The following is a 70953-nucleotide window of genomic DNA, read 5'->3' as shown; positions in this document are numbered from 1 at the left end:
TGAGCCATGAGAAATGGACAAAAAAGCACTGATAAATTGCTGTGCTCATTGTGAATTCCATACTCAATTGTGGCATTTTCCAGGGTAAATGGAATTGTGCATTAAAGTCTGAATATGCCTGACTTTGGGGGAGTGATGCATTTTATTTTCCCTCTGTCTCCCACAGATGTGGCCTGTAGAAGCCACAGTATTGCGGTGCTTTCAGGGAAAAGGCCATCTTTAGGACCTCTTGATCAATCTGTGACCTTTAAGTACATAGCCATCTCGTAAATAGGAGGGTACGCTTACAGAGACTTCAAAAGCAAGGGGACCCGATAATTTCAAAATGGAGCGGTGTGGAGTGGCGCTGGTGGGGAGTCCATAAAAGCCTGCCTTGTTCTCTACACACCTCCTCTTTGCTCCACAACAGCCAGTTAGGGTAATAGCTCAAGGGAGAAAGGGGAAGAGAGAGAGAGAGAGAGAGGGGGGGGGAGGAGGAGGAATGGATGGATGGAGAGAAAAACAGGTAATTACTGGTAATCATTGGTCGAGGAAGAGCTGATGATCACTACAGTATAACAGATTGTACTGTTCCCGTTTGAAAAACACTGAGGAGACCGGATGTGCTGCTGTCGGCAGGTAACGACTGGGAAATTAGTCAGTAACCTCAAACCCCCCTCGCAATCATAGAGAAACTCTCTTTCTCTCCTTTTCTCTTTTTCTCTCCCATTGAGAGGAGTTATATAAATCTCAATGTTCCTCTCAATAAGTACAGTATAAGTAGGGACTATGGGTCCTTTATTATATTACAATCTTTTTTATTTAGATTGGACATCAAGTAGAGGCAAGTAGCTGTGGTTCAGCAATGAGGCAGGGTGATACAAACAGACATTTTTAGAGTGAGAGATGGAAACACTTGGACTTTTACCTTTGTCTTGTTTCAACGCTGAAATATATTCATGAAATACTTCTGTCTATTACTTGTCAAAAAATTCTGTTTAGTTAAGACAATTCAGTTTGGCTTTATTTAAACTAAGCCAAATTCAAACTGTGACAACTAGTCAATAAAAGATAAAAGATTTTTTAATTTTTTTTAATCCACACACTGCCCTGTGATTCCCCTGTAATTCACCTGCAAATAGCTTCGGTTTACTGAGCATGGCTGTCCGGCAACATTATCAATTTTCTGCTGAAACCAGCTACGTTAAACACAGACATACAACATTAATTTAATGAAAGTGCCTCTAACCATTTGGTAGAATATGCCTCAACCTTTTCCAGAAATTACAGAGCATTGATTGCAACCACTATTGGCTTTTTTTAAAGCACATTTTGGTCCCTTACTAGAAGGGAGAATTGCATTGCAGCATGGATCAGCCAAGCAGCAGACATATGTCTGAAATAGTGTAAAAGAAACACTAATTGTTTCATGCCACAGAGGGAAAATCAACATATCTGATCATTTCCAATAGGTCAGGATGAAGCCAGTTTTCAAATGTACTCAAATTATACTCGCAGCAGTTACAGTAGGTTTCAAATCTCTTGAAAAAAACTTGTGCGATTAAATTCATCAATGCAGATGTATTGTATTGTATTATCTTTCAATGATTTCTTACACTGCTTCTCCCATTCACAGTGTTGAGCTACTAGAAGTGTAGACCTTAGTAGAGCCAGTGTCACGAGAAGACTTATTGATTTGGAGCAGTGTCTTCCTTGGGCTCTGTGTGACTAGACAGTGGCCTCATCACGGTGGGAGTCTTTAGTGGATCAATTGGAAGCACTTGCGCTGCTTGTACCTGTTTGTAACTGATAAGACAACACTTCAGAGAACTGATAATGATTAGCTCGAGTATAAACACAGCAAATTAACAGGAAAATATGAAATGAAATTGGCCTGGAACATTGATTGTCCACTGTTTTTACAACTCAAAATAAAGCTGCAGTACTATTTTGTTTAACTCATCTATTCGTAATTAGTATTCCAATTATTCATTTGTATATGTAACTCCAAACAAAGAATCGCAAACAAAAACTCTAAATCCTGGAGCTGAAAATCACATTGCAATGTTTTCTTGGAACTGCGTGACAAGGTCTGCTAAGTGGCCACGTTGTTGTGTCACTAAAGACTCATGAGATCATTGTAGTTTCATCCACATCCCATAATGGTGACACGGTGAGCCCATATCCTGATCCGACCCCAGCTGAAAAGGGAGGCATGAGATCATTCAGTGTTGACCTAGATGTTTAGGAACATACGGGAGATAACCCTGCCAGACACAAAAGTTTGATTTAAAACGGAGTCGACCTTTTATTGGTTGAATAAAAAATAAAAAAAAGCTGTTACTCCATGAAATATGAATGAAGTCAATAAGAGAGTGATGCTTGAGGGCAGATGCCTCTTGTGTTGACATGTGACAGCGCTAACTGTTGTCTTGGGAAGCCCGTCACTTAAAACAGGTCAGATCAAAATGTGCCGCTGGGAGTTATGCCTTCCCTCAGTGCTGCCAAACAATGCCACACCGATGGAGGCGTAATTCTCAACTTAGTTTGTTTTCATTACAGTATCACTAGCACATTGCCCACACCCATGCGGTATCCTGTTTTTTTGAAGTCCCCCTCCGCCAATGCATAGTTTTTGTCGTGGCCATTCAAAGGGAATTACCAATAACACTGCTAATAATAAAAGGCTTGTAACGGATACATAGGCGGTTTGTCATCTCGCTACAGTTTAATCTGGCCTGCAGGTACTCTGGCAGTGGAGGACAGGTAACGTGAGACTCAAAGATTCGCTGCATTAGTTCTGCTTAGCTAACCGTGAATGCTAATTGCAGGAAGAACAAACTACTAGTCTCCCCTCCTTTTCCTCTCTCCTCCCCCTTAAGCTGACAGTAGAGCCCGCTGAGAAGCACAGAGAGTGTCATACAGCTTAGCTCGGAGCGGGAACAAAGAAGGTTGTTCTGCAAGCGAGATTCAATATGTAGAGGGAAAACACGGTTGAGGAAACAGCCGTTGATTTCCCTGTAGCTATCATGTCGTCCCTTCATGCGCATTACCAAAGTGTGCAGAGTGAGAGTTCATTTAACAGTCGAACTGTATACTGTTAAATGAACTCTCTTATCCAAATCAGCGGAAATGTTCCATTTTTAAGCTAAGGCATCAGTGTCAGGTTGAATACTGAATGTTTATTGGTGTCCTTTTAAGCTGCAGCCATTCAAAGCGGTTTAGGTACAAAGTGCTAGCGGTGTGCACTCTCAAAGGTACAATATATGTAAATGTTTAGGATTTCAGGTGTAATTAAACAATTTGACATTCAGCAATTATTATTGTACAGATGAGATTGTCAGGAACACAACTTTAAACGTTTGGTTAGCTGAAATTTCAAAAACATCACCCACCACTAATATTGTGTGACCACATTGCACATATCTCTTTGAAATATTACCAGATGAACTATAACAAAAAAAAAAAAGAGATCCGAGTGCAATTTAAATCAATCATAAAAGTTCATAGTAGCAGGCTAACATCTCAATTGAAAGAGCATGCTCCATTCAGAGGAATCCAACCGTGACACGTCTTATGTGAGGAAACAAGACAATAAAAGAAAGAGGGCTAAGAATAGAAGAAGTTAATCCAGTACTAATACTGATACTGATACTAATCTGTGGGCAAGGTCAAAGACCCGGTTACACACCAGAGGCAATAAAGGCTCAGAGGTGCTGGTCAGCCTGAGCCGCCAATGCTGTGATCCCTCTCTGAGGTTCTGACCTGGGCGAATGAGAGGCCACTACCCTAGTGGCAACCACTATCTCCTATCAGTCTTCTATCCAGACATCTATAGGCTACCTGCAGGCCCTCGGGCAGGAGCTATCATATGGCCACTGTACCAAGCACTCCTGTCTTTACCTTGCAGTGGAGATTTATTGTAATTAGAAGATTCCTTTACAAAAGCTTGGGATCAGCGTTTCTTCAAGGATCTCTGTGCGGTCCCATAGGGGACACCCTTTGATCCCGACCTTTGAACCCTAAGGGTTAAGCCTTCCCTTTTGCAAATGAGTTTGACATGATGGACCACTTCCTAATTGGCCAATTGCTCAGTGCCTTTTCTGGGTCCTGCTGGTTTAACAAGTGTATGTTTTTCCCTTCCTACTCTCCAATGTCTTACCACATCAGTATGACGGCTTTAAAGGGAGTCTTTTTCCCACACAAGATAGATTCATACGCCGTGCTGAAGATGTCACATGGTTCATATGGCAGAGCCCTTACGAGTTGTAAGTGCTATCTCAGATGAAAACAGACAGAAAATGTCTACAATATCACCACTCAGGACGTCCCAGGTTTTTCTCTTTGTCTCTTTCACATAACCTCCCAATGTGTGTTAGCCTGATAATGCTGAAGGCCATAGTAGCTCTTTAACCATCAGAGACATTGAAGGAGAGGACTGGCGGTGTCGTGTCCCACCCTGCAGCATGTGGTTTGTAAGTTTCTGCCCCTCCCCACCTCCATCCTTTTCCCAATCAGATTAGTTTGTCTAATAGTGAGAGGAGAGGTTGTGGCCAGTGGCCCCTGCAGGCTTGGAAGAACAGGTGGCCAAGTGCTGAAATTATTTTTCTGCATTGATCTGCAAAAGCGCTGTGACGCTCTGCATCTTTGTTAGACTCCTAGATCACAAACATCTGGAAGTTGGTTTATTTTTATACCATCAGAGTATCTACAACTGTTGGAGACAATCAGTATTTTCAACGATGCTAGACATTTTCAATGTGATTCATCATCGCACAGTAGTGTGATGTATTTGGTAACTGTCAATCTGCAACAGGATTTATAATTTGTCCCGTTCCGTTACTTCACAGCTCAACTATAGCTTAGTTCAACAGTTACCTGTACCTGTATTGTATGACACCTTCGAATCTACCTGCAGACCGTTACTCAGATGGATTACCCAGTAACCTTTCCCGATGACCTCTGTAGGGTTTGTTCACCTGCAGGACCATGGGAATCTCCTCTGCCAGGAAACCTCCTCCCCAGGACACCGAGAACGTGCCTCACCAGCCGCCCAGCACCTAGACGGATTGTTTATGGGTGCAGAATTAGTCAGGTCAGGGAATCCTTGGCCTCAGGCCCGGCTAATTACTTTCTAATGTGACGACAATTCTTTTGAAGAGCTGTTTTCTCGCTGGCCAAATCCCTTTAAAAGCATCTTGGGGGTGCAAAGGGGGCCGAGAGGGAGTGCGCTGTGGCAGGCCACACCAGGGCCAGAGGGGATGCTCAGGTTACACTCTGCCTGCCTGATGCATTGTTGGTGGGACGCAGAGGCTCCAGTGCACTCCTCCTCCTCCTCCTCCTCAACCACCACCACCTCCTCCATCCTCCTCCTCCTCCTCCTCCTCCTCCTCCTCCTCCTCCTCTCAGCACTGTCCCTCCAAGAGAGTCTGCCACAGAGCCTCGAAGAAACTCTGACACCAGTCCAGAGGATGCACTCTGCACATGAAATTCTACACTCAACTAATGGTTACAAATGTGTTCTCAAAGAAATCCCTGGTCTCCAGTATAAACCATAGACTCACACTGCTGGATGGGCATTTATATGCACACGCACACACACATTGCGCACACATATGGGCACATTGGCATACACAGTTGGGGACAATCTGTGTTGCTGGACTGGTGAAATTAAATGGACTGCATGTATATTGAGATATGAGGTTCTTATTCTACTCCTGTGGGGGGAGACTTTATATTTGAGCCAATGTCAGGTTGTTTGATTTTTACCACTAATTACAATTTACTACAACGATGACCGAACTTATCAAAAAAATCACTTTTAGAAAGCACAGGTGGCTTGTGGCTTTGACAGACACATCACACGGATTTCAGCGACCTCTTGCTTTCTTTCTCTCATTCCCTCAAAGAGAATGTATTCCCTTCCAGGGGAGTGATCCCTAATTAGCTGTCAGGTGATAGTGTGCTGCTTTCATTGTGCTCCCTGCCGCTGCGCTGCAGGCTATGTGGTCAGCAGTCAGTCTCAGACTGAAGTGACAGATCATCTCTCTATACACCGGACCCCTGCAGCTGAAAGAGACCACTTGGTCGTTACAAAGAGATCCCAACTCTTCATATTAAGGAGAACTCAATATCGAATCTCATAACAAACAGATCACCGGCCCAGCAAAGACAAGGGGATCACTTGTGATCATCTGTCTGTGCTCTCACTAATAAAAACAAAAGCAAGTGATATGTTTCTCTCCCACCAATAGATGACGGATGATTTGGAATTCTTGAATTATTTAGTGGCCCTTTGTTTTTGTCAGTTTGTTCAATGTTGGTGGTTTTAATGGAGAGAATATACTTCTTATATCATGTTCCAACATTCAGTGAAACTGACAAAGCTTTTGGAAAATCATAATCACATTTTGTCATATAAGTGTGAAAAATAACTATCCCTTCCTGTACTTCCCAATAAAGGCCATATCTTCTAACTACCCAGGATATGGCAGACAGGTAATTCCTGATATAAAAGATATGATTTCTTCCTGTCTGTCTGTTAGTTTCCCTGCAGGTCTCCTCCAGACAGTTCCAGTATCCACCCAGGCAGCAGAGGGACCTTGTTTGAAGGTCATGTCAGCACCGGGGCGTAAACGTTAGACCTTTTTGTGGTCAGGGTAAATGTACAAGGCGGCCCTGCGGGAGCACTCTTTCCCTCTCTTTAATCGGCGTATAACAGGCCCTTGTAGAGCCAAACTGTCTGCGACACATCAGCACTTAGAAATAAAAAACCCTCAGCCAACCCTGCGACGGCTGCGGTTTGACTACGGCAGCTGGATCATTTCAGGAACAACCCAGACAGCTCTGCTGCTAGAAGGGAAACAGGAAAGGGGAAATCCATCCTGAGATTGAGTACATATTATGTCTGTATTTTGAAATCTTCCAATTTTAACTTCTAAAAATTAAGTAGTTATTTGTTGATTATCCCTAAGATTACAAAAACGACATGCTAGTCTCCCTCCTGAAAGAAAATGATGGAACTGCTACACTGACTTTGTTGACACAGTGGAATTGCAGGTGTATTTTATTGCACTATTGTTGTCTGCTAGCGCTACAATAAATGGACCTAATTTACTGTAGGATTAAAGCGTTCAGTTCTTTCGAAAACAGGATTTGAGTTTGCATTCTCTCATTTAAAAATGTTATTCTTGAAATGAACCATATTATAAATAAGAAATTGTATTTTAGGATCGAGGAGTCATTTATGAATATGTTTTTGTTGCTCTGTGATCTGGAATACATATAAATATTTGAAACAGCTCTTTTGACCTTTTTTTTTCTTATTGCTCCAACATTCAGCTCCAATAACATTTGCTGTATACTCTGTAAATAAACAATCTACAAAGTTAATCGGACAAAACACAGAATATACAGCCATCTCTCTCTCAGTGAAGCCAATAATTTGAAGGAGCCGAGAAAGCAAACTTAACAGTTCTAATGCTCCAGCCGAGAAACTTAATTTACCAATTTGCAGGAAGACAAGATGGCAGGAAACAAGCCAATTTGCCACGTGTGCAGCGCACAACAAACCCCAGCCTTGCTGCCCGGCCTCATGAGAGGTAATTATCCCTAAAAAAGAATGCCAGGCTGTATTAAGATGTTGCCGCATCAAAACGAGGGAGACAGCCTCATTACAAGTAATTATGAGGGAATTAGAAACATCATTTAACTAAACGAGCAAATAATGTCCAGGATATTGAAGAAGCTGCCTGCACTTCTGCCGACCGCTGCAAGTCCCATTACAAAAATTGTAGGTCTTTAATAGAATAATGACATGCTTTATCTTCCCTGGCTCTCTCTCTGAGAGGGTCTTGAAGCAGAGGGGGGGCTGAGGGAGGGAGGGAGGGGAGGATGTGAAAACAACTGTTGCAGAGCTCTCTGTCCTCAGTGTGGTCTCACTCTTGAGTGTGTAGCATAAGGACTTCAAGATAATTCCCCTATTATCCTTACAAATACAAAATGGAGAGCAGAGAATTGTATCTCACATCCATTATTGCGTGAAAGGTAATGCTAATGGACTTATCTCTGGCGTAATAGCCGAGTTCTCCCCACGTACTGTAGCCTGTAATAGTTTGATGCATATTGGAATGGCCCTTCAAAACAAGCAGTTCAAGAAATGGTCGGTAATTTAACAATGAGGCCAAATTTTGCCATTAAAGCCCTAATGCAGATTTTCGGTTAAACATTGTTCTTGGAGAGTTCAAATTGTGTTTGACCTTGAGTTCTGAATATCTCAAAATATGCCACGAGTTCAAGCAAATTGATTTTAAGAATAAAATGGCATATGACAAAGTTAAAACCTATTTTTGTTACAAGCTTGGTATGACCAAATGTTTTATGCCTGTTTAAGTAACCAAATAATTTCCAATCTAACATTTTACCACATTTGACTTAGTACACTTTATCCATATGTCACCGGGTTCAGCAGCATATGCCTCTCCTGTTAAGGAGAAGGGGTTAGGGGCTGAGGAGGGGGGACAAACACAATTTCCCTTCAGCTCCTTCATTTCCAGTTGATATAAAACAGAATCATGAAAAATCACTTCTGGTCCAAGCCCTCCTTTTTAACCATTAACCCATAAATACAGAAGCTGGTTAAAGCCAACGGATGACAGGGCCTGCCTCAAAAACCTTGTTACGCTCCCCTCAAATTCATTTAGGGAGCAAACAGGTCTTGAGAGTTGTCTGGCTTAATGCATTGCGATCGCTTTTAAAACTCTTGTCTTGAGGCAGACCCGAGGCTCTGCATCTGCTCGTGGTGTTATACTTCATAACCTTCCACTCTAATACGAAGACACACACCCTCTTTAAATCAAATGGCTGTAAATATGTTAGGTAGTTGAAAAGCCTTCATCGAAATAAATGAAGGGGGGGGGAGAGGGGTTCTTCAAATATTAGAAGAGAACATTATAAATAAAAAAGTAAAGTAATGTTTTTGCAACTGTTTAAATTTAATGGGGTCTCTATTAAGTTAGTTTTGATCTACATCCTTTTATCTCAAGATGTAAAAGATGATATCCGGAGGTTTTTAGTATAATTCATTATGATCCTGTAAATATGCTCTAAAAGAGAGAATCAATTTGCCCGGTGCTCTCTGTCTTTGCCTCTCCCTCTCCGCGCTGTGTGTAGCCCACAGTTTCCATTACTCCCATCATAAATTATACCGCAGAGTGAATTACACTTGCTTTTCACCTTAGCAGGCAGGTTTGATGAATCCTAAGGCACAACACATCATCTCAACAAATCTTCATCACCATGCCAGTCGCTGTCTCTTTGCAGTTTAAACCACTTCAAATCATTTTCATTGCCCTACTATTAAAATTTGTAATTCACACCTGCCATTGCAGTGATACATAGTTACATTGAACCCCCTCCTCTGCCCCCACCCGTTCCTCTCTTTCACCTATTCTCTCCTTTGCTCGTCACCGCATCTCCACACATCTCTCTCTCACTGTCTTGTAAATCAAACAACCTCAGGTGACAGGTCATGCAGATTTTCCCACAAGTCAGTGGGGTGCAAACATCCATCCAAAAGAGTGGCGCGTTGCCGTCACACCTGATGACATAATGACCACTTGGAAACTAATAAACAGCTTCATTCAACCAAAGCTATTGCTCCTTTTCATAAGCGTTACGGTCCCCCCATTCCTCTCTCTATCTCTCTTTTCTCTCCCTCTCCTATCTGTCACAAATTCATCCCCCTGCGCCTCACCTCTTCGCTGGTGCTGGAGTTACCCATAAATCACTGCTGTTGTCTAACGCTATCCATTTTCCCAGAAACACAGGGCGGCTGTTGCAGAAATTGGGTCAGGCATAATCTGCAGGGCAGCAGAGCCTGGCTAGTCATGATTCTGCTAGCTAATGTAGCCATTAGCACACAGTGAGAGATCGGTGGGATGCGTCGAAGGGGTTGGCTGGGTGGTGGTGGTGGTGGTGGTGTGGGTGGGGGTCCCTTGTACATGATGTGACTCCCAAGAAAAGCTGTCAAATGACACAGTTATATTGCTAACCATCAACCACGGGGCATTTGTGTTCTTGGCTGTGAGTAAGTGTGAGTGATTCTCTTCAGGCGTGTGCTTAGTATTTGCATGTGTTGAATTGTTATAAGACAGTAAATTGAACTTTAACAATATGAGCTGGACCCCTTGAAAATGAAAACTAGCTTCTGCATTAACCAGACATACTGCATGTGGTGTTCAATTCACTGTGCAGATGGAGAAAAAGTGGACAGCTTCGATTAACTTTGACAATATGCCTCTTTATTATGTTTCCCCTCTTAAGGCCTAATGCTAAAGAGCCACAAAGGGGGCCAGACTTCAAATAAGAGAGGATCTGTCCCAGAGGCATCATTGGCCCGTGATGGTGTGCATCTCCTCACCACATTTCTCTCTCTATGCATTACCTTTACAAGGCAGCTTGCTCATGTCATCGAGCTTTTTGAATTTAGAGCAGACTGTTGTTGTTGCTTGCATTGTTTATAGTATGGCTTTAAATTATTTGCATCATCACCTGCAATTCTAGACGCAGTTTGATATTTTGTATGGTTTGGGGCTATATTTAAAATTTACAGTGTGAGCCTTGCAGAAGAAGATGAATGCATTGCATTTCACACACACAAGCTGCAATTAAAATGCAACTGTCAAGAAGTTCAAAATGTAACATTTGATGTAATAGTAGGAGGTTTAAGGGGAGATTAGTGAGCCAACAGCAATGTTGTATACACAGTTATGTCATATATGTTAATTAACGCCAGTGTCTCCCAGGTTTTTTTCACTTGCTTCATTCATGGCTAAGGTGTTCTTAGTTTAAAGCACATCTTACAAAACCCTCAAGCTGAGAATTTCTGCAGCGCTACAACAAAAATTCTTCTTTAATTTCTGATTATATCAGGAGCTGCAAACATAGAATTCTCACACTGGTTATTACAATAACACGGCTTGTGATGACAAGAACTGTCCACACAGCTAAGAAGAATGTAACACAATTCTTGTTAACAACTGCTTTAAGTGTTAAAATATAACTCTGTCAATAGTTAAGTTGAATTAAATAAGAACACAAAAACAGTACATAAAATAAAACCAAGCAAGCCCAACTTTCACTGAAATAGAAAATTTATTGAACGAGAAGGTTATTATTGAAGGTCTAAATTACAATAGAAACAATGATATTTTTCCTTAAATGGAATAATAATGTTTTCCTGTCAGGTTAAATAAAATGGCTCTGCTGCTTTGCAATATATGTGAGAAACCAATTATGAATATAAACACTGTAAAAGCATGTTTTGTGGAATCCATATTTCTTGAATTGGATATGAATGTTAAACTCCATTATTTCATCAGTTCAAGGAGGAAAAAAAAAAGAAAAGAAAAAGTACAGAAATGATTGTAATTAATTATACACATGGTGTATTTTATACAATTAAGGTTGGTTGCTTTCATGTGAGACGTACGGTTGCTGCATAATAACAATTTTCCCTCAACAAATAAAGTGATACAATTAATATACAGGGGGGGGTTAATGTGGAGACACTTATAAGAATGTTGTATTGTTTTTTTGTAATGCGTCTTTACGTGGACTGCAGTGGGGTGAACATACAGCAGAGTCAATCAGTACTCAATCTTGTTATACAGGTTGTATAAAGGTAACGCTGGCAGGTTGCTCCCCGGGTAATAGAGGGGCGTCGGGAAGGCGATGGACCGGGGAACCGGAACACGCAGCAAGGAATTATCCCTGAAAACCAGCGGCATCCCTACGAGTGTCTGCGCGGAGGCGTGGGCCATGTTGGCCGCCTCCAGTTCAGCTGAGAGCTGCCGTTTCCATTTGTTCCTCCGGTTCTGAAACCACGTCTTGACCTGAGTCTCCGTCAGCTGCAGGCTGGAGGCTAAGCAGGCCCGCTCCGAGCTGCTCAGGTACCGCTTCATGTCGAAGGTGGACTCCAGCTGGTACACCTGGCTCCGGGAGAAAACCGTGCGCGTCTTCTTCTTGGACGAGTTGTTGCCCTGCTTGTCCGCGCCGTCCGCGTGCCTCTCCTCCGACAGAGGCGACATCTGACGGCACGGCCTCTCCTGCTCCTCCTTGTAATCCTGCAGCAGAGGCTGCGGCAGGTGCGGCCGCCGCGGGAGCCCGTCTTTCCCAGAGAGCAGTCCTTTACCGGGCCCTGAGCGAGAGCAGGAGATATGGTGATGGTGAATATCATAAAAACAAACACACACGCACACGCACACACGCACGCGCGCTAAAGGGGGAGAGAAAAAAAATATTCCATAATTTATTTTTTTCCCACATAGCTACTCAGTTTTGAGAGTTCGTAAAGTGTGAACTCTGACTTTTTTTTTGACTAAATAGACTGCTGAAAAGCCGGTGACTTTTCTTTTTTTTTTTTTTTTTTTTTTTTTTTTTTTTAAATAAACAATCCAGCTTGAGTACGCTCGGTGTACAGCACGCTATTAATACAAACCCCGCTCTATTTAACGCTCAATTGACGACGTGTAGTGCAGCCATTTTAGAAACATGTTTCGTCAATTAGCAGGCTCAATTAAATTTGGAATGAGAGGAAAGACAGAAGGGCTAATTATTCGACCTTTCCACTCTTCCGCTGCAGCGAACAAGTGGGAGTGGATGAGCCGCACCGGGGTGGCAGTCACAGACACGGGCTAATGAAATGTGAGCTGAAGTGCAAACAAAAACAGAAAACAGCAGGCCTGCTCATTTAAAAAATAAATAAATATAAAGCAGGCACTAGTAAAGGCCTACTGTCATACCATTTGATATAGTGAACAAATAGTACAATAACCCTAAACATGTCCAATATTTTTTTTTTCCTACCACTTGGATATATTTTATTCCTCTTTTTTTTTTAAATAATAATAATAGTAATAACGATGATAATAATAATAATAAAATAGTTCCTCACCTATGCAGAAGTTATGGGCTTGGAGCTGGGTGCATGGCTCTCGGTGACCCGTGTCAGAGCAGAAGCAGTCCGCCGAGTCCTCCCCGCCGCTGCACTCCTCCTCGGAGGACACGGACAGTGAGCGCCTCCGCGGCGGCGGCGGCGGCCCCTTCGAGAGCTCCTTGTTCACGGAGCGCGGCGCATCGGACGGCGTGCCCAAAATAGACTGGATGGTGAAGCTGGAGATCGGGCCCGACGAGCACTTGCTCCCGCTGTCTTCTGCGCTGCTCATTCTCGCTTCATACCAGTATGAAGTATCGCCTGAATCTGTCTGTCCCCCCCCCTTGTAGTCCGTTATTGGTGTCGGCACGATTGGTGCCTAAAAAAAATACGAAAGCGGCTTTTGTCTTCTTCTGTGTTTTTTTTTTTTTTTGTTTTTTTTCTTCTCTCACCCCCCCTAGCCGGTTTAATTGTTGAGTTTTAACATTGAAGGAGTTGGAGGTGTTTTTTCTGGAGCTCGGGGAACGTGAGTGTATTCCTGGTCCTCCTCCTCACGCTCTGGATCAGAGGCAGCAAGGTTGCGTTGCTTCATTTGCATGTAGGTAAGCTCCTCCTGGGCCAATGGCAGCCGACAACACAAGCCCGGAAATTTCAAACTCCTGTCAGGGTTTTGAGACTGGATGAGGAGAGCGAGAGAGTCGGAGGCGACCAGCAGTGCTCATTTCTACATTCAGCTGCACACAGTTTTAAGTAAAAACCCCCAATGCGTTATGTGTTTTCACGAGTCAATATTGATTTAAAATAGGGTTGGAACTTAAAACTTGGTTATGAATTTAAAAAGTATATAAAAACATTTTTGCATTAATTTGCCATAAATTCATATTTGTGAAAATATAATTTTTAAATTCTTCTTTTTTTTATCTCTGTGTGGTCTGTCTTAAACAGGCCTCATTTATAAACACAGATTGATGGGTTTTTTTTAATTTATTTTATCTGGTACTGCAACTTGTACAAACAGGAAACGTCCCATTCAACTGAAGATGACCTCATGCAAGAGCTTTTTTTTATTTATTTTGTATTATCCTCTGCCTGCTAAATTGGCCGGGGTGACGGTAGCACACATGCAGACTTAACTAATACAAAGACCCAACTCATTTTTCCTGAAAATAATAAACTCATTCCGCGTCCATTATCAGCGATTAAGAATTAATTTGATCATTACTGAGCTAATCTGCCTCGTGATGACCGCGCGTGGAGTAGAGGCCGGCTAATTGATTGACTAATTGATTGGAGGTGGTGGGGGCTGAGTGCGCGCACGCGTGTGTGTGTGTGTGTGTGTGTGTGTGTGTGTGTGTGTGTGTGTGTGTGTGTGTGTGTGTGTGTGTGTGTGTGTGTGGTGTGAGAGGAGGAGAGGAGGGGGGTGGGGGGAGCTTCCCAACACCACCGCCACCACCACCACCATGTTCTATTTGTGTGACTGTCTGTGTGTCTACTGTGTGTGTGTGTGTGTGTGTGTGTGTGTGTGTGTGTGTGTGTGTGTGTGTGTGTGTGTGTGTCTCTCTCTCTCTCTCTCTCTCTCTCTCTCTCTGGTTGTGTCTGGCTGCGGGACAGCTGCGGGGCTTGATCTGGCGGTTCGGGCACATTATCCCTATTTTACTGCTTTGTAAGGGAGCCCCAGACACATTACTAATGGTCAGCTTTAATCATCATGTCAGCGCCTCCCCGGTAGCCACACAACCGGCGTGCGGTGTAAAAACGCGAGCTGGGGAAAAAATATTGAGAAGACGACGACGACGAAGACTATGGACGCTGATGATGGTGGTGGTGGTGGTGATGATGGTGATGGTGGTGGTGATGGTGGTGATGTTGTTCACAGCAGATCCTGCCGTCATCATCATCATCATCATCATCATCATCATCAGACAGAAGCATCTGGATCCACGCGTAAATATCGTCAACTGGCAGCGGGGCCAGCAGCTGCTAAACGATCTTAACAAAACGCTTTCGCAGGGGAGGCTTTACTGAAGGGGGGGGGGGGGGGGGGGGATATATGAGGGCAGTCAGGGCGGATGCTGGATTTATGGTGGTTACACATAAGGCGTGAAATCTGCAATGACAGTTAAATGGGTTTATTTTATATGCCGCTCTTTTCAAACAAAGACCTTTGTCAGTGGAGCCGCCTTCAGCACTTCCAGACGACTTTTGCAAAGTGTGATTAGTTCATCACAGACAGAGTGGACATAACAGGCTGCTATTGTGCTGCACAGTGATTTACACGCTGTTTTGGGGTGTTTTTTTTGGTTTTTTTTGGACGTCAGAGTTGGCGTTTTGCAGGTTACAGGGCCGAGCAAGTGTGTTAGTATGGAGATGTTCATCCTGTACTCCTGTTTCTGCGTTACATCAGGGCTTCAAACAGCAAGGAGCGAGGCCTAAGTCCGTGCTCCATCACAATGATAGGTGGTGTATGGCCGCCCTCCCTGCGATAACAGAACAAGATCTTTAGCAGGAGAGAAAGGTCTGAGAGAGACAGATGAAGTTATGAGGCGCTTTGATCTGGGAATCAAGCTTCGATAAATATTAAACAAAGACCCTTTACACGTGTGTATTATGATATATGGCGTGTCCAACTCTAGAATAAGGAAATTACCAGAGAAAATGATATCAATACATTTTCTAAGTATAAACGTTGATTACGTTTCGATTTTCATTCAGGAAAGCGAGGCCTGCTCTTTTTTCAGGAGGCGTTTGCGCATGTCCGTACGAACACGTTTGCTTGTGTGTGTGTGTGTGTGTGTGTGTGTGTGTGTGTGTGTGTGTGTGTGTGTGTGTGTGTGTGTGTGTGTGTGTGTGTGTGTGAGAGAGGGTGTGAGAGAGAGAGAGTGAGAGAGAGAGAGAGAGAGAGAGATGTAAACGTAAGCAGAGCGCCAGAGCCCTGGAGGTGTACAATTTATGTAATCTGAGTGTGGAAATGAACTGGGTAATTTATTGGAAAACACAAAGTCAGGAAGATTGGATCAGTACAGCCTATCCACGGGCTCCTATCCATCAAGTTCCAATTAACAACCTAACCATTGAGTTTTAATGGCTTTCCAATCTACTGCCCTGATAGACTCATCAATTCCTCGGGGAGAAATTAAGAAAATCGACCGCCCCTCGGCGTTTCAGTGTCATTCTTCACAGCAACTATATGTCAAATTAAAAACACAATTAAAATTTAAACTGTTCCAATCAGACGGTGCCCCGCAACCTATGTTTCACTTAATAGAACTTTGATGAAAATCTGATGCTCGCATTCAATCAGCAAAGCAAATGGGATGGGTTTTAAAACAAGGTTTCCTCTTCAAGAAGTGTCAAAAAGAGTTGTTCGAAAAAAAAAAAAAAAAAAACACACACAAGCTTTGACACTTCCGTTTGGCCTCCGATTGAGGAAATCCACCAGTTTGTATCTCACGCGGAGGCATCGACGCACGGGACCAAAGTCAGAGGTGCGTTTGAGGTCAACTTTTTTTTTTTATTCGCTCATTAACTTTTGGCCCAATTTTTACCGGAGGGAGACATCAAGGAGGAAGTCTGTTGTTTGATATGATTTAAACTTTATTGGTGAGGATTAACTTTACATATTCAAAATTAAATGCTTCGAATTAAATATCACAGATCCGCTTCTGTCCCATGTGCCAACCCTTCACGAACCACTGCCAGAAACGGCTCTGAAGGCTTCTGCCACGACACAGCCAATTTCTGTCCCCCTAAATAAATGCTTTAATCTGTGCATGCAGCCATTAAATCCCACCACAACTACCTTTAATAGTCCAGCGCACACATGCGAGCCAGTGGCCACAGAAGACTCCAGCGTTACGCAAGGTGGTCGGGCCACTTGTGTGTTTCCAAACTGGCACTAAAACCTGCGATAGGGCTTTGAAATCACCCATTCAAGCTCTCCATTTTAATGTCATACACTGAGCGAAGTTCCCGGTCACGTCCGTTTGCCCCCGCTGCTGCAAATGTACTTTATCTGATTTTGGCCCCGCTCCCTTTGCTCCTTTACATGCAGATGTCGCACAAATGGAAATTATCGAGTGGTAATTTTTTCAATTTATGCGCGCAAATCAAGGTCATACGCTGAGCAGAAGCAGCGCGTTGCTCTTATTTGACGCGATATGATGCAGACGTTTAGGGATCGATATGTGCCAGAGGAATAATGCCAGAGCAATCTATTCATTTGCAGTAATGGGGCCGTGTTGAGTGTGCGCTGTAAGGTATACGTCAATACTTTGGGTGATCTGACGATATTTGAATGAACCCTTTGTCTCTTGATGAGGTCATCATCATATCAGTTTATAGCTGACTGATTCATTTCCAATAACTGTATAAGCCTACCGATGAGAACAAGAAAATGACCTTTGAGGCAAAGGTTGTTCTGAGAAATACACGTGCCTTATAATATGTTAACTTTGAATACTTTTTTTGTTTATGGTAATATTTCCTCAATGTGTGGCAATTTCAAGTGGTGTAGTCTGTAATGAGATCTATTTATGCAGGCATATTAAAACTGTCCTCTAACTATGTCGCGGTCAACAATTTGTATACCTGCGCACAAGAGGATGAAACTCTTTTGTTGAGTGTCCACCTGGACTCACCTGGTTTCAGTGTGGAGGTGGATTCTACTCAGATTTAAAATGATAAATACATGTAAAAAAAACAAAAAAAAAAAACTTTATTTCAATTAAACATTCCATCCTGGTGATTATTTATTATTGGTATTGATTATTATATCATTGCTATTTAGTGTTCCCAGCTCAAGGGAGAAGTGTTCACTCCCTTCATATCTTCCTTCTCTTGGATCTGCATCGTTGCACTGTAAATTAAGCATAATACATCCAGTTTTTAAAAAAGTTAAAAAAAAATGTCAAATAGATTTTAAGAAAAATACTACATAAAATAATGGTGATATGTGTAATAACTGTGAAATTATGTCTAACATTGATCCTGTCAAAATATGAAATGGGATCTTCTCTAAAGGTTAAAAAGCAATACCATCATAATGGAATGGGGCAGCCTATCGTATTTTAGTGCACTTTTATTCATTTCCATTGATTTTCTCAGATCACGAAAAATCACGTTGAACCAACCCTCAACATTCACTCAGAGGTTGTGCTTCCTTATTCAAGAACAAATAGGTAGGTTAAGTATGCATGAAAACATACACGTTACTGTTATTAGTATACCAGTAGCTTGTTATACATTTAAATGCATTATTTAATTTACTTACATACAAAGGCATGATGTCTTCCTTGAGATAGTTGCATCAAGTGTCCAGTGACACCAGTCCTCGCAAGTGTTACAAAGTAGCAGTTTAATCATTTATGTCTCTTTTTTATTTATATATATAAATATAAATATATATACATATATATATAAATGTTTTTATTTATATCCTAAAGACAATTTGCATACCTGCCTCTCCAATTAGATATAATTATTATAGTAGCATCACATGTGATCCTTGTAAAGAGAGACGTTTCCTCATAAAGTTGTTTCAAAAAATGTAAACGTCCAGAAATTAAAAAGAAATTTGCTAAAAAAAACAACAAGTGTAATATAAGAATTAATTAACTAATAAAATTAAACAGTTTCGACACCACAATAGTGAGCTCAAGATCTTTGATCCGTAGATCTGACACCCTTCCATCTCATACTTAACATACAATACATACACTCTCTCTCACACACACACACACACACACACACACACACACACACACACACACACACACACACACACACACACACACATAAGCGCACACAAACAAGGCCACGAGAGAGTGAAAAAAAAGTTAAAAGACAGCAGCTCACTCTCAGAGAGGTGTCCTCTTCTCAATACATTACCCATCATTTTTGCAAGATGGTTGCAATAACGCATCTAACTGACCAAGCCATTTTTCTGTAAAGTAACGTTTTAGAGTGCATAACACCAAAAACATTACAAAATCCTTAACCTGCACTAGCTACGTGTGTATGTGTGTATGGAGGGATCGACGTGTATCTATTATCAGAAAAGAAAATAATTTCATAAACTTTTAATATTTTTTTTATATCTCTTGGTTTTAAACATTATTATGTTCTAGTGACAATAAATTAAATATATGTCGATTATAACCTAAAATGGCTCCATTTAATATCCTCTGGTCATTGTTGAGACTCTCCAGACCTACAGACGTCATAGAAACTTTACCTAAAATGTAAGGAATATTTTCCATTTATTTCACAACATGGTTCAGCAATACAATATCAAAACGTTGTTTTACTGTACAAAGGAGAAGTGGCAGCTCTTCTCCCAGTGCCTCATTAAATATATACATTTACATATTTTCTTTACATCAGTGTAGTTGATTTTTTTTTTGTTGCCACTCCTGTTCAAAAACACACAGTCGATTAAGAGACATTGGGAACTCACACTTGTGCTTGTGTCCATTCAGAGGAAACAAGAGTGAGACTCACTAAAACTAAACATAAAGCAACATGGGTATTTTACAGTTGACAGTGTTTTGATTGTCCCCCGTCAAGCTCTTTAAAAAGCCAAAAAAAAAAAAAAAAAAAAAAAAAAAAAAAAGGAAATTACAACAAAGCCCCATTTTGAATATTCCACCGATGACAAAACATGTTTTCCGTTTAGTGGGTGTATTCATTCACAGCACACCTTAAGTGTATTGCACATCATTGTGTGAGGAATTCTGTAAATGTAAATAAGATCAAATTATTTTGTCACATGATAAGCAGGCCCGCGCCTTTTAGGCCGACAATGTATGTAAACAAGGTGAAAACAAAATGCTGTGGAGTTGGCCTGTGCAGAAACAGTCGTAGTGTAAAAACTAGAGGAAACAATAACAGACACACATCAAGCAGTGTAAGCAGGTGGACTCCTGAGGTGATAATCACATAGGCCTGTAATAATATTATTAATAATAATTATAATAATATAAAACATGAGATTAGAGTTGTGGGATCACGTGTAAACGGCACCCTTTTGGAAAAATGACACAATATATTTGCCCAAATTTGGTCCATGTATAGGCCCGACAGTGTGTTTTTTTCATTTCTCTTTTTCTTTCAGTCAGTTGTACAAAAATATGAAGTCTTTGTTTGTTTTTTTTTGTTTTTTTTGTTAACTTTTCAGATGATTTTTGGAAAATCTACACCAAATTGTGCCGCAAAGACTTTTTCAAACCGGTCTGAGCAGCGGCACGGACGTGACTATGGGATGGGAGTAGTAGACGCCCGGGTGCGGGAAGGTGAGCAGCGGCTGGCTCACGGGCACGCTGCCACCGGCGCCTCCGCTCTCCGAGGCCGAGCTCTCGTGGTAGAGGATGGGCACCCGGACTATCCTCTGCGCGGCGGCGTGGCTCAGGTTGGCCGCCTCCAGCTCTGCGGCCAGCTGCCTTTTCCACTTGTTCCTCCTGTTCTGGAACCAGATCTTCACCTGAGTCTCCGTCAGGTGGAGGGACGCCGCTAGGCCGGCCCGCTCCGAGCTGCTCAGGTACCGCTTCATGTCGAAGGTGGACTCCAGCTGGAACACCTGGCTCCGGGAGAACACCGTGCGCGTCTTCTTCTTGCGGCACGGCTTCTTGTCGTCGTCCCTCTTCTTCCATTCCTCCAGGTCGTCTTTTTTGGGATCTTCCGCGTCGCTCTCCTCCAGGATGATCTCGTCGCCACTTTTGTTGTTGTTGTGTTCATCGTCGTCGTCGTCGTCTTTGACGTCAGGCTCGGATTTGAGAACCAGGTCCGGCGAGTCTCTGTCCGTGCCCGAGGTGGGAGAAGAGTCTCTGGCTACCAGTTTGTCGATGACTGGAATGGGGACACAGGGAGAGGTGGTTAAACACTGGGGCTCGGTGCTGTACGTTTGGCTGATTTTTCATCACAGCCTGTTGATGTTGGACAGCCTGCTGGCTTTTGGGGAAACTAACCTGGTTATAAATAGAGCCAGAAAACATGTGGATTGTGACATAACTATTAAGCCTTTTCATAGTTAGACATGGCTGACACACCGTGTTCAAATATATTCAAATTATGACATACCATACCTAAAAAAAATAAAAAAATAATACTTTAAAAGACTGAGGGAATAAACAATTCGAAATATTCAGACCTTCCTTTTTGTTTTTGTTTTATTGGAACAAATTCAGTTCTCCTTATTTAACACTTGCATGAATGCGATTCGTGTCAGCTTGTATGAAACCCCCCCCCCCCATGAATAAATCACAGAAACAGGCAGGTAAAACAGGCTGTCAGTGACCAAGCCTCTGGGGTAAGACGTGCACAGTGAGCGCCAACAGACAAATCAAAAGCACGCTGCGCATCGTCACCCTCATCCGATGATTTGACGATGTCTGCTTCATTTTATGCACAGCGTGTCACTTTATTGATCTATTATCCCGGGTCGTGGCATAACAAAATAGGCCTCCGTGGACAAGGCGTCAAAATCGTTACCCACTCTGTGGTGTGGTAAAAGAAGATACACGGCATCTTGTGTCCCATCAGCAAAACAAAAAAACAAAAAAAAACGCACCAAATCCTCTTTTATCGAGTACGTTTATGAAGAGGAAGTGTTTGGTATCAGACAAAATATTATCTGTCACAAAACGGAGACCTGACCCTGAAAGGTCCAATTGTGTTATTGTTATTTAAAAAAAAATAAAAAAAAAAAAAAAAAATAATAATAATAATAATAAAGAATAGACTAAAGACTAAAGACTAAAAGTTAAAAATAAATTGCTTGCGTAAACAGTGAGTGTGTGTGCGCATGTTAGTGTGATAAACAGTGCTGGTGTCGGTCTGCCAGCCTTACCTTCGGCTCTGTGCAGGTGGGCGGAGGAGCTCAGGGCGTAGGGATACCACCACGCCGAGCTGCGCTCCAGGTAGTGAGCCGGTAGACTGAACCTCTGTGCGGGCAGGTCAAAGCGCGGAAAGCTGAAGTCCCCGATCTGGGAAAGGGAAAACCCTCCCTCCAGGGCCGCCCGGGCTGCGGCCAGCACGGGTCTGGGTTTGGACGGCTTGCTATCACAGTTCAGCAGGTTCTTAATGAAGAAAGGAGAGTCCTTGGCCGAAGCGCACGTCTCTTGCGTTGTCTCTGGCATCGCTGTGTTTGTGGTCTGAACGCAGAGGACCACGGAAGCAGGAATTAAAAGAGGGGGGGGGAGAAAAAAAAAAAGCGAAGCTGACTTATACAGACAGTCGATATCCTGGCTGCGAGGAGTTCCTGTTTTACTCTTCTCGGTGATTTAACGCGTAGACTCGGTGTGACTAGCACCCGGAGAGCGCGTCAAAACACGCGTCAAAGAATCAAATAAAAGGTTTAAACGGAGACAAAAAAAAGAAAAAATACAAATAAAACATGTATAATAAGCATGGAGATGTCTCATTCCGGGCTCTCTCGTCAAAAACGCAAACTGTGTCCACCGTGTCAGTCAGTCTGGCGTCTGATGCTAATGATGAAATAAAAGTGTCATCCAAGTTAAATGCGGAAAGTATAGGCGATTGGGCATGTACAATGGCAAATGGGATTAAGGGAGAGACGCTGGATGAGAGAGAGGGAGAGAGAGAGAGAGAGAGAGAGAGAGAGAGAGAGAGAGAGAGAGAGAGAGACCGTCCTCCCCTCCCTGTGCGCTCTGGCTGCAGGCTGTGAGCGGACGCCTGATATTGGTCTCATCTCATGCGGTCCAATTAGGCAGCAAATGAACGCAGGGCTGTTAGCGCCAAAAAGGAAGGTTTAGGATAAAGCGCCTCATCACACCACCAACAGCCAGACACAGACTGACTGCACTAGTTTACTCGCAGTCCAGTGTTTGTATATGTATAAACACAGTTTTTAAACCTCTTTCACTCACTCAGGCTGCAGGTGTCTGATGGTGTTTTTTGTTTTTTAATTCGACATTTTTTTAACGTTTTTTTAGAGATATTAGCTTATATTTCTAAAATGATCACCAATAATTAAGTACCGCAATTTAGATAAATAAAAATAATAATAATAGCATTTAGCCTCTATGCCTATGCTTAAAGCTTGCATTGAATATCCAATGCCTAAAAATGCTTTACTCCGTTCAAACAAGGTTGAATCAAAAGCAAATTGTGAGATGAACGTGTACGATGTATAACAGTTATCCTGACTGCAAACTCATAAAATAACAGTACAATCTGCTAACTTAATGGTCTCCGAATATTGTGATATTTTCTTTCAATCAGTAAAACGCTTATTTTCTCGTGCAGAATGTTCATCCCAACTTGCCAAAACAACATTAAAGATAATAGTATATGTGTAGTCACAATGTCAGCATTCAAAATCGTCAAATAATCTTTTTTTTTCTGCCTCTTAGACACGATATGAAAAAAAGGCCTGAGATCAGGCTGCAGCTACTCCACGTGTCACCAATGGGCGATTAGATTCATATTTCTAATTCATTGATTTCCAGCGAGGGCCACTTCCACCATGTCTGCGGGTCGCACAGTCATTTATTCCTCCCTAATCGATTTGGTTAATTCATCCCTCAGATTGCACTCTTTGTAAGTGTGCTATGTATATTCACTCATTGATATTAATTGACTTGTTAAAAAAAGCAGTCCGGTTGGTTGGGAGCTGGTGTTGCAGAAGGACGGGGAGACAGCGTCCTCTGTGGGTCTAGAGGAGGACATGCAAGTGTGTGGAGAGTGTGTGTGTGTGTATTGTGCTTGTATTTATCACGTTGTGGGCACTAAACAAAACTCACCATACTGTCCATAATGGGGACTGGCCTCCAATTTGGGTCTAAAATACAGGTCCCCACAAGGCAAAGCACTAAATGTTAGAGTAAAGATTCAGGTTTTGGTCAGGGTTGCAGGTAGGCATGTAATAATACGACAGGAAATGAATGCAATGCAATGCATTGTCCTCCAAAGTGACAAAAGACAAATTTGAGTGAGACCTGACCGATAGTGAGAAGACTGTGATCCTCTAAGTACATCACATTTGTCCTATAGTACATGTGTGAACAAAGTGGGATGTACTCATTTCAGTTATGAATCATCATTATCATCATCTGTTCCCTAAAGACAGTCATTATGTGATATGCAGCCATTACAGACGGTGTCAGTGGAAAGGTAAAGGTTGCATTGGGTGCCAAGGTGCTTTTTCCCCCCATCATCTGTAGAGTTCTTACAAGCACCGGCATGTCCGTGCCATTAACACGTGTTATTCATTTAGTGAGAGGCTCAAGTGGAGATATCCTGTTACTGTGATGTAATTACCGCCTTACCTTACATGGTAATCATCACATGTATTTGATGGCGCTCTCAGACTGAGGTGCAAAATGGGTGGTCTATTAGTACAAAATCCAAAGAATTCATGTTATTTGAACATGCGTCAGTTAGTATTTGTGAATGAACCGCTATTTAGAAAGAAGGTCAGAATCATTTTATGTGTACTATTTTATTGCAGCAGTGCTGAATCAGTAATATTTGTATCTTTGAAGACAATTTTTTCTACTTTCATTTTGTCAACTAAAGCTCCATTCACACTGGAAAGTTACTTAAGCTCTCGGGAATTCTGACTGGTTGCAATTTCACCCACGTTTTTTGTAATATCTATATTGTTTATGTGCTTCACAACACAACTGAACACAAATAAGAAGCTAGTCATTTTGGACAGCAGGCACTGGAGCAGTAGTCTCTTATGAAATATTCATTTATACGAGCTTGACTTCCTGAACTAAATTTAGAAAGTCAAGATTAGTTAAAATCCTGATTCTTACATATCTGATACTTTTACCACAAGTGGCCACTATTTCACCCAATTTCTTTTACATTATTATTATTGTGTTTAAGATGTTTAAAGTTAAACATTACATTGATTTGTAATGATATATAGCTGCCATATAAAATGAGACATTCTTGTAAAAAGTTATAGTCACATGGTGCTATGTACTTCATAATTTACACAGTATTAAAATCATTGACACCCTCTGCATAATAATGATAATCTCCAACAAACAGAGCTGAATATTTGTCAGTAAAGCGGCACCAAGACTCGTGATTAACTGACATCATATATTCAATTGTGTACTAATCTTTGATAAAATACATTTTCTTGTTGTCAAAATGAAATATCTTGTTCATTTAAGTCGCAATATTTCAAAAGGAAAGGCAGTGGGCTCAGGTGGGGGATGTACAGTAGGAAATTAAACACACAGAGAAGCTGATGTCTGATGAACGTCTATGGGACCAAAATGGTGCATAAAATAAATATATAATTTAGGAGCTCTTCAGTGTGCAGATATCACTAGTCTCTGCTGTATTATTATTTTAACCCTTGGATAAAGGTGACTCTCCTAGGCTGTTATCACATTGGCCTGATTCCCAGGTTGTGCTTTTGAATAGTCCAATAGAGATTGTTTAAGGGCCCAGTAATATTAACGCCACTATTTCAAATTTACCACAGTGCTTTACCACTATAATGGCAATCCATAACTGGGGGATAAAAGAACACAACATATGCGAACCCTGATAATAAACCGAAAAAACTAAGATCCTGTACTAAAATACAGTTCATATTATGCATTGATTAGAAACATGCAGTAGACATTGCCCAGAGGCCACATAGGCCTTCTGAATGCTCCATAAGTCTATTTTTGTTGCTCCTCGGGTAGGTAACTATGACTTTTATATTATTTATTTCAAAGCGCCCAGATATTGATTATTTCACAAGGAAAAATGACAAATGGCAGGAGGGAATGACACGGTCAGCAGGTTCTATTAGAGAAATGATAGTGTTGCTCGTGGTTTGTTAAAAGGTCCAGTTTAGATACTTTATAGGTTTACATCCATCATCGTCTAATGACCTATTTGATGAAAAACACGCGCTCTGGTGACAACGGCCCTGTGCAGCCAACTTCGCTTTGTAATTGCTCCCATATTAAATATAGATTTTTGTTTTGATATCTTGTGAGAATTCCTTTCTGTGGGTCAAAATTGTGATAAAAGACATGGATGCAATGGCAAAGGCTCAGAGGGAGAAAACCGTGAGGAAAATGGGGAAAATAGGTGGTGCAGAGGTGATGGCGATGGAACTGCAAGTTCTGAGCAGTCGTGGAGGAAGTATTCAGATCTGTTATTTAAGTAAAAGAAGCAATACTCCATTACAAGTAAAAGTAAGTATTATCGACAAATGTACTTAAAGTCTCAAAACTAGAAGTACTCGTACTCATCGGATTATTATTTCTGATGCGTCAGTGTGAAAGTAGTGAGTCAGTCTTGTAGTCGAGTGGGTCTATTTTGCAATTTTATAGTTTTATCTACAGAAATACCTCCTGTTTTATAAACTGACGATTCTTAATGTAGAATCTTAATCTTAAAAGTAATAGTAGCTTCAGATATTTCACTAACACAACACTGTACAAATACTCCATTATTGGTAAAAGTATTTTAAAAGTATTATTTGTATGGGGGACATTTATCACTGCAAGACCCTGTGTACTTCTTGCACTTTCAACTGGACACTCCTGTTGGCACGAGCCATTAAACCATTGAAGGCCACACTGAGATTGCTTTAGATTTAAGTATTGCATTTAACTTGTAAAGGAATTGGTGGCCCTCCACTGACCCAGCAAGCTTTAATTGGGATTGTGCGAGTATTGATCGTAAGTGGCCAGGCGAATCTTGAATTACAGCCTGATTAGCTTTTACTCGGCCCCTTGCACCAGCCAGTCGAAGGAGCTCAATGTCATTCAGGTTGGAACACTTCAGCGGCCACTTGACTAGAGGGAATCTTGTTACTTCCTGTGTAAACAGGAAACAACATGTATTTAAGGATGGGAATGACAGTTCTACTGGCAAATGTACCTTTAGTCGCACAAGGCTGTAATTTTTCCTTAGTGTATGGCCACTTTAAGAAATAATGTTAGCATGGACCTTTTGAGGAGATATGGGCACATAGAAGGTGTATTCTCTTTATTTATCTCTCCTGCTCTCATTGTATCCACATTTTATGACTCCTTCTCTTCCTTTATTGTTTCCCAGCAGAGATGATGACCTCTGTAAGGTTTGGATGGAAACAGTCATGGGAGCGATGTAGCCCTTTTTCTCTATTATGAGCAGCTTCGTCCGAGCCCTCCGGGCAAGGCAGCCTCAATATCCACTCTCTGCTCCTCCAAAAAAATGCTGGTGATCGTCAGCTTTAACCCAGCCTGCCTGTATGTGTCATTACAACTCGGTAATCTGGAGAGGGCAACAGAAAAGTTCTCATCAGTGTCAGCCTGAGATATAGATATGGGGCCGGGTAACAAATGGCCAAATGCACAGGCAGCAGAGCAGACCATCAATAAAGCAATTTCTTGTGTCATAACAGCCGCGCTTTTCCTAAAGCTAACCTTTCAAAACTTTTCCCTCTGCAAATCGCTGCAGCCCCACCATTAGAGTCCTGCCTTGTGAATTTAATGGATTCCGTACAAATAATATTCCACCATAATGGAAAAGGTTGAAGTCACTGAAGACAGATGAAGTCATAAACACGTATAATTGAGAATCAAAGACCGATAAATTTTAAACTGCTATCCATTTTCTCTTTTTAGATGATGATCTATGTCAGCATTGCTGCAGGAAAATGGAAGAGATTATGGGGGGAAATTATAACAATAAATTTTCTAAACATACACCTTGATTATGCTTCGATTTTTTGGAGGGGTAGAGGGCGAGGGAGGGGGGGTTTAGAAAGAAGGCTGGGATTGCTGAAAGCTTGCTGGCTAAATGGCACCATAAAAAAGGTTCCCTGCGCTTTTGGCTGCAGAGCGTAGGCATGCCTGGAGGTGTGATTTTCCCCCCTCGTCTAAATGGGGGAAATGAATTGTGTAATTTATTGCAAACGCGCACACAGTGAGATTAGATCAGCATATCCCATCAAAGGAACAACAATCAATCAGCCTCTAGTTAACAGCTTGAAACACATAAACCAGGGCACCTAATGGCTTTCCAATTTAACAGATTGATAGACTTATCCGGTCCTAAGGGATGAATTAAGAAAACCGGGTACTTTCACACAGGCATTGGCACTTTTGACAGGACCTTTTCCCCCCTCTAGCTTTCTTACCATCTCTACTCCTGAATATAGAGATAAGGTTAACCTGAAAATAAAGAGAAAGTGAGTTTTCCCTCTTTTCTTTTTTTTTTTCTTTCTGTTTGAGAAAGCACTCCAGAGCTGATTTGTTATTCAGATGAGGCGGGAGTGGAAGTGTGTCAGATGTGGAGAATGGGTTCATTTTAATGACCTGATTATCGCGGGTCATTTGGAACTGTGAAATCAAGGGAGCTATTCAAAGCCACTTAACAATATCTAAATGTGACCCGGGCGACCCATTCAACCAAGAATGTAGTTTTAAAAAAGGGACTTGTTTGTTTCATATCTTATTAATCACATAATTGACTCATGTAAACTCATCAGTCCAAAAAATAGTCAATGAATAGTTTGACATTTTAATAAATACACTTATTCTCATAATTGCCACGAGTTAGATGAGAGGATTGATACCATGATGTGTGAATGCAGCATTCTTGCACAGGCTTTATTTTTGTAGTGTTTGAACATTAACTGAACATCTTGAACAGGCAAAATACTGAACATACCACTGAACTGAAGACTGAAGTGCATCGGAGCTGTGATGCTATCATTTAGCTTAAGAAACAAGTGACAGATCTACACAGTCAGTGACAAATCTTTAAACTAAAAACGATACAAAGCAGCCAATTGATTTTAAATGAATACCTCAACAGTGAGCACCGAATACCAGCCTCAAAAAAACACATCCGAAGAAGGTTAACCGGCTTTACTGCCCTAATAAGAGCCAAGGCCTTGACCCAGGGAACTAGCGTAATGCACACTCTGTCACCATATTATCTTGTCCACATCCACAGAGATAGCTGATCTCTCTGTGTCACTGCATAATTGAGGAGCTGTTGGTATCAAGGATGTGACCCTGAGAAGGATGAGAAAGTGTTACCAGAGGAACCGACTCAAGTGGGAACCACAGACGGGGTCCATCTACAGGCCAGAGACAGCAGACAGTCTCCCCCCACAGCCTCTGAAGCCAGTGGGCCGTAACACATACACGTGACTGATGTGTGCGCTCCACTGTTATGTGACAGAACTCCACATTAAAGAGGAAACTGATCTTCTGGTCAGTATTAAGTACGCGAAGGGCTGGGGTCAATTTCGTCTCGTCTCTGACACTTCGGGAAATGGATTGAGATTCAGCTCATGGGTTGGGAATGAGACTTAATTGATTACTGATAATCAATACATTGGCTATGGAATAAGAGCCCATTATTAACCAGTCATCAAACTCATAGCACTTTAGCTGCCTTTTTTGTTTTGTTTCTGTCTTTCCATCAGTTTAGCAGAAAACCTGCAGCTATCTGACTCGCAGGAGGGATTAACACTTCAAAATTGAAGAGGACAACAGAGAAAATAACCAAACACACAAAACAGGAACAAGACTATTAAACTCAACGAGAGTCTCACTCTCCAGGTCAGAGAACAAAAATTGTAGTTTCCTACTTGACACTTATACTCTAATCCTCCTCGTGGACACAACTCTGCTGATCCTCTTGTTTGGTCTGTGAGTGTAGCGAGGAGCACGTGATCACAAAGAGCGCCCAAACATGATTACTCCGCTCCTCATGACGGACAGTAATTGGTGTTTGTTTGCTCTCTTCTGTCCCTCTCTTGTGTCGCGGGCTGGTAAAGCGCGCTATTACTGTCAGCTGATTAGTATGGACTCTTCCAGCAGCTGTCAGGACTGCCAATAAGAAGAAACTTGAGCAGAGTGACAAGAGAGGCCCGTGCACACACGCAGACATATTGAATTTAAGCATACCTCGAGTGAGTGAGGTAGAGATACTTATTTGATGTATTCATGTAAGACAATAAGCAAAGATAAATGTATGGGGCCATAAATGTATGGGGCCATAAATGTGTTGCAACATTCTAATAAGCCTTCAAACAAAGTAATTCAATTCAAACTACCCATAACCAATATTTTTTTCAGTTCAGAACAATGTGTCACAGGTAAAAAACATAGGTGAAAGGCATCTATACTGCAGCCATGTTAAGATCTACTCTTAACTGACTTAAAAGACCTCTGGAGCTCGCAAAGTCCAAAACAGGTTGATAATTAGGGGCTCTGGTGTCTATATGTAGATATAGCAGACACAACTTAATTATACAATATACTTTATCCATCTGAGTCATATAATTCTCCTTCTGTAATGTAAATAAGAAATATACAACGCACCAGCATCAATTCCTAATGGATCTTTCAGAATTGCTCTCCTAATACATCAACTATTCACACCGACCCTTGACAACTCTATCTTCCACACATCTTAACCCACCCCAAAGTCCTCAGGGCACCCAGAAAAATTAACCATTTAATAGCAATAAATAACAGATTCTGACTCAAGGGGACTTCAGCCTCTCTCTCATGCACACACACACACACACACACACACACACACACACACACACACACACACACACACACACACACACACACACACACACACACACACACACACACACACACACACAAAGGATAGCCTCAAAATCTGGATTAACACCAAACAGCCCAATCAAATGTTTTATTACTGCTATAGCACATATATAACATCTATTTTTTTTCCCCATTCACGTACACACCAGCCTCACAGAATGTGACGGCTTTATAGAAACTCACAGCCTCACAGTCTCAACCTCATCCATGCAACTTTGTTTTGGGAGGAATTAATAAGCATTCAATTAAACAAGAGAAATATACTGAAATCAGACATAATAATATACCAGAGTTATCTTCAGTGTTACATTTACTCAAGTTAAGTATTGTGCTGAAGTACTATATTTCAGAGATAAATATTATTAATTTTACTCCACCACATTTTAACAGCTCTACTTACTTTATTTATTTAAGATTTGACATACAAAAATATAATTAACTGTAGATTAAACTACAACTACTAACAGTATATAGAACAGTTCAAATTACCTCCACCTTAACCAACGACAATCATAAAATACAAGCTTTAAATTGAAGCATTAGTAATAATGACCAAAATTTCAGTATAAAACTTATAGCATCTATTTACTATGCAGGGAGTACTTTTACTAGGGATACTAAGTACATTAAGCTAATAACCCTTGTTACGTACTTGGGACATTTTTGAAGCCAGTACTTTTATATCTAATGGTGTATTTTTATATTGCAGTATTACTTAAGTGATGGACCAAAATATTTTCCCACTGGTTACCATGAGGGATGATTCTGTGACTTTGTAAAACCATGCATTCTGGCATTTATCTTTTCTTTTCTCATAATACATCTGTCTTCTTTCCTTGTTTCTCTCCTTTTTTTCTCGCTGACGACGAGTGCTGTTACAGGCCCTTGTATAAGTCAAAATGTAGTATTGACTATTTGTAAAAACACAAGTGCAAATCAAATCAACATTGTGCAGGGACAGATGAGAGCTGCCTACCTGTGCACACGCAGGAAAAGGGGGCAGTTAGTGACCAATTGATTTGATGTGAAGGAGGGGCATTCTTTTTCCTGCAGTGGAAAGCCCTCCACTGTACGGTTAGCAATCACTCCGCCACCTTACCTCCAACTACCTCTAACACCCAACTGTGTCCTCAATCTCCACTCCACCAGGCCCGGGTATGCAACTTTTCCGTCAGCACTGTTATGTATTTGGCTTTCTATTTCACTTTAATAGGAGAGAAATTGGCAACACATTCTTTTACAGCCCCCTGGCACCATTAGAAAGCCTGCTGTCATTTGGATTATTTATGAAAAACTATTTCATGCTTACTTACATTTGCTGCTTATTTTCCCCCAGTGTGACCTGCAGCAGATTTAGTTCCATTTCGAAAGCCTTAAAGCCAATTCTTTATATCTGCAGGTCAGCCTTCTCGATTGAGTCGAGATTGAAATACCAGTGTGTAGAGGAAAAGGTATGGCAAGAGGAAACCAATGGTGTTTTATTTTGTTGAGGGCTATAGTAAAAGGAATAAGGAGGGGGGTACTTAAAGAGGAAACGACGGAGGGGTGAAGGTGGAGGAGCGGGGGTGATCTTTAGGTGGATGTAGAACTGGAGACACCTGCAGAAATAAGAGGCAATGCAGAGGCAGCAACAAAAGTTGAGGAATGAAATGACCACAAACACCCAGCTGCTCGTGAGCAGCAAAGGCAACAAAGACCGGCCAAGAGCTGACTCAGCAAATTGGCATAGAAAGTAAAAAACAGTAAAGACATAAAAAAATAGGAAGTGGTCTTAAATCCGCAAGATTTTATATTTCATCTAAAAACATGTCAAATACTGTTGTTTGCGAGGTGTTTTACAAGGTCCACAAAGATAAACTTTGGTGGGGATTTTTGTTTGTGATTTTTTTCCCCCTGTGTTTCTAGAATCTATACTCATATTATTGTCTGTACAAGAAAATTGGCAATCTTTGTCTTTCAACATATCAAATAAATCAAAATAAACTTCCCCACTAAGGAGCTCGACAGGCCGGGACAAAGCAGTCCCCTGTATGCATCTATACTCATAATCCCATACTGTATGAGATGGGGTCTTTCACTCCCCATTGAACACACACACACACACACACACACACACACACACACACACAAACACACACACACAAACACACTTTTGATCTGGGTTTGTTCTGGGCTTTATACAGTGACCCTAATAAACTGCGGCGTGGCCAGGCAGGTTTGTCACTGTCACAGGTAAATGATGTAATTAATGAGTGTGAAGCGAAGTGGATGGGAGCCGGGGTGTTAGCTTTTAAACACCTCTCCAGCTGACTGGGTTTGGGGAGGCCCAGCTGGACACAGCCAGCGGATCGATAGGGGGTCAGGGGTCAGTCAACCCTCCCATTATAGCCCCGGTGGCTCCCATCATCGTCTGGCTAACGATGCCTGCAGGAGGGCCAGAGATGTAGCCACTGCAGGGAGAGGAAGCAGCTTCTGGAGCTTCAGACTGAGGCTGGTGTGCATTCTGTGCACTTAAGCCTAAAACGCTTAAGCCTGTAACGTTTATTTGTTTATTTTTTAATGATACGATCTGTACGAGTCTGATGGAGTGTGCAACCTGCTTTACCTCGGTCAGAGACTCTCCATATTCTGTTATTGAGAAATGTTGGAGACTTTGTTGGGTCACAAATTGTGGTTAATGGCGTGACATGTTTGTATTTTCACATATTGAAATCAGCATAAGCTCAGCTGTGCCAGTAGGATGTAATAATTTATCTTGCTAGTGCAGTTTCCTTTGTGTTAGGAATTTATGATGTTAAAACAAGACAGAATATGGCACATTTTGACATTGGTTTCTGCCAAGTATCATTTCTCTACATAGATCTAAGTTTGTTTAAGAATGTCTATTCTATCAGTTTGAACTTTTGGATACTTCCATCACCTTAGTTCAGAGCCAGAGTGGTGGTTATCCTGCATTTTCATCCAGGGTATCATGAAAATATGTTTGAATAAATTAGTTTTATTGTAAACAAGTGACATAATCACACCCTAGTGGCAGATTGTTAATCTATATTAAGATTATGTTATTTTAGAACTAAAAAAACGTTTTTTTATGAGTTTTCTTGCAGTAAAGTCTGAACAGAGCTGTTGGTTATCTAGATCCCAAGCTAAACGTTCTGACACATCAACAGTATACATACATTTCCATCTGATATAATTTCTACTCGCATCTTTTTTGGTTTTATCTTTCATCATCAAACTAAAATAACCCGACTGCATCTGCAGTGATGACCTCTGGCTAATGTCAAGGACAAAGAGAACAGCAGGGGAGGATGGGGAATTGTTCCTGGTCAGAGTGGTTTAATCATTGACTGTGAGTCCATTGATAAAGTGCCTTTTGTTTGGAAAAATAAAACTCAGTTGAGGTTTAATTTAGAAATATTGTGGGGGTTTTTTTTGCCATTGCAATACCACTGTTGCATTTGATAGTTGATGTAATTCTCACGGATGTTGTGTGTTATTTGAGCATAACACTTAATCACCTCTTTTCAGTGGAATAAAGCTAAGATGATCATTAGATTAATTATAAGGATATATAAGGAATTCAATCAGGATGCTCCCCATCTTGGATCTTGCACCTCTAAAGTGTGCCTCAAATTTCTTGGAACTTTGAGGTTTTTTATCCCGTAGGTGCCCAGAGGTATACAGCAACCAGTTTGGTTCATGATGCTGATACATCATTAATATTAGAGCAGGGGAACATGGCAAATCGTTTATGACCAGATCGGGTTTGATCAATAGCCTTAAAAGGGCAGAAGCCTAATCTAAAACTTCCCTCACATTAGCATAACTGTCCAATTCAGACCCCTCTTTGCTCAAACTCAACAGCCACTCCAGCAGATCCATACAGAGATCAAAACTCAGCAGCTAATTTAGAGTGTGTGCTAGAGTTTTTAATGCTGTGAGCTCCCAGAGGAATACTGGGACCAGTTTTGTTCATGATGTTGATACATTATTAATATTGCAGCAGGGGGAGCAAATCGTTCCCAACCAGATTGGGTTTGATCAATATCCTCAAAGGGCAGAAGCCTCATTAATCTAAAACTTCCCTCACATTAGCAGGACTGTCCAATTCAGACGCCTCTTTACTGCCGCAGATCCATACCGAGGTCCAAACTCAAAAGCTAATTTTGAGTATTTAAAGCTGTGAGCTCCCCAAGGTATACTTGGACCAGTTTCGTTCATGATATTGATGTTGATGCATTGTGATTTTTATAGGATCTTAATCTTAAAAAGATGGATGTTTCATAAAACATCAGTATGAACATGTTTTTCTTCCGTCAGGTAGAAACAAGTTTATCCAGTATTTTTATCAAGATTTCATGACCGTAAATGTCTGATTGAGTTTCATTTCTCAGTTCTTTTTCAAACAGCTTTACATAAAACATAAAAGACACAACGACAAGATATAAAAGAAGGCCAAGTCAATAAAAAGTTATAAAAATAGTGATTTAACTGAATAGAATAAAACAGAGGATGAAAAATTTGCTAAAATGGAATCAAGTGTTGCTCTGTATATATAATTAATTCAGGAATCTACTTTACATTGATAATATAATAGGTGAATGCCAGCAAAATTTAAATAGTAGAGCTGAAACCGTTTAGGATTTGCTTCATGTCTTATGTGATGGTACCCTAAATATCTTTTACAAGCAAGTTGAATATTTAAATATACATTCTTCACTATTTTCTGACATTTCATTGAAAAAAACGATTACTTGATTGACCCATTAATTAAGAAAATAATCGTGAGATAATTGTTAGTTGCAGCCCTAAATAAAGAGATATATATTTAGTTTTAGCCCAAAGAACAGTGCTAGATGTGAGCAGACATGCTGAGAGTTGACACTCTGTGACCCAACGGTGTTTAAAGATGTGCCAGTGGACGCACTATATTATCTTCCTATGGACAGGCTAATCCATTATGGGCCCTCTTGCGGTGCGAGTGAAATGCTCGTATTAGGGCAACTGTGCGTTCAGAGGCATCATTCAGGACGATGAGCTATAGCCATAGAGTGACAAGCTAGAAAAATGTCCCCACTTTTCAGGCTGTACAAATGACGTTTGGCCACAATAACTCACAACTGGACACCTCATTTCGAGTCGGGAGCTAGCTGGCCAGTCAAAAGCTATCATACTATCTTCTTTATTTGTGGCCCGTGCTTTTGGTAGTAACACTATCAAATAAATACTGCTAAAATGCCACTTCAGTCAAAAAATATTGGCCATTTCTTTCTCAGTCTTGACTGGGTCCGGATGGCAACCTGTTTCTGATGGTATAAACCTTTAAGAGTCAGGTGGTCAGGCAGCCGGCATCCATCAGACCCTACAGCACCATGAGTTAGTGTTGGATATATATATGCAGGTGAATACCAGTGATCAATGCTGCTGATCCCTAGGAGCCATTCTCAAAGCATGATAGTCAAATGAATTGATTACCAATTAATCATCGGGGAATTGCTTGCTTTGAGGAGTAATCACTCACCGATAAAGAAGAAATGGCTATGAATACATTTCAAGGATGACAATCTTTGAGGAGTAATAGTATAATTTGTCACTTGTGACAGTCTATTTGATTGTTCTCGATATTTCAGCCTGGTGCGAATATTGGACAGAATCACGCTGGGGTTGTCAGAGACAAGCTGAGGTGTGTGTGAATGCGTCGAGTGGTGCTTTAATACGGTAATAAGGCAGTCAGAAGAACACTTAGACTTCCTAAGGTGACAGCAGCTTTATCGCGCATCGCCTCATAAAGTCCCATCATATCCGTTCGCCTCTATTGTCAAATGGGTGTTTTGCGTGTTTCTGTGTGTGGGTGTGTGAAACACAGAGAAAAAGATGATGACTGTGTGTGTGTGTGTGTGTGTGTGTGTGTGTGTGTGTGTGTGTGTGTGTGTGTGTGTGTGTGTGTGTGTGTGTGTGTGTGTGTGTGTGCTGAGGGTAATGACATGAGAGCACAAAAAGATCAGCATGAAAAGTGAGTTGATCCTGGCTGAGGGCAGAAATACTGTATGATTTTGAGCTTTTTATAAGAAAAATAAGCCCATGATCCTCCCACGCTGAAGTGCAACATTTCTCTTTTTTCTCTCCCGTTTCCTTCTAAAGCCCAGGCAGCTGTGGTCAAACTTGGGTCAATAAAATGTCTGTCTGTCCGTTGAGTTGCCACATCTATCAAAAGATGGAAGTTTGTCTTTAAAGGAGAGATAGAATTCAGCGGAGAGAGAGTGGGCCCTTTCTGGGAGGCATGCAGGAAATTAATCAAGGAAATGGGGTTTTTGGTGTGCCTATATCACATCTAATCTATCCTTTGTCCACGTGTAGCCGGCTCTAAGCCTCACCAATCAAGAGCGACACGCTGGCTTTATGAAAAGCCACTTGTTCCCTGCATAATTGGGGGGTCTCATTGCTGAGTTAAATGGGAGGTGGAGGTGGAGGGAGGGGCGGTCTTGTTTGCCCATGTAAAGTGTGATCCAGATAATAGCATTCTCATCAAAGGTGGCAATTACATTCATTACAACGGCGCAAGGTGCGCCTGCAAGGAAATTAAGTGGTGAGAGGAAAGAAAAGCTTAATATATACCTCCTTTATCCTATCCCCCACCTCTCAGTTCTTTTTCAAATGCTCCTCGTGGAGCCGGAGACCTCAAGAAAGAAACAGTCTCAGTCGGAGAAGAATAAATCTTGTCAAAGTCCCCCTTCACCTTTCTGCCTCCAAGAGGCTCCTGTCTACCGTTACTATGGCTGCACTTGTCTAGGATTAAAAAGCTTTTCCAGAAGGGTAATCTCTAATGCAGCTTTTACACAAGCCCAACAAATGACACCGAGTCTTTAAAAACTGCTTAAGACCTTCTCTAAATTAAATTCCAATTTCTTTCAGGAGAGGAGGAGCAAATCAATTGTCTTGTGTGGCGTTAAACCACAAACAGCCTGTAAATCAAGCGGTTAAGAGGAGAAGGGAACCTTTTCATTCACGCCTTTTAAATGTGAATCAGAGCAAGTGGATAACACTGCAACCTTCTCAAAGACAGGTGTTGTCCCTGAGCCCATTCTACATGAGCCTGTGTGTATATTTTACACTCGCTCATATTATTCGGATTAGTCTTGTGAAGGTTTTGAGTTCAAGTCAGGCCTTTACAAAATGTTAAGTATATGAGCAATTGTGTCAATTGTATCAAAAAAGACAGAAATGTTGGATTAGCGTGTTTGATTTATATTACATCCACAGTTTGTCAACAAAGCTGGAGTATCTTGTATGCAAGTTTCCATCAGTGCGACCGCAGCATTATTGGATGTAAATGCCACACCAGTAAGCTCTATCAGAGTATTACCTGCTCTTATTCTCATTAATAAATACTCGTTGCCCTTTAAAAGAACAGCTTAACATATTGTGCAGTTGACATCTCATTAATGTAAAATTAAGTTTGATCAATTATTCCCCTTAAGTATTTTTAGGCTTAATAATTCTGTCCTCCAAACCAAAGGCTGAATTGGCTCTAACTGCAGGAAATGCTTAGTTGGAAATACAACATAAGATTATAGTTTAAATGATTAATATTAAAGGAATTAAAAACAAAAATATTCAAACAAATGAGTGCACAAAGAAGTGCACACTTTGTCTTCTCCAGCCGACAAATCATTGTGTCTGTGTGTAAATTATTCACCAGGATCTGGCCCCGGTGGAAACCTGAGCATAATTAAATTGCAATAAAATAACATTAGTGTGGACAGGCTGTTAGAAGGTGATGTAATTTGCTGCTCGCTGCGGTCATGGTTCAACTGATGAGGTCGACTGTCATGTCCTCCACTGGTCCTGTACATGCTGTCCCAGAGGACTGACAGCTGATCCAGAGAGGACTCACCAGCTGACTGTACACTGAGCTTTCTATACAGTGATAGCCACAATCTGTGTAATCTTGATGAGTCAGGGTTAAGACTTATGAGTAAACTAGCCCACATGTATTGTATCTTGTGTCATTTGGAGTACTTCTCTCACTTGTATGGTAGAATGGGAAGGTTTCACCACTGAGACATGTGCGCCATCTAGTGTCCAGATATTGAACTGTACTCTCAACTGTACCTGTCAAGATTTTTTTGAATGATATGTTAAAATAGGCTATAATTAACTGACAAATACATTATACACACTGTCCGTCACTATACAGAATATAGGTCGATACACTTTTAACACCAAAAACATGTGACTCATGTTACAATGTAAGGAATGCACAGGTTTACATTACTGCTGTAATACTATTGCTCTGACAGTAGCAGTTGTGACGCTGTAAAAGGATACCACAGCCTCATTCAACTTGATCGTTTATCATCTTCTCATCAGTGGTTTTCCAACAACTTTGACACAAATGGGGCAATGCGATCTTCACAAAGCGCTGACTGGTAAATTATTGATTGTGATAAAACATGAATGAGTCAATAGCTTTTGAAAGTAATGCAATTGTTGTGCCTCATTTGCCACTTGCGTATAATTGCAAGCTCTAGCTCTAAAAATGTGTCATATCACCGACGTGAATGGATATGCTATCAGTTAACTTCATAAGCTTGGTGGCAAGAGATGGGTGTTTCAAATGATTGTCTGTAGAAAATGTTATTGTGCTTCGGTTACAGCATGCACTTTGAATGTGTATTTTTTAAATACTAATGTAAGGCGCATTTTCATTTAGGAACTATTCACTTTTAACCATAGTTCCTACAAGTAACTGCTCACAACAGTCTGTTGATTATCTTGCAAAACCTGGTCATAATTTCTGGAAAGAGATATCACCTCTAAGTTTTTTAAATATATATTTTCAGGCGCTTTTTTAGCTCCACAAGCCATGTGCTATTTAGTCCCTTAATATGTGTCAAAAAGCAGATATCTCTACGGCCAATATCTCCAAAACTAGGCAACTTACACCAAAACAATCAATGTTGATAAATAGCCCTAAAGGTAAGAGGGAAACCAATTATTTTTGAGCTCGAGTTGAGCTGATCCCAGAAGAAGTTGCAAGAAAACATTGGTGATTTTGGTACTATCAGAAGAACAGGTTTTTTTCATATTTCTACTACTGTTTTTGGAAAGTACTCATTAATAATCACAACTTAACTGATAGGTGTTTTGGATAAGACGTGTTTGAAAATTCCTTGAATTACAATGATCCTCTTTTGAGATAAAAATATAAAACAGACCACATGCTGCATCAATAGAGAAGTTGCAGATGGTCAGATAATTAATACTCACATTTAAATATCAGTGGTATTGCATGGGTAAATTCATTCTGGATAGGCCTAACATCAGTAATACATTTTTCATCTTTACTTTTCAGGTGAGATTTAGTTTGAGATGACTAAAACATGAGACATCAACAGTTCATGCCACGCAAGGGAATGAGCATGTTGTTTGTAAAGGGAGAGAACAATGGGAAATTCCTCTCCTGTGGCAAAAAGTTATAGAGTAGACAGGAAGGCATGAAGGAGCAGCTGAGCACTGATGCACAACAGCGGATGTGATCTACCTGAGTCCAGAAGTGTCATATACCATCCTTATAACATTAGTATTGAATCTGCAAACTGCTTTTCTTTCATTCTGTTGGTCTTCAGATATCCTCATAAAATCATCTGCATTTTCAACCAGCTGCCTGGACCAGACATTTTGGCCAGTGTCTAATGCCAACAGTACACCATAGGATAGAGATGCAGACAAAAAGACAAGACATATCAAGAGTAGTTTCCACTATAGTCATGGTTTAGTTTGTTTATACAGTACCAGTCAAAAGTTTGGACACACCTTCTCATTCAATGGTTTTTTAGATTTTAGATTCTTTATTTTTAAACTTTATTTATTTTTCTACATTGTAGATTAATATTGAAGACATCCAAACTATGAAGGAACACATATGGAATTATGTGGTAAACAAGCAAATGCTCAACAAACCAGAATATGTTTTAGATTTTAGATTCTTCAAAGTAGTTGAATGAGAAGGTGTGTCCAAACTGACTCAAACAAATGCTCAACAAACCAGACATATGTTTTATATTTTAGATTCTTCAAAGTATCTTGAATGAGAAGGTGTGTCCAAAACTTTTGACTGGTACATTTGTTTGTTTATAATAGTTTTTCATAGTTTGTGTCTTCATTCCAAAGAAAACATGTTGTGAGAGGGGTTCAAACGTTTGAGGTACTATATAGTTTTTTTTTTGCCATTAAAGAAAACATGTTAGACTTTTGACATGTTTGGACAAATTAAACAATGACATTATTAGCAATTGGAATAAAACTACAGTACCAGTCAAAAGTCTGGACACACCTTCTCATTCAATGTTTTTTCTTTATTTTTTTTTCTACATTGTAGATTAATATTGAAGACATCCAAACTATGAAGGAACACATATGGAATCATGTGGTAAACAAACAAACGCTCAACAAACCAGAATATGTTTTATATTTTAAGATTCTTCAAAGTAGTTGAATGAGAAGGTGTGTCCAAACTTTTAACTGGTACTGTAGTTACTGGCACTCCAAATGAGAGATTATACTTTCATTTTAACTAGAATATTCTCACTTAAATTGGGGAAGTATACAATAAAAATGTCTAAAAAGCGGAATTAAGCGTCACTGGTAGGAACCTTTCTTCGCAATGAGCGGCGGCAGCAGGGTAGGGGGGGGGGACGATTTTCACGGATGCACAGTGAGTGAACTTTCACCCCTTCTGACTGGTTTATTGTTTTTGACTTAACAGGTTGTTTAGAGTTACTCGACAAATGATTATTATTTATTTTTTTAACAATTAATACTCATGAGGATTTGCTCCGACGCGTAAATAGGATGCGTGCAGTGAGCGTGTGGACCAGATAACCGGGTCGCTGCTGACAAAGATGCTTTCTCCTCCGTGCGTAGCTCAGGAAACAACATGACGATGATGAGGAGCGGAGTGTGAGAGCGAGCGATTTCCTGCTTGTCAATCACACCTTTCCAGGGGTTTGTCCTCGTCTTTGTGTCGGCATAGCTTCCTGAAGCGAGCAAACACAGCTGGTTTCACTTTGAAGAGGTAGGTTGATTGTAAATACAATATTCGACGTCATGTCAATTCTCTTTTGCGCTTCATTAATTCAAGTCAAAATAATGTCTTTGCAGTTGTCAGGGTTATTTGTATCATTTTAAATATTTCGATGGGCGAGGAAAAGCCGGACACGCTGGACTTTGTGAAGGATTTCCAGGAGTATCTGAGCCAGCAGACCCAGCATGTCAACATGATATCAGGCTCTGTCAGCGGCGTGAAGGAGGCGGACGAGCTGCCACCAGGTAACTGTGTGTGTGTGTGTGTGTGTGTGTGTGTGTGTGTGTGTGTGTGTGTGTGTGTGTGTGTGTGTGTTCACTGTTTAATACGATTCTATGGAATTTAAGCACTTTTTTTTTTTTTTTTTTTTTTAATCACATCTGGATTTGGTGCAGACAGCTGACAGATGCACCCATTGGTGTTATCCAATATCTGTCTTCAGATATTTATCACAATTTGCCATTTTGAGATTAAAAGATAAAGATAAAGAAATTGGGGGTTTTATTGTCATTGTAGTGATGCAACGAAATTCCGTTTGGTAGCCCTCAACAAACACAATAACAGCAATATACAACACAATAACAACAACATACAGATAAGAATACACAAAATGAATGAGAACTTTACTATGTACAGCAAGTGAGTATTTACAATTTAAAAAAAAAAAATTGTGCAAACAGTGCAGTGTAAACTTTTGTATGAATATTATCTTACAGAGTTACTGCTAGAGTCATCAGGCATGTTCAGCCGTATCCCCACAAACCTTTATTATGTGTTGCTTGTGATAAATCTGTTTGTTAAATCATTGTTTTGTTTTCATAACCAGTTGAGAACCACTGTCCTGTTTCTATTGCATAGTGCCACTTGGTGGGCTAAATGTAATCCAATGGAATGCCACCTGTTTATAAGACTAATAAAGCCCTCCAGAACCCTTTTTGTTTCCTTTTGATAGTAAAGCATAAACATAGTTTGTTTGGTATGTCATTTCATTGTATAAATGTGCTGTATGCAGACTGCAGTCAGAATGGACTGGATCACCCCTCAGTGGACATGTCACTGGAGGACAGCTCGGGGATCCTGGTGGATGGTTTTGAGAGGACCTATGACGGCAAACTCAAGTGCCGCTACTGCAACTATGCCACCAGAGGCACGGCAAGACTCATTGAGCACATCCGAATTCACACAGGTAAGTGTTAATAGTTCGTTTTCAGGGAATTAAATATATATATTTCTTTATGTTAATCAGCTGTTTTACTTAATTAAACAGGCGAGAAACCCCATCGCTGCCACCTCTGCCCATTTGCTTCCGCCTACGAGCGCCACCTGGAGGCTCACATGCGATCCCACACAGGCGAGAAGCCTTATAAATGTGAGCTGTGCTCCTTCCGCTGCAGTGATCGTAGCAACTTGTCGCACCATCGGCGTCGACGCCACAAACTCCTGCCAATGAAAGGCGCTCGCTCGCTATCCCACAAGAAGATGCTGAGCGTTTTACAGAAAAAGGCCAGCTCTCTGGGCTATGGCCGTCGACTCCTCATCAACTTCAGCCCCCCTTCTATGGTGGTGCAGAAGGCTGACAATGTGAACGACTTCTCGCATGAGCTGCCCCACTTACGTCAGGAGACTTACGATAATCAGGGTCGCGCAGTGGAGGACGGGCACTCCACAAATCAAAATCACCATCACCATGATATGGTTATGGATAACCCGCTGAACCAGCTGTCCACCCTGGCAGGCCAGTTGGCCAGCCTCCCTTCTGAGTCCCAGGACCAGACTCAACCTCCGATGTCTCCAGGAGCAGAGTCTATGGTCGATGAGAAGCCCTTCCTCATCCAGCAGCCCCACCCTGCCACAGCTCCAGTGGCTGTGTCTGCCAGCATGGTCCACGCCTCCTCCCCTTCTCCAGTCACCCCAGAGCCCCGGGCTCCTCCCCACAGCAATTGCAGCCCTGGAGGGGCACCCTGCAGCGAGCACAGTGGGCGCACCAGTACCCCTAGTATCTCCAACAGTCAACCCAGTACACCGGCCCCAGGCCTGTCCGTCCCACTCCAGGACCCCCACATGCTGCATCACTGCCAGCACTGTGACATCTACTTCCCCGACAACATCCTCTACACCATCCACATGGGCTGCCATGGCTACGAGAACCCATTCCAGTGCAACATCTGCGGCCACAAGTGCAAGAGCAAGTACGACTTTGCCTGCCACTTTGCCCGCGGGCAGCACAAGTAACGGATGAATGAGGGAAAACTTTGAAAGAACTTTTAACGGACAGTTTAGTTTTATTAATTCCATAGTAATTTTATTTATTGGTCTCTTACTTGGCCTTGATGTAGCCTAGCCTTTTGAAAGTTGTACAATATTAACATTCAGATTGTTTAATTATGTATAATTAAAGGTGCCCATTCAAGTGTATTATAAAGGGATAATCAGTGTTTTCAACGGGTTGAGAATTTATTTGTAGTGTCATAAATCAGAAAAACAAATTCCCTACTTGGCCAAAATAGTTACGATATTAAATGTAGTAAGTTATCAAAATAATCAGCAGTACACAAAATGTACTGCTGTTCATACGTTGGAGCTTCTCTTCAGTACGTGAGCTTAATCTTTCAAATCTGTCATTCAGATGCAATAGTATGCAACACTAAGTTAACTAACAAAAGTGGCTTTCATTGTACCTATCTAAAGGAAAATGATCATTTTATACAGTTTATATGGCCTCATATCGGGCTGAGGTAAATGATAACTAGAGGCCACTCGAAGTAATTCATTCAGCAATTTAATAACGACTTATGAATTACCCTAGAAGATGGTTAACAGCAATGTTGCATAAACATGATTTGCAATTGAATGGCTAAAACACAAACAGAATACAAGTGTTATCCTTTTCAGTGAAGTTATAACACTCATGCTATTCACACAGCAAATTGACTCTCACTCTCAACAGTCTGTCCCTTTTATTAATAAGAAAAAAATCATTGAATAAATTCTCAACCTCCTGAGAGCTATATCTAAATATTGCTCTGATACTGATGCAGGAGTGGACCTGTTGGCCTAGAATGATCTTACTTAAGCCTTGTTGAAATTATTTCAGTGCTTGGTGCATTACTACTATTCTTTGCAGTGCCTGACAAAGTCACTTTCTTGTGTGTTCAAGATAAAATGGACTGTTACTTTGAAGATTAACAGATGTTATAACAATATCCTCTTCTTGCTGTGATCAATAGGCCCAGAACCTTAGAAAAAGAGTTTTACCATTGTAGTTTTCTATGGTAGCCATTATTTTTTGCCAAATTTCTGCTACATGAATGCTGCTAAGAAACTTTGGAATCTTAAATATGTGGACGGCATCAACCTGGCCAAACTTTGTATCGGTGGAGTTAGGTTGTCACACTAGATTTTGTAGAAGTTGGGTTGTTTTGAAGTTCCTTCACTCAGTGCCCTTCCTTGACCAGCATCATGGTAACTTCACATGTTTGGTTAAAAGGGTTTTGCCTATCCTTTTAATTCCATCATGTCACATTCTGATGTTTTGATATTGTACGAAGTCACTTTGATATCCAGTATCTGCGTGTTTAGGACAGAATCATCAAGTCTTGTGTCTCATGTGAACACTTGTTCAGAATTGCCACGTAGCACCGGGGATGCCACGTTTTCGCCTTTGTGATAATAACACACACTGAGATTCCCCATTTATCACATGGATCCCAGTGCTTTTCTGAATATTTACTGAGTATTGTATTCTGAGTTGTTGGATAGATGTTCAGTGTCAAAAAAGCAAATTCATGTCGCAGTAAGACTGCCACTTTAGCAAGATTGTTCTTTGTCTTGGGTACTGTTGTTTGTTGCTTAGCAACATGCGTGGAGAACATTGTTACTGTTTTTAGGAGCGTCTCCTTGTTGCCATGCTAACCAGTAACGGCGGCATCCAGTAATGACTGCCTTACGTTCTGTTGGTGTGTCGTAGGTTCATAGGTAATGGTGAATGTTGAAGCCTGATGGCGATCACTCTCTCCCTCTGGGATGGCAAATCATTTTATCGTGAGATGGATTAATCTTACTAATTTATAAGTAAAGTGTTTTCTAACTGAGTTGCACTTTGTCTTTTGTCTTACTTTTCTCCGTCTTCTTTGTATTCAAGAACCAAAATCCGTAACCATTATATTATTATTAATATTTAATGTTAATTTAACAGTAATGAAATACACAAACACACATTGTCTTTTGATGATGCTTTTAATCAGGTATTGTAATAAAGGGAAAAGTATAATTCAGTGTCATATTGATCAGAATGAACAATACTAAAGATGATTGAAGCCTCTCATTGAAGATCACGTTAAGCCTGGTTCTGCTTATGAGTCTCTTCTTCCTTTTTTTCAGGGTCTGGCGAAGAAAAAATGTGAAATGTATTTGCTTGTGGTCTTGTTTTAAGATCATGAGATTACAATGATATATATTTTTTACTGCTAACTTATTATGTTACTTCAACTGATCCACTAGTAGATTCAAAACCAGGTACAAATGGACACAGACCTTTGAGTTGGATTGGACCCAGGACCAGAGTTTGGCTGTCGTGTTCTGACCCCAGGTCTCTGGCTGCACGCTTGCTGCAGCCACGCCGGCACCGGGAATTGTAGTCAGAGGCTTGGCATATCAGGACCTTGCACTGGATGTACACCGACTCTGTGGCTCGCTGGAACTGGAAGGCCTTAAATGTGAATCGGGCATAGGCGCGTATTCCAGTGATGTGGGCGTAATAGGTGTTGTCCACAGGACAGCTAAAAGTTAAACAGAGACAGTGTTTCTGGACAATACAAGTACATGTATGTATTTATTTTTTGTTGTATATTTGGCATTGCAAAAAAAATATTTAGATCCCTTATGTAAGTAAAAGTACCAATTCTACATGTAAAGATACTCCATTACAAGTTAAAGTCCCATATTCAACTACTTAGTCCAGAACAACGTGAGGTGCCTGGCCTCCAAAAAGTCCCCAGATAATTCCGAGGGGTCTTGACTTAATTATTGGGCTAGGAAACAGAAGTAGGTCTGCTACACAAATTTATATTTTACTTTTTGGACTTTATGGGGAATATTATTCTTCATTTGATCTGCTGACAACCTTATAAACATCTGAAATGTGAAAACAGGCCCAAAAAACTCTTCTTCTGCAATTTATAATCTAAATCTGTAAAGTGACACCTGACTATAGCTGTAAAATGTAGTGGAGTAAAAAATACAATATTTATTAGTGTAAAGTAGCAGTAGTAACTTAATCTACACTGTTGCAAAGCACACACTCCCGTGACGTACCCGTTGCGGACCAGGTAGTAAGGTCTGGTATAGAAATCATGGGGCGATGGTGAGGTCACACAGGTGTCAAGAAAGAGGACCAGAGAGCTGTCCCCCCTCCCCAGGTCCACTTGAACATACAAGTTCTGGTTGAGCGTCACCTCATATGGGACTTGAGTCACCTGAGAGTTTTAAAAGCAAAACGTCAGCAAGGCATTCAAGTCTTAACATTAGGGATTTTCTTTACAAACACCCGAAAACACCTTATAGTAGAAGCTGCTGGATGTGTAGAAATCCATGCTGGTATTGAATCTGCCTGTGCCTGTGATGCTGGTTTCATTATGGTGACGGACAAGGTACATGATCTGGGCCACCGAGTCCTGCTCCATCCGACAGCCCACGTTAATCTTAAAGTGAGACTGCCGTGTGATGTCTCCAGAGCTGGAGGTGTAGGCACGGAGAGCGTTGGTGTACACAACTCTGCCATTCTCAAACTGTTCAAGGTAAAAAATATATTGGAGGATAGTCAAACTCTGTCTTCTTACGTCACACTAATTTGTATCAGGAAGTACTGTATGTTTTTTATTTTTTTCCAGAAAGTAATGAGTTGTCTACCTTCCGAACGTTGCCACAAGTGTTAATGGGGAAGCTGAAGACCACCTGATATCTGGAGACCTGGGGTCTGCAGTGCGGGTCATTTAGGTACAGACTATTGCCATCGTAGCCCAGAGAGTTCAGGTAACTCCTCTGGATTACAATGTTCATGTTGTCTGAGGAACAGTCCACACGACCTGACAAAAGACCATGTTCACAAGATATTTACAACAGATTGAATTAGTTTCAGGATAAAGGTGTAACGTTACACAAAGTCTTTAGCCATGCAAGTAGTGTGGTTCGGTTGGTCGGCTGGGCTGTCCACTGGTTTGGTCCAGTCTGAAATTTCTCAACAACTTTTAAGAGGATTATCATATATTTTTATACAGCCATTCGCTGTCCCTAGAGGATGAGGCTTAGTGATTTTGGTGAGGTTGACATTTGAGGTTTTGAAAGAAATGTTTGACATCTATTGGATTAATTGCAATGAAACTGAGTAGGACATTAATGTCCCTGTCATATGAATTGCAGTAACTTTGATCATCCTGTCACTTTCCACGTAGCACCATCATCAGGTAAAAATGTAAATGTTTTTCCAACACTTGTGTTTATGACCAAAAACCGATGACATTTGTATCAGCTTCAACTTTACTTAGTGTTGTGCTAAATGAAGATGGTAAACATGGTAAACAATACATGCTAAAACATTGTGAGCATGTCTGACATTTAGTGCACAGCACCGCGATACGATTCAACCAAGCTTTTTTTTCAGACCATCCCTACTAAATCTAGCATTATTCTACCTGAGCTTGGTGGCAAAGAGCTTCTGAAGTCAGCACTGAACCCTCGACCAACCACAGAACTGTCAGTCCGGAAGAGCACGGTCAAGTAGTTTGAGGTGGAGTAGAAGTTACTCAGACTGTTGTTGCACACTTTCCCCAGAAATCTTGAGTTAACAGACGGCCCATCGTAGACTGAAATATAATCACAGGAGCAGCAGTTCTCCAATCTGTTTTATAAAAAGATGATAAAAGACAGAAATTATTGACTTTTATAAGCAAATCCCCAAAATAGTGAGTCTTTGATATCAATGGAGAGCATAATTCTCAGCAAGTTAATAATCTCTTTGTTTATAATTCCTGTCGTCACTTATTATTTATATTTGTAAGTCACATAATAATACTGCTTATTTACACAAATGATCTCTAACAGGCAGTCTACTGTGCACTCACTGCAGGTATGTGAATGTCAGGATGATTCTTTGGTCATACGCAGCCCTGAGCTGCCAGACACAGTAGGCGTGGTCATAGTAGTGGTTGGGGTGGTTGGGGCTGGAGAAGTTACCAGAGCCAAACAGAGAGCCTCCACAGGGGCTTACTAAAGGTGGACAACATAACACGAGTGTCATTAATGGGAAATATATTTGCAGTGGGCTCGTTGTACACACTGAGGATCCTACCTGTGCTCGGCATGCCAGTTGTGTATTGGCAGTGGGCTGTTTAAAAGAAGAAAAAAAACAAAAAAAGCAACATGGGTTTCAGTATTGCTTTTTGGTTGAAACTGAAATAAAAGTGTGCTCTGGTTTGAATGAGACAATACTTACAGTAGTAGTCATGGCAGCAGTTTCCATAGTATTGACAAGAGCTTGAGCAGGAGCAGCTTCCCATGTTCTGGCCGCAGTTGTACCGACACGAGGGCTGACCTGAGAGACATGGAAGAGTACAGTAGTAAGACATTTAAATAATCCCTCCTGCTAGCAAAATAACGTTGGGCTAATTTAATATATACTCTAGGTTGTTTAGAGATTTTCATACCTGTGGTGGGTGCAGTGGTTGGGGAACCTTGGCAGTGAGCTACATGACAAAGAAAGGATCACACAACCATCACTATATAAATGAACAGCCGAGAGAAGCAATTCAAATGGCTTACAGGAGAGACTGAAACAAAATATGCTACATAATTAAACAATATTGTATCTGCCCCCTCTTTGATGGCTGGCTTTTCACTCTGCCTTCAATTGTGGCCATTCATAGTGATTGGACAATTTTGCCTCCTGACATGGTCGGAGAGAACATTGTTTTTTAAAACACGGGTACTGAGGTGACATTACAGAACACATGAAATAGATACTTTAAATGACTGGACTTTGGTTTGACTTCAGAAAGATCTCCTGCAGTGTGTCCTGCCCCAACATCCTGTTTCTACAGGAAATTCATCATATCAAGAGTAGAAGAAGATTGTAACACCATACAGTCAATTTCCATGCAAATGGATAATTCAGTCAATTCATTCATGAAGGTCTTGGTTGAGAAATGGTATTTGTGCATTTCAGTGTGATGCAAGATGCTTTTCAGTAGAAGTTGTGATCACTGAGCTTTGATGGACATAATACTTACAGTAGTAGTCACGGCAGCAGTTTCCATTGTATCGACAAGAGCTTGAGCAGGAGCAGCTTCCCATGTACTGGCCGCAGTTGTACCGACACGAGGGCTGACCTGAGAGACATGGAAGAGTACAGTAGTAAGACATTTAAATAATCCCTCCTGCTAGCAAAATAACGTTGGGCTAATTTAATATATACTCTAGGTTGTTTAGAGATTTTCATACCTGTGGTGGGTGCAGTGGTTGGGGAACCTTGGCAGTGAGCTACATGACAAAGAAAGGAGAAAACAATTATTACAATCTTGTACAACCACTATAACTGATAGACCTGTTGTTAATTCTCCAACTGTGAGCAAAGAAATATTTTCCCATTATGTCCACATTGTTATCCAGTCAGCAAGCAGTTGTTTAAAGTAAAAGGGTAAGGATGACATTGCAATAATCTAAATGACTAAGAATGAATTTGTGTTTTTTCTACATGTGATAGGAAGCGTCTTACTTTAGTGGAGAGTATGGTCAGGCTTCTGGACAGACAGACAAGCTAAATGAGGATGTGTTTCCTGCTCCTGAGATTTTACGCATTAATAATAATAATAATGTTGTTGTTGAGTTGCAGGAAACGGTTTCAGTCAAGGCTATATTGGCAGGGAGGTAAAGGTGCAAGTGTAGTCCATTAGAACTGCTTTTTGGATGTTTAAATATCTGTGGAAGCCCCATCTCACACATCTTTCCAACATCACAATTGGAGGGGCTGTGTCCGACCATTTATGGAAACTGACAGTCCATAATTCACTGCCTCTTTACGCTGTCATTGGCCAACTGTGGAGAGATGTGGAAGGAGCCAGAGTTTGAACTCCTCTGAGCTATCTTTTTTTTTGTCACACAACCATCACTATCACATGAACAGCCGAGAGAAGCAATTCAAATGGCTTACAGGAGAGACTGAAACAAAATATGCTACATGATTAAACAATATTGTATCTGCCCCCTCTTTGATGGCTGGCTTTTCACTCTGCCTTCAATTGTGGCCATTCATAGTGATTGGACAATTCTGCCTCCTGACATGGTCGGAGAGAACATTGTTTTTTAAAACACGGGTACTGAGGTGACATTAAAGAACACATGAAATAGATACTTTAAATGACTGGACTTTGGTTTGACTTCAGAAAGATCTCCTGCAGTGTGTCCTGTCCCAACATCCTGTTTCTACAGGAAATTCATCATATCAAGAGTAGAAGAAGATTGTAACACCATACAGTCAATTTCCATGCAAATGGATAATTCAGTCAATTCATTCATGAAGGTCTTGGTTGAGAAATGGTATTTGTGCATTTCAGTGTGATGCAAGATGCTTTTCAGTAGAAGTTGTGATCACTGAGCTTTGATGGACATAATACTTACAGTAGTAGTCATGGCAGCAGTTTCCATAGTATCGACAAGAGCTTGAGCAGGAGCAGCTTCCCATGTACTGGCCGCAGTTGTACCGACACGAGGGCTGACCTGAGAGACATGGAAGAGTACAGTAGTAAGACATTTAAATAATCCCTCCTGCTAGCAAAATAACGTTGGGCTAATTTAATATATACTCTAGGTTGTTTAGAGATTTTCATACCTGTGGTGGGTGCAGTGGTTGGGGAACCTTGGCAGTGAGCTACATGACAAAGAAAGGATCACACAACCATCACTATATAAATGAACAGCCGAGAGAAGCAATTCAAATGGCTTACAGGAAAGACTGAAACAAAATATGCTACATAATTAAACAATATTGTATCTGCCCCCTCTTTGATGGCTGGCTTTTCACTCTGCCTTCAATTGTGGCCATTCATAGTGATTGGACAATTCTGCCTCCTGACATGGTCGGAGAGAACATTGTTTTTTAAAACACGGGTACTGAGGTGACATTAAAGAACACATGAAATAGACACTTTAAATGACTGGACTTTGGTTTGACTTCAGAAAGATCTCCTGCAGTGTGTCCTGCCCCAACATCCTGTTTCTACAGGAAATTCATCATATCAAGAGTAGAAGAAGATTGTAACACCATACAGTCAATTTCCATGCAAATGGATAATTCAGTCAATTCATTCATGAAGGTCTTGGTTGAGAAATGGTATTTGTGCATTTCAGTGTGATGCAAGATGCTTTTCAGTAGAAGTTGTGATCACTGAGCTTTGATGGACATAATACTTACAGTAGTAGTCACGGCAGCAGTTTCCATTGTATCGACAAGAGCTTGAGCAGGAGCAGCTTCCCATGTACTGGCCGCAGTTGTACCGACACGAGGGCTGACCTGAGAGACATGGAAGAGTACAGTAGTAAGACATTTAAATAATCCCTCCTGCTAGCAAAATAACGTTGGGCTAATTTAATATATACTCTAGGTTGTTTAGAGATTTTCATACCTGTGGTGGGTGCAGTGGTTGGGGAACCTTGGCAGTGAGCTACATGACAAAGAAAGGAGAAAACAATTATTACAATCTTGTACAACCACTATAACTGATAGACCTGTTGTTAATTCTCCAACTGTGAGCAAAGAAATATTTTCCCATTATGTCCACATTGTTATCCAGTCAGCAAGCAGTTGTTTAAAGTAAAAGGGTAAGGATGACATTGCAATAATCTAAATGACTAAGAATGAATTTGTGTTTTTTCTACATGTGATAGGAAGCGTCTTACTTTAGTGGAGAGTATGGTCAGGCTTCTGGACAGACAGACAAGCTAAATGAATGATGATGTTTCCTGCTCCTGAGATTTTACGCATCAATAATAATAATAATAATAATAATAATGTTGTTGAGTTGCAGGAAACGGTTTCAGTCAAGGCTATATTGGCAGGGAGGTAAAGGTGCAAGTGTAGTCCATTAGAACTGCTAACTGCTTTTTGGATGTTTAAATATCTGTGGAAGCCCCATCTCACACATCTTTCCAACATCACAATTGGAGGGGCTGTGTCCGACCATTTATGGAAACTGACAGTCCATAATTCACTGCCTCTTTACGCTGTCATTGGCCAACTGTGGAGAGATGTGGAAGGAGCCAGAGTTTGAACTCCTCTGAGCTATCTTTTTTTTTGTCACACAACCATCACTATCACATGAACAGCCGAGAGAAGCAATTCAAATGGCTTACAGGAGAGACTGAAACAAAATATGCTACATGATTAAACAATATTGTATCTGCCCCCTCTTTGATGGCTGGCTTTTCACTCTGCCTTCAATTGTGGCCATTCATAGTGATTGGACAATTTTGCCTCCTGACATGGTCGGAGAGAACATTGTTTTTTAAAACACGGGTACTGAGGTGACATTAAAGAACACATGAAATAGACACTTTAAATGACTGGACTTTGGTTTGACTTCAGAAAGATCTCCTGCAGTGTGTCCTGCCCCAACATCCTGTTTCTACAGGAAATTCATCATATCAAGAGTAGGAGAAGATTGTAACACCATACAGTCAATTTCCATGCAAATGGATAATTCAGTCAATTCATTCATGAAGGTCTTGGTTGAGAAATGGTATTTGTGCATTTCAGTGTGATGCAAGATGCTTTTCAGTAGAAGTTGTGATCACTGAGCTTTGATGGACATAATACTTACAGTAGTAGTCATGGCAGCAGTTTCCATTGTATCGACAAGAGCTTGAGCAGGAGCAGCTTCCCATGTACTGGCCGCAGTTGTACCGACACGAGGGCTGACCTGAGAGACATGGAAGAGTACAGTAGTAAGACATTTAAATAATCCCTCCTGCTAGCAAAATAACGTTGGGCTAATTTAATATATACTCTAGTTTGTTTAGAGATTTTCATACCTTCGGTGAATGCAGTGGTTATGGAACCTTGGCAGTGAGCTACATGACAAAGAAAGGAGAAAACGATTATTACAATCTTGTACAACCCCTATAACTGATAGACCTGTTGTTAATTCTCCAACTGTGAGCAAAGAAATATTTTCCCATTATGTCCACATTGTTATCCAGTAAAGTAAAAGGGTAAGGATGATATTGCAATAATCTAAATGACTAAGAATGAATTTGTGTTTTTTCTACATGATATTTATTCCTCAACCGTAAACAACCATTGTAATCACACCATGTCCGTATAAGCACTGGGGGATTTGACAGACTGATTCATTCAGCATGAGAGTAATGCAGAACCTGTTAACGCCATTGATTTGTTTGACTTGGCACTTACAGTGGTAGTCATAGCAGCAGTTGCCATAGTATTGACAAGAGCTTGAGCAGGAACAGCTCCCCATGTAGTGGCCGCAGTTGTACCGACACGAGGGCTGAGCTGTGAGACACAGGTTGACGTTACAGTAGATAAGAAGTGTTACAAGTGCTTCAAGGTAAATTAACTGTAGCCTTAAAGGGTTTTTATACCTGCGGATACTTCTGTCTGAGCAGTGGATGGTTCTGTCTCAGCAGTGGATGGTACTGTCTGAGCAGTGGATGGGCAGAAATCTACGTGATAGAAGGAGAAAAATGAAGTTGAATCCCTTTCTTACTGCATAATAAATTATAAAACAGCTATTGTTTGTTTTGCAGTGTTAATCAAAAAGGAACATGTGATGTGTCATTCTCAGCACAGCATTACACTGTAATTTAACAGACTGATTGCTTCAGCGAGAAAGGGCTGCAGAGGTTGTTAACACTGTTGATTTGTTAGACTTGGCACTTACAATTGTAGTCATGGCAACAGTTTCCTTGGTATCGGCAAGAGCTTGTGCAGGAGCAGCTTCCCAGGTGCATGCCGCAGTTGTAACGACATGAGGTCTGACCTGTGAGAAAGCATTTACTTTATAGCAAAATGAATTCAAATGAAAAAAAGTTTTTTTTAATGAACTTTTACTTTAGAGAATAAGTTTACCTGTTACTGTTGCTGGTGCAGATGTGGATGAGCAGTAAACTGTATGACAGAGAGATTAGATTATGTTGATATATGAATTTAACTCACTATTTTGATGCTTTCTCTTATTCAACTCAACAGAGACCATTTTTACAGTTGCAGTCTGGTCTTAAACCCAGTGGTATAAGAAGTATTCAGATCGTTAACTTATGTAAAAGTACCAAAACAGCAATGCAAAAAATACTCAATTATAAGTAAAAGTCCTGCATTCATAATCCTACTAACAGTAAATTGCACATTAACAATGCATTATATTTTATAAGTTTACCATATGTTGTCAACTAGAAGGTAACTAGTAATTCTCGCTGACAAATAAATCAAGTGGAGTAAATAGTGCAATAGTTCCCTCTGAAATGTAATAAAGTAGCGATATGAATAAGCATTGAGTGGAAACACTGAGATAAAGTACAAGCCCCTAAAACTTTAATTAAATACAGTATTTGAGTAAATGTACTTAGTTATTTTCCACCACTGTTTACCTTCATAGTCTGGACAACAGTCCCCTCTGTATTGACAGTTGGAAGAGCAGGAGCAGTTTGCGAACTGGTAGCCACAGTAGTTTCTGCAGGAACTTGTCTCTGCAGAAAGAACACGCAAAACAATTTAGCAGGAAAATAACAGGTGTAAATAATAAAATTAACAATGACTGAATTCTATTTAGTTGCTTTGGTTTCAGGGTCCAGGTATTATGCATACTGGCACCCTTACTGGGACACTTGAATAGGACGGAGACATCATAATGTTAGTATTCATACCCAGGCTTTTCCTTCTAAGACAAGTGGACATGTTGGCTGTGAAATATGTCTATTAGAATCCTGGATATCATACAATGGGGACACAATTTACAAAATTCTTAAACATCTTGGTCATAATGATTGTGACTTACCCACAACTTGGTATTCAGCACGGAATCCTGACAAGCTAACAGAACTATCACTCCTGAAGCGCACAGTCAAAGAAGTACCGGTGGAGTTGAAGATGGTACTGTTCTTGCCACACACTTTCCCCAGAAGCCTGCTCCTGATACTTGAGCCATCATAGACGTAAATGGCGTCAAAACCACAATTTGAGTGAAACTCAATGCTGTGATAAGGGCAAAAGGGGAACAGAGATATGAATCTAAAGCTACAAATGATACAGCAACGGTTATCAGTGATCACACGGCCTCCTGCAAGCTTACTCTAGAATAGGGAAGGCCAGCTGCACAATTCCACGGCCTGGTGTGATGTACCATATGCAGTCTGCGTATGACGGGTACGGGTTTGGATAGTTGGGGCTCATAAAAGAACCCCTTCTATCATAAAACTGGCTTCCACAGTGTGCACCTGAAGAAACACAGGACCATTACCAGGACCAATAAAAACAAAAAAGAATACAATCACAGAAATGAGAAACATACTTATAAATAATTTTGTGCGATACTTGGAATTTTAATAGATATTATATTTTGACTAAAGATGGGTATGTTAAATGTCATATTCTTAAATAAGGTAAAATTATAAATAAATATAATAAAAAATATATTAAGTCGAACAAAAAAACAAATCTAATTTGGCTTTTAAGTTGTCTATGCCAATTACATTGACCTGTATCTATATCTCTTCTGGGGAAAACCCCCCCTGCTGTAATGCTTACAGTTCGTAGATAATTGCAAACATTCTGTCATATGGTCGTCAACACTTTGCCTTTCTCCCTGGATTTTAAATTATGCTACTTCTTTGGTGGTACTTGTTTTACCTGCTACAGCAGAATCCGTTGCATACTCTCCAGTTCTTGCATCAACTGATGAATTTTAAAAAACACAAAAGTAGAAAGAAAGATAAATAAACTCTTAAAGGCAAGCATCAACACACTATGTGATTTATGTGATTCAGTTAAAAATAGTATATGATATAATAATAATCAGATCTTTGCAATTCTATTTAACTCAGTAATCGGCTCTGATTTAGCTGAAACTGATTCAAGCACTTTAACCAAGCCCTTCAGATAGACACAGGGTTAGGCAAACAACATTTTTGATGTATGCAGGACCATTAAATCTTAACCATATTTGCATTATTCCTCTTATTTTAGTGGCAGTACCGTTTGTTGTTTGATGCATTCCATCAGTTGTTTGGAAGCGTTTAGCACCTGATGTATTATGAGAGAAACAAACAAACAGGACAAAAGGTCAGAGAATTTAAAGACCAGAGCCGTACAGGTAGCAACAGCCAAAAATCCATAATCCGAAAACAAAGAGACAAACATAACAATAAGAAAATAGTGGACAATACCTTGCACTCCATCTGAGGCAATCACAATGCAGAGAACCAAAAGAGTCCACATGGCAAATTCGTTCACCTTCCAACTTGCTTCAGATGCTAAAAATTGCAGCTTATATAGCCTGCAAATTTCCCTGCTGCGGGACTAATAAAGGTTTATCTCTTATCTTATCTGACACTCTAATGTAGCACCCATAAAGTTTCTAATGCCACTAATAGTGACATTGATAAATTACTCATTTATTGTTGTGCATGAGAAAAACTACACTTGCTTAACTATCATAAATTGTACACAAAGATTGTTCGCTTCAGGATGTGTTTTAAGATATTTGCTCAAGGCAAACAGTTGAACTTCATGGTTTTTTGGCAACTTGCCAATTAGCCAACAACAAGATAACCCCTGATGTTCTTACATGCGTAACTGACATCTGCTACAGTAATTGAATATTTTTGCAGTAATGAACATCAAACATTTGTACATTAATAATGAAAACTATAATCTAATGCAGTTTAAATCTAAAAGTCTGCAGTAGCTTGTAACTGTTCTGTAAATATGCAAACCTATAAATCAGATTAGTTAATATTTTTAATTATAAATGCAGCATAAATGCAGCTGAAGATTTGCATATTTCTTGAAAATAATGTCTTAGTCAACAGCAGTTAAATGACATTCAATATTTTACGCTTGAGCCACATTCATACTGAAATACTTCAACAATTGTTGGATTGACCTTTGATCCCCTGACTTTTCATCTAGCGCCACTAGCAGATTAACATTGTGGCTTTCAATGAAAATGTCTACAACTTTTGGATGTATTGCCATGAAATGTAGTACAGACATCCATGCCCCCCCAATCCAATTAAAACAAATCTAAGAAATAATTAAATTTTTAAATATTTTATTTATATTTGTATTATGTGTATTTGTGGTTTTATATATCTTTAGATGTAAGTTAACTGTTTAAAAAGTACTGTCATCTCATTATTATTGGCATCTATTATAATTAATGTATTGTTCAAGTATAATATGTGCAGCAAATTCCATTGTCACAACTGTTTTTTAACCAAATCTGATCGTTGCCGATATTTCGTAATGTCAAGTTCTTCTGGAGAATAGGAATATTGGAATAGGAATGGTGGACAAATAGGCTATCAATATCAAGACTATTTCATAGATCAATTTATGTTGATACTATTTCATGTCAGTATCAACATAAAAACATTCTTTATATAAATATATTAAAAGTTTAAAATTCTTGTAAATAATTGGTTAAGAGTCCAGAAAGAAACGTATAAATGTTTATTTTTTATTTTTTACAGATAGGAGTGGTCAGAGTTACATAAAGTCATTCATTTTTGCTTTATAGACTCTTAACTTCCTGTTGTCAATTATGGTTACTGTAACAATGTTTGTAAAAGATAAAACCAGGCCTTTAAAACACTTAACATAACACAATGTTCCTCTTTATGATGAGAAAATCAAGTGTACCGTGTCCTGTTTAATCAGGTGTGTGTAAAGGATTTTCCTCAATACAGTCACGGATGTTGCCCTCTCATAGTAAATATGAGCTACATTGCTTAATAAACTTGTTGACCTGTGCATAAAGAACATTTGACATGTGTTTGCTCTTTCCCAAGGACACTTAGGTTGCACTTACTGTATTTGTATCAGTTCGCTGCACTTATTGAATTTGTATTTGTTTACTGCACTTATCCTATTCGTAGTAGTTTGTAGCACTTACTATATTCGGATTAGTCTGTTGCAATTATTGTTTTCGTAGTAACTTGCCTCTGCACTATACTTTTGCTCTGGCTTATGCTTTAAGATGCTTGTTTAAGAAAGGAGATGCACTTATGACTTCTGGTGACTAGTAGTTCTCTTGAATACCTATGTTGAATACACTTCCTGTAAGTCGCTTTGGATAAAAGCGTCTGCTAAATGACTGTAATGTAATGTAATGTAATTATCTTTCTAAATCTGGTCGTAACCTTTTAACAGTTTGACATGCCAGAAAATGATATTAGAATAAGACACACAGAATTGGTTTATTTTTTACATTTGGATTTATCAGACATCTTATTAGTTCTTGCTTTTTGAGGAGCCCATTAGGGTAAAATGTGGGATGTTTATAAAATTGCTCTGGATATTAGTTAACATTATTTAATGAGCATAATGTAAATGTATAGTATAGAGTAATCTTACACTAATGACATGGAATGAATATAACAGAAATCAAGAAAAAGTCTGTAGAGATGAAGACGGATAACTAGAAACAATAATAGCATAATAATATTAAACAACATTAAATGAAATGCTGTTTAAGTGATTCAGTTTCAAGACTTGTTTACTTGGTACTTGTTAAACCCCTGAACAAGTATGTTCTTAGAACATGCGTAATAAATCAAGAGAATGATTCCCCCTTTACAAATAAACATCCCCACAATATGGTGACATTTCAGTGAGTCACTCTTACATTTCACCTACAAACAAGCCTGGCTGTCCTTCTGCTTCCCGATCGTCCTTTGTGGAAGTTGGGCTCTCCTTTCACCCCCTCCAAGATGTGCTTGCATCATCCTCCTAAAGTCAACATGTAGAGGGACATTGGGTGGTCTCTCTCTCTCTCTCTGTCACACTAGCGCGTCAGTACAAAGCGGTGTTTAAGTCATGACAGCAGAGCCCCTGACTCAATACTGCCTTGGTTAATCAGTAACCAGGGTGGGATCACCGCAACTCGCTGGTTTAAAGTAAGGGAGCAGATGAGCCAGGACCTCATTCAGCACCTCACTCAGCAGCAGCAGACGCACACGGTAAGAGCAAACTTCTACTTTATCTCAGAAATCATGATTTGATTGGGCAGTACAGTGAAGGTACAAACTCTTCAGAGATAAGGGGTAGTGTTTTGAGTCCTATTACTGCTGGGACTAATCCATTATGTTCTTCAAAAGCTAAACATAATGTTCTAAATGTCTAAAATGTGTCAAATTGCCTCTCTGACAATCCTTGAGGGTCATTTACTTAATAAATATAAACCGTATAACTAAGATTGTGCTTAAAGACAAGGATATGATAAATCTGATCAAATATAAAATGTAGTCTGTAGTCTCTCAATAGACGGAGAGGGATAATGAATTTGGTGGGTCAGTTGTGTATAAGATCATTTGAGTGTGCTGGTTTTATTGATAAGGGACCAAGGCCATGTCCTGTAGTACATTTCCAAATGGAGGAAAATCTAGTGTTTGCTCACCACAAGAGTCCATCAGTCCAAATTTCTGCATGTTCATCCCAAAGGATAAAGTCCTATTTGTGCATGAGCGCACTCGCCAAAGTGACCTCCACAGACAAGACATCTAGGTTCATGCATGAAAAGTGTTCATTAAGTTACGAAAGTTCTCAGTTCAACCAAATTCACTACATCATTGTTTACTTTGCATTTATTAGGAGCTCCAGCAACAAAATTGCAATGAGAAATATTTCAATGAACTTGTTGATTATTTTGAATGATATACTATATGAGTGTGTAAAAGTTTGTTCTATGAAATATATATTCATTTATTCTAGATTATGTGTTTATTTGTACAGTTATAACAACATGCAGCCAAATTAGTCTCATATCGTCAAGAATCATATTTTCCAATCAAAGTGAACATTTTTGTCTTAATATATGTTGACAAATTGGTTTGATGCCTGTGTGAGCACACCATGTGTGTGTCCCTAGTCTAAAAGCTGCTTTAACAGAATCCAAATAAACAACAAACAATATCCAAATGATACATCCATCTTGTTTTAGTCAGTGAACACATACAAATTCGCCCACAGACGTGCGTAGATACGTCTTCATTATCTATGCGACCTCTGTTGCAGATGGTAATGCCTGCTCTCATTCACTGACCAGCAGGAGAGAGGACACACAAAGAGCAATCAATCCATCACTGACATGCCGCTCTATGTCCAATGTTCCTGCCAGCCAATCCTGTCGGAGACAGAAAACCAGATCCAGCCAGATTACTGACGAGAGTCACACTAATAGTGTTGTAGCATTCACAAGGCACCCAATACAAAGTGCTCGCTAAGACTCAAGAGGCAGTTGATGGGTTGATAAACTCAAGGTAATTCATTGTAAACTAAAAATAGCTGTCTTTCTCCACAGAAGGAATCTTTTTAAGGTGACTACCAACAAAAGGTAAAATGCGGACGCCTCTTCTAGCCCTTCTACTCTGCTGCTACCTCTCAAGAAGCCAAGCCAACCGCGTCTATGTCCACCCCTTCCACCTCTTTGCCGTGGAGAATGTGAGCTGCGAGACCCTGCAGACACAGACCTCCAAGCCTCTGGAGACGCTTCCTGTGGCCCCCCTTGATATTGAAGACCTCACACCAGACAGCAGGGACCTGTCGAAAATGGACACACAGAGGCAGAACATCACAGAGAGGACGGCGGTCCTGGCAGAGCTGTTGAACTCTTTGGGCCTGAGGATGTACCAGGCTGTCAGCAGTAAGCAGCACAGCACCAACACCCTGCTCTCTCCAGTCAACACCTATGGAACCCTCGTCACCTTCCACCTGGGGGCCTCCAGGAAGACTGCAAGCTCATTCCAGGTCTTTGCTTTTGATTTGTTCTCATTGTGGAGATAGTCCAAAAGGGTTTTAGGCAAGCAGAACCCACTGATCCTTTACTATTTTGAAAGAGGGGTTGATTGATTGATTTGGCTCTAACCATCTATGTGATAATCAGGTCTTTCCGTTCACTTAAAGATGTTAATTTAAACTAATTTAATCCTTTCCTTGTAGGCTCTGTTGGGCCTGAGCAGGGAAACCGACCGAGAGGACTGTGTGTCCCTTGTGGATGGACACAAGGTTCACAAGACCCTGCAGGGCATTAACTCTCTGGTGGACGACGGACCCAAAGATGAAATCACCACCCAGGTCTGGACCTTCACTCGCCAGGACGCTCAGCTATCCCAGGACTTTATTCAAGGCACACAGGACCTCTCCGACACATCGTTCATCCGTGGTGTGGACTTCTCCAAACCTCAGGAGGCCGAGCAGCTGGTGAACAGCTTTTTGGAGAAGACATCATACGGGAGGGTGAAGGACATCTTCAAAGATCTGAACTCCAGCAGCAACCTTCTGTTTGTTTCTTCCTTCAACTTTCAAGGTCTGTTTTTTCTTCCTCTTAATTTGTTTTACAGTTTCACGCAGATTGAGTCTCATGATATGAAGTCAGAACTAACTTTGTATTTAAGGCTGCAATTTGAATATGTAATTTCAATCTTTGTCACAATGCCAGGATTATATTATTAAAGCAAGCCCGGTACCACTTATTATGACCAGAGTCAGATTTGCAGTAAATTAAATAGCATTACATGTAACATACAATATACATCAGTCAGTAAAACTGACTGATGTATATTGTATGTTACATGTAATGCTACAAAAAGATTTGTGCACTTGACCCAGATGCTGATATACCAAACTGAAATCCTGAGTTCTGTCAACTACAGCACCACCTTGCAGTGCCTGATTATGTTCTTTGGTTGTGTCTATTTAGGCAACTGGAGGACAGCTTTTCAACCAGAGAAGACCTCCTTGCAGGAGTTTCATGTAGATGAAACAACCACAGTGATGGCTCCACTGATGACCCACACAGGTCAATATCACTACCTGAATGATAAGGTACATTTTAGTTCAGGAGATTGTATTTCATCACATTTGCAGCTGTTGAATATGAAATGTACTTGGGTGAGTATTCAAATGTAATATTTTTCTTTTGTCCCCATGAAGGTACGGCGGTGCACAGTGGTCAAGCTGTCTCTGAGCAAACGGTCCTATATGTTGCTGGTCCTGCCTCACGAAGGTACCAACCTTAATGACATTGAGTCCAAGCTGCTCACTGACGTCATGTCTGGCTGGCACGAGAGCCTTCAGGAAGGGTGAGTATTGTGCTTTTATAAAAACCTAAATCCAGACCCAATAAGACCTTCAATGCTTAAGTTCATTCACAATACCAGAAACTTCCATTTTTATTTCCATCAATGCTGGCGACTCAGTTATAGTATTTTCAGTAGCCAGTAATGTGTATTTCTGTTCAAATGTCACTTTTTGTGTTGAATAGCTTAACCTATAATTAATAAAATAAATTTTAAAAAGCGATTTTGTTACAATTGCAGTTTAAGAAATCAGAATCCGAAACTTTTTATTGCCAAGTAGATTCGCACATACAATTTATTCAAATATATATGTATTTATTTTTTCTTAAGGCGAGATCGAGTTGGGTACAGTCCCATTTCATTCCAAATACTTTTACTTTACAATCTGTCTCCCCTCCTGTCCATTCCCCCAGTCTATTGGAGCTGTCCCTCCCAAAGTTCTCACTGTCTTCTGTGAGTAATCTGCGCGACCTGCTGACCGACATGGATCCAGTAATTGAGGCCAAGCTGTTGGGCTCTCAGGCTGAGTTCAGCCAAATCAGCAACACCAAACCTTTCACTATAGATCAGGTAAACTAGATGAATGGTTATCTTGTCATAAAAAACACTCACTTTATGTGTGTCTATGTATCATTAACAGATCTCTCTGTGTCCTCTCAGGCCGTCAACAAGGTGTTGTTTGAGATGTCAGAAGAAGGCGCAGAACCTCAGGATAAGGTCCAGGAAGCAGGCATCCCTCTGAAACTGTCCATCAACCGGCCATTCTTCTTTTCGGTCATAGAGGGAGATTATAATGCCATCCTCATGCTGGGCAAGATCACCAATCCAACACTGTAAAGTTATATAGTACTTAAAAACTCATCAAGATCATACTCTTGTCTTCCAGCTAAATAAATGACCACACAGTACATGAGGAATAAAGCACAACCTAGCTCAAGAAGGATCTATCAATGTTCACAGTGTTATCTTTCACCACCTAGCTGATCTCTCCAGAAACTGAGGAGTCACTGGGGGATCCTTGTGTCAGTATTTATGAAAAGCTTTTACTTTATGCTGAGTTATGCAGCCTGTTAAAAATCTTGATTTGTTTTCCTTCAGTAAAATTTATTATAGCAGAGTTCTGTATAGTATTTTTCAGTAGAGTAGGTACAGTAACCACGATTCTCTATGATGAATGACTAATACGTTGTATATTATAACCAAGAGTTTATTTTTGTTTTGTTAACATTTGTGATTGCTGTAATAAAACGTATTGTTTCCCAATATAGTTCAAATGTCATTGGTTTTCATTAGGATTTCAGAATTTTTTTTAGACAATTGACTGTATTTACTCCTTTGCACACGTTCCAAAACTATTTGCTTGAATGAATGACGAACTGAAATCTGTTGTGACCAACAAACGAAGTGTTAAGAGATTTGAACTTAAAAAATACTCAAAAACTGAGTCAAATGAAATGAGAAAAACTGTAATAATATACTATATTGCAACTTTTTAGTTGCAATATATTTCATAATATAGAATGTCCTAAAAATGTTAAAAAGTCAATATAATATTTCAGGAGAAGTCGTAGTATAGCATGTAACAAAAATGTGATAAAAAGTCATAGTATGTCAAAAAAAAGTACTAATATATAGTATGCCATTTCATGATATGCTATAGTATGACTTTTTAATTACATGTTGATGTCAAAAAATTCATAGTATAGTATGAAACAAAAAGGTAATAGCTTAGTATGTCAGAAAAAAGTAATAGTATAGTATTTCATTAAAAATTAATAATTAGAATTATAACCCCTAAATTGTATGGCTCTCCAAACCAGTTATTATATTGCAGTTTATGTCCATGTCTGTCCAAAATGTAATCCCATCATCATTTTATCCTATTTTTATTTCTATTTATTTAAAATTGTCATATGAATTCTTGAGTTATGGCCAAAAACAATGAGGTCATAGTGACCTTCAACCAACAAATTCTAATCAGTCCATCCTTCTGTCCAAGTGGACGTTTGTGTCAAATTTGAAGAATTTCCCTCCAGATGTTCCTGAGACATTAGGTTCATGAGAATGGGACTGACGTACAGAAAGACTTACCAACATAAGGACAGATGCATGGACGTAAAAGCATAATGCGTACGGCCATGGCTGTCGCTAGCACGGAGGCACAAACACGCAAATTCATTTGTGAAGTAATATGGAAACAGTCACTGTTTAAGCGGCTTCTTGCTTTAGGTGCCCAGAAAACAAAAAACTAAAACCAGTTTTCAAATCCAAATTTACGTCCGACTTTGATTTAGAAATATGTGTTGTTTGTCAATTGTTGGTAGTCGATGGAAAAAGACGTATGCAGTGCAAACATCTAGCTAGCTAATGAACTTTATATTAAAACACACAAATCCAATGCTGTATCCACAGTTCTTTATTTTATCCCAGAGTCAATTATATTAATATTATAAAACTTTGATTTTAACATAAATGTACATGTTACACACTAACAGACTATTTGAGATTAAACCTTCACCTTGTAGCAAAGTTTAGACAAATATGTTTTCATTGACATTCTCTCTTTACAACTTAAGACTTGAGAACCTTGGTATGCAACATTCTGGCCCAACATATATAATGACTGACACAGTAATTGTCTATAGAGCATTACATATCTCCATACTTTGACTGGCTCTAAGAGTTTCAGAAGTTTGGTTGAACTCTGCGTATTCTTGCCCTGCTGCTAGTTAGTAGTTGGCTTATTTTAAATAACTGATAACTGTAAATTTAGACTGTATGGACCCCCATTTCTTTGGAGCAGATGGCTATATGTTACACATTGAACCCTTTAAAGCCTGCAAAAACAAATTAGATGTTTTTGTACAAAAAGGATTTCAGTAGTGTCAGTTCTTGTCATATATTATTTGTGGCCTGATCATTATAAACTGCTACCAGGCCATGACTTCAGCCAACACTAGACTATTGCAACATGTGATTGGGTTTCAGTTACTATTGAGTCAACCTTTTACTGGTTCTGTTCAGCGAGCTCTCGGGCTTCTTTCACCAGGTCCATCAGAGTAGAGAACGTGGGGATGTCACTCGGCTGAAGGCCCATCTTCTGGATCTTAGACACACAACAGAGCAGTGTAAGAGAGAATAATTTTGATCTGAATTTCAGATGACACTTAGTAGCAGTATGCAAGCTCAGCAATATTTGCTGCAGAATTTTTGCCCAAGGAATGTGCATTGTTTTTCACATGTTTAACTATCGGTCTCCACATATGTCTGCATGTGCACTGCTGAAACGCCACCTACCTGTTCTCCGAGGTATTCCACATCCAATGCAAGTTGAAGACGGATCTTGCTATCGTCTGTGGGTCCACCGTTTGCTCCTGCCGTGGTAGTCGCGCTCGCACCTTTTCTAGCTTGTTTCAAACGCTTCAGACTCTCCTCCATCTTTCTCACAGAGCTCAGCACCTCTGAGATGGTCTCATAGTACCTAGGAGTAGGAAACACAAAATGTGTTGGGTGCAGCTGGAATAATTTATAAAAGAAATTGAATACTTTGAGAAGTCTTTAAATTATATTAAACGGAATAGCTCATTCTGTGACTGTCAAACACAAGTCATATTTTTTTAATTCTGTTAAGGTTTCTGGGTCTATTTATCTTGGCAAATGTCTTACCTTTGTGTGCAGTCAGACAGTGCAACTCGCAGCCACTCTTGTGCTGTAGAGGGGTTGACAAGCCCCGTTGAGTCAGTCAGCAACTGATGTAACGGGCGTAAGGCGTTGTCCATGTAGGCGGAGGCCCGCACTGGCAGATCCTAAATATACGTATTGAGCAAAAAAAAATTACATTTCAATATTTGCCTGCGTTAAGGTTTGCGGTTGGTAGAAAACTAAATTTGAAGCTCAGTGTTTTGTTCATGTTGAGAATATGGAGAGGTGGATGATATCTTGTCCAAACCTTTCTGTCGCAACATCGCAAGTGCTTCTCGCTGCAACAATTACATTTTTCCACTTTCCGGTTTTGCAACATTTTGTCAATGTACAGCCACGCAGTTATCAGTCATATCAAAACTGCAAAAAGTGTGCAGCTCTATCGTGCAGTAAAATATGAACAAATAATCAGATTCGGTATCAGCATGATACTGATAAAAGTATGGTTATCGGTGTTTGTGTGCTGAATGCTAACGGAATTTACCAATAATGCTAAAAAAAACTTTGGTTAATTACGAAACAGATTGTTGTAGATGCAGCTAAACACAGTTCAGCAGTGCCGTAGAGGAAAAGTGATGCCAGTGAACATTAGGGGGAAGACAAACTGACTGTGAGTAGCGAGTGAGTGGAGGAATTAATTAAAGAATGTGCATGTTTAATAAATTCTTGGAATAAAAGTTAAACTAACTACAAAGTAAGTCCAGTTTTTTCAAACTGCCATTTCCAAAGTCAAATATGAACATTTCATTAGTATGCTGTTTTAGAGCCAATACTAATGTCGAAGTTGAATGCCATTCGTGTATTAATATGCATAAGGACAATTTCCATCAAAATCTGGCCAGTCAATGCATTTCAAGAGGTTAAATTCTGACATTTATTTAAAGAATTTCCACCAGAAAAAATATCTCTATACCACAACACAGTTCTAAGTGCATTAGTCCTCTAGGTTTTTTGTAAATCAGACAAAGGTTTTCCTCAAAGATATGTGCGTGTCTGCAGCTTCACTGACCTTATTAGTCCTGCGGTAGAGTCGGGGAACCTCAGAGGCACTCTTCAGGAAGCGGCAAGAGCGTTCAGTCAGATGCTGGGTCATCCTGGTGTTCAGAGTGGGAATGCTACTTGACAGGCAAGTCTTGGAGTCCGTTAGAGCATCTGACATAGAAGAGAGCGCTAGTAAATGCACAACTATTCACGCGGTCTGATTTGCCCTGGTGCTATAAGCCAAGAGTCAAGGAATGATTCAATTTTGTGACTGACTGATTTCTTTGAAGATGGCATGCTCAAAAGCCTCCAGATTGAATGGTTTCGTTTAAAATGTCAGTGATCACTGACATTTTTGCATTGCTGTGTATCTCCTGGCGTGTTTTCCATAGAAATAAGACCACAGCAGAAAAGATGCAATAATCCCTACCAATAATTAAAAAATCTTGCAAAAAGATTTTTTAATTCCACAAATATTACAATTTCTATTCAGAGTAACATTGAATGCTTCACAACAGATGTTTAATATAACTGTCATAATATTCCTCATTTCCCCGACAAAACATTGCACCGTAAAATCAAGAAACACTGCAAAGGAAGTGATGAGATAAAATGACTTCCAACTTACCTTCCAAAATTGCAACATTTTTGAATCCGATGGCTTCTAACCGCTGTCTGACTATCTCTGTCAACTCTGGTATCTAAGAGAAAGACGAGCAAACTGTCAGTGTGGAAGCAATTAAGTGCAAACCATTTGAAATTATCAAAAAGGGCACTTGGTTAACCCCATAGGTATAAAATGTATTTTAAGAAAAAAGTTAAACTACATATGTAAATATATGCATTTAGTTTGTGTGTGTACCTGCTCCTGCAGCTTTTGAATGTCAGCTGCAATGTAGACCAGCTGTTTGGTGGACAGAGAAGCAGGACTCCCACTCTCACTGCCGCCCTCATCCATTGACGTTCGGCTGGAGGTGGAGGAGGCGGAGCTCGGCAGAGGCCTGGTTGGCTCTTTGGTCGCTTCAGGGGATGGAGTCTTCGTCAACACCTGTGCCGACACCAATCAAGATGAGGAACACAAGCAAGCCACAGCAATACGGGTGTTCATTACTCACATACTGCTTTGTAGAAAATACTATTAAAAAATATTTTAAAATAATTTTAGTCCTCAGGTTTAATAAAGTTTACCTCGTCAAGAAACTTGGCATATCGTGCGTAGAGCTGCAGTGTGAGCTTCCAGAAGCGATGAGCCAGAGGTGACAGGTACACTTTGTCTGACCAACATCTCATAAGGCAGGACCACAGCACCTCAGATACTTGCAGGTGGTATACACTGCCAGCTGGACATGAGCACACACACATACACAGTTACTTCGGCTAAGTGATTAGGTACACACTGGTGTTTATAATGGCAATTAAATTCCTACCTGGTGCTGCCTCAAGTCCATCACTGATGGCGTTTTCCAGACTCCCTGCTATTTCCTTGTACCTGGAAAAAAACAAGGCAAAACAATCAGTCTGTTATCAGCTTATTTCACGTATCAGCTGTGAAAGACACATGCTCATGAAGTGAATCACCACGGTGTGCGTCGGAAATTTAGGACTTTCCAGAAAGGCTGAACTGTGCAGTCTTGTGTTGTGAAATGAGGTCACAAGGCCTGATCATTACAGTGCGTGTGTGTTTGTCTGTGTGGGCGGGAGGAGGTGGACAAATAATGGAGGACTTCTTTACTTTTTCACTCAGATCAATAGCCATTCAGCCAAGGTCCAGTGTCATGTTTATGGGCTATGTTAAGTATAGTAAAACCCTGGCATATTTCCTCAGTTTATATGTAATTATTGTCATCACTATGCATATGCAATTTTCCATATTCCGATAAAAATTGTCTTGTCCAATTTGTCTCTTTCTTATGAAAATGCTGGAAGGCTGCAATTTAAGTCAAAATTCATCTTTTGAGTCCTTAAAGCGAGACCAGTATGTTCTTCAAAATACATGCTGGGCAGAAATTGCTCCTTCACTGACGTCATTCATTCAAGCTGAGAAGTCTACATTAGGATATAAAACAGGATATAAAACACACCTATTAATGCACTGCATGCATGCAAAAGATTTTCTGTTTCAGAAAGTTACAGGAAAGGTAGGACACAGCCCGCGTCTGATCCGATTTCTGAAAGGTTAGGAGGGAGGGGGAGTTCTGTCTATCTGACAAGCACTTCTGAATAAGCATACTGGCAGCTTTTCCTGTCCCAGCCAAGAAAGAGTATACATATTAACCCCTGTAACCACACAAACTGTTGTTTTACATTTCCGTCCTTGGACAAAGCCAGGCTAGCCGTCTCTCCCTCCCTGTTTCTAGTTTTCATGCTGAGCTAATACAACCCTTTCCTGGCCCCAGCTTTATATTAAACAAACAACCATGACAGTGGGATCAATTGCTTTCATCAGGAAAGCAAATAACAGTAGTTCCAAAAAATATCAAACTTTTCCCTGAAATAATTGCATTTTTGTACTTTGAACAAATGAGTTAAGAACATTCATCTTATTTTTCCAAAGAATGTTAGTCACACTTCCAACATGATTAAGAGTGAGTTCTGAAGTCTACAAAAATGTCTAATCTGCTCTAGATAAAGACATGGGAGACATGAACCTATAGGCTGAGGTATGTAGAGTAGAGATCATATTGAGGTAATACGCACCGTAGTTGAAAGTAGACGGGCAGGTTCCATTTGTTGTGGAAGCTGGTATATGAGGGATGTACTCTCAGTCTCTTCACGCTGGCCTGCGAGCTGCACTGACGCTCAAACCTCCGCACAAACTCCATGCTTGCACTGTAACGCTAAAGAAAAGAGTATCAAGAGTCAACAGATATCACACAAAGGCGAAACTACTCAGTCTTACACTGCATTATGTGACCCAAAACTATACAAAGTGAATGCATACACACAATAACTGTGTCCCTGTGGCTGTACCTCGTAGAATATGTCAGGGTTTCCAGGGTTGAAGAGGTAGGCCAACCTCTCCTCTATCCCTTTGATCATCTCTGGCCACACAGAGTTCACCAGGAAATCATAACCTGGCACTATGTCAGCTTTGTCACTGAGGAGAGAGGGAACATCAGCACATTAAACGTATGTTACGATATCATCTACTTTGGTCACTACTCCAGCCACTGATTCATTTTATGTACACAGACTAGGAGTAATAGTTGTTTAAATGTTCAAATATGTTGAGCAAATGATGCCTGGTAATTTGGGTAATATATGAATACAAAATAAATAAATTTCAAAAGAGTGGTCAATATGTTGATTGCAACAGCTCGACAGATGAAAGCAGGTTATTTGCT

General features: G+C 40.3%; 6 protein-coding genes across 8 annotated transcripts in view; 2 read left to right on the top strand and 4 right to left on the bottom strand.

The window, feature by feature from the left end:
- Positions 1-11627: 11627 nt before the first annotated feature.
- hmx2 (H6 family homeobox 2) lies at positions 11628-13205 on the bottom strand. The gene is made up of 2 exons (XM_054600701.1): positions 12935-13205; positions 11628-12178 (listed from the first exon to the last, which is right to left on the bottom strand). The coding sequence occupies exons 1-2, from the start codon at positions 13203-13205 to the stop codon at positions 11628-11630; spliced, it is 822 nt and encodes a 273-aa protein (XP_054456676.1).
- A 6927-nt stretch (positions 13206-20132) lies between these two features.
- On the bottom strand, positions 20133-22044 carry hmx3a (H6 family homeobox 3a). Its single transcript, XM_054600667.1, has 2 exons — positions 21756-22044; positions 20133-20755 (listed from the first exon to the last, which is right to left on the bottom strand). Exons 1-2 carry the CDS (start codon positions 22042-22044, stop codon positions 20133-20135), a joined length of 912 nt encoding a protein of 303 aa, XP_054456642.1.
- Positions 22045-41154: 19110 nt separating this feature from the next.
- ikzf5 (IKAROS family zinc finger 5) lies at positions 41155-45676 on the top strand. 2 transcript variants are annotated; one of them, XM_054600360.1, is made up of 5 exons: positions 41155-41197; positions 41407-41557; positions 41644-41811; positions 42579-42752; positions 42834-45676. In XM_054600360.1, the coding sequence occupies exons 3-5, from the start codon at positions 41679-41681 to the stop codon at positions 43796-43798; spliced, it is 1272 nt and encodes a 423-aa protein (XP_054456335.1). In that variant the 5' UTR covers positions 41155-41197; positions 41407-41557; positions 41644-41678; the 3' UTR covers positions 43799-45676. The 2 variants fall into 2 exon arrangements, with proteins under 2 accessions (XP_054456335.1, XP_054456333.1); XM_054600358.1 differs by lacking the exon at positions 41155-41197 and having other exon boundaries at positions 41313-41557.
- Positions 45677-45787: 111 nt separating this feature from the next.
- On the bottom strand, positions 45788-57065 carry cuzd1.2 (CUB and zona pellucida-like domains 1, tandem duplicate 2). The gene is made up of 24 exons (XM_054600742.1): positions 57014-57065; positions 55921-56065; positions 55627-55823; positions 55220-55318; positions 54215-54295; positions 54027-54125; positions 53645-53683; positions 53434-53532; positions 52240-52278; positions 52029-52127; positions 51447-51485; positions 51236-51334; positions 50060-50098; positions 49849-49947; positions 49267-49305; positions 49056-49154; positions 48912-48947; positions 48685-48829; positions 48256-48461; positions 47474-47649; positions 47122-47352; positions 46880-47040; positions 46100-46344; positions 45788-45949 (listed from the first exon to the last, which is right to left on the bottom strand). Exons 1-24 carry the CDS (start codon positions 57063-57065, stop codon positions 45903-45905), a joined length of 2610 nt encoding a protein of 869 aa, XP_054456717.1. The 3' UTR covers positions 45788-45902.
- Positions 57066-59695: 2630 nt separating this feature from the next.
- On the top strand, positions 59696-64193 carry agt (angiotensinogen). 2 transcript variants are annotated; one of them, XM_054600186.1, is made up of 7 exons: positions 59696-59809; positions 61153-61595; positions 61788-62154; positions 62548-62672; positions 62781-62929; positions 63340-63496; positions 63587-64193. In XM_054600186.1, the coding sequence occupies exons 2-7, from the start codon at positions 61188-61190 to the stop codon at positions 63761-63763; spliced, it is 1383 nt and encodes a 460-aa protein (XP_054456161.1). In that variant the 5' UTR covers positions 59696-59809; positions 61153-61187; the 3' UTR covers positions 63764-64193. The 2 variants fall into 2 exon arrangements, with proteins under 2 accessions (XP_054456161.1, XP_054456160.1); XM_054600185.1 differs by having other exon boundaries at positions 61150-61595.
- Positions 64194-65328: 1135 nt separating this feature from the next.
- The window catches only part of cog2 (component of oligomeric golgi complex 2), an 8846-nt gene continuing 3221 nt past the window's right edge, over positions 65329-70953 (bottom strand). The window contains exons 9-18 of the mRNA XM_054600037.1: positions 70580-70706; positions 70307-70446; positions 69037-69098; positions 68798-68949; positions 68472-68657; positions 68238-68310; positions 67638-67780; positions 66593-66732; positions 66224-66407; positions 65329-66032 (exon numbers count right to left, since the gene is read on the bottom strand). Of these exons, the coding sequence (XP_054456012.1) occupies positions 65934-66032; positions 66224-66407; positions 66593-66732; positions 67638-67780; positions 68238-68310; positions 68472-68657; positions 68798-68949; positions 69037-69098; positions 70307-70446; positions 70580-70706 (1306 nt within the window). The 3' untranslated portion in view covers positions 65329-65933. The remainder of the gene's footprint in view (positions 66033-66223; positions 66408-66592; positions 66733-67637; positions 67781-68237; positions 68311-68471; positions 68658-68797; positions 68950-69036; positions 69099-70306; positions 70447-70579; positions 70707-70953) is intronic.

Source organism: Anoplopoma fimbria, chromosome 6 (assembly GCF_027596085.1).
Source record: "Anoplopoma fimbria isolate UVic2021 breed Golden Eagle Sablefish chromosome 6, Afim_UVic_2022, whole genome shotgun sequence".
Lineage (NCBI taxonomy): Eukaryota > Metazoa > Chordata > Actinopteri > Perciformes > Anoplopomatidae > Anoplopoma > Anoplopoma fimbria.
Note: the sequence above shows the minus strand (reverse complement) of the source record. Positions and strands in the feature narration are given on the sequence as shown.

Coding starts and splice junctions, on each gene's coding strand:
- ikzf5 (XM_054600360.1), top strand. CDS start 41,679: ATGGGCGAGGAAAAGCCGGACACGCTGGACTTTGTGAAGGATTTCCAG. Junction 41,812..42,578: donor GGCGGACGAGCTGCCACCAG/GTAACTGTGTGT, acceptor TGCTGTATGCAG/ACTGCAGTCAGAATGGACTG. Junction 42,753..42,833: donor GCACATCCGAATTCACACAG/GTAAGTGTTAAT, acceptor TTAATTAAACAG/GCGAGAAACCCCATCGCTGC.
- cuzd1.2 (XM_054600742.1), bottom strand. CDS start 57,065: ATGTGGACTCTTTTGGTTCTCTGCATTGTGATTGCCTCAGATGGAGTG. Junction 49,948..50,059: donor AACCACTGCACCCACCACAG/GTATGAAAATCT, acceptor CATGTCTCTCAG/GTCAGCCCTCGTGTCGGTAC. Junction 49,306..49,848: donor CTGCTGCCGTGACTACTACT/GTAAGTATTATG, acceptor TTTGTCATGTAG/CTCACTGCCAAGGTTCCCCA.
- hmx3a (XM_054600667.1), bottom strand. CDS start 22,044: ATGCCAGAGACAACGCAAGAGACGTGCGCTTCGGCCAAGGACTCTCCT. Junction 20,756..21,755: donor CCACCTGCACAGAGCCGAAG/GTAAGGCTGGCA, acceptor TCCCCATTCCAG/TCATCGACAAACTGGTAGCC.
- hmx2 (XM_054600701.1), bottom strand. CDS start 13,205: ATGAGCAGCGCAGAAGACAGCGGGAGCAAGTGCTCGTCGGGCCCGATC. Junction 12,179..12,934: donor AGCCCATAACTTCTGCATAG/GTGAGGAACTAT, acceptor GCTCTCGCTCAG/GGCCCGGTAAAGGACTGCTC.
- agt (XM_054600186.1), top strand. CDS start 61,188: ATGCGGACGCCTCTTCTAGCCCTTCTACTCTGCTGCTACCTCTCAAGA. Junction 61,596..61,787: donor AGACTGCAAGCTCATTCCAG/GTCTTTGCTTTT, acceptor CTTTCCTTGTAG/GCTCTGTTGGGCCTGAGCAG. Junction 62,155..62,547: donor TTCTTCCTTCAACTTTCAAG/GTCTGTTTTTTC, acceptor GTGTCTATTTAG/GCAACTGGAGGACAGCTTTT.